Source organism: Nothoprocta perdicaria, unplaced genomic scaffold (genome assembly GCF_003342845.1).
Source record: "Nothoprocta perdicaria isolate Ctin4 unplaced genomic scaffold, notPer1 scaffold_5, whole genome shotgun sequence".
Taxonomy (NCBI): domain Eukaryota; kingdom Metazoa; phylum Chordata; class Aves; order Tinamiformes; family Tinamidae; genus Nothoprocta; species Nothoprocta perdicaria.
Window position 1 is genome coordinate 3,052,260 of NW_020455754.1, and position 72,089 is coordinate 3,124,348.

At 39.7% G+C, this 72,089-nt stretch overlaps 1 protein-coding gene across 2 annotated transcripts; it reads right to left on the minus strand.

Moving 5' to 3' along the window:
* Positions 1-9,616: 9,616 nt before the first annotated feature.
* On the minus strand, positions 9,617-39,202 carry ADRA1B (adrenoceptor alpha 1B). Of its 2 annotated transcripts, XM_026047634.1 has the most exons (3): positions 39,160-39,202; positions 25,827-27,107; positions 9,617-10,711 (listed from the first exon to the last, which is right to left on the minus strand). In XM_026047634.1, the coding sequence occupies exons 2-3, from the start codon at positions 26,797-26,799 to the stop codon at positions 10,149-10,151; spliced, it is 1,536 nt and encodes a 511-aa protein (XP_025903419.1). In that variant the 5' UTR covers positions 26,800-27,107; positions 39,160-39,202; the 3' UTR covers positions 9,617-10,148. The 2 variants fall into 2 exon arrangements, with proteins under 2 accessions (XP_025903419.1, XP_025903420.1); XM_026047635.1 differs by lacking the exons at positions 9,617-10,711; positions 39,160-39,202 and adding an exon at positions 25,507-25,655 and having other exon boundaries at positions 25,827-27,158.
* Between the last annotated feature and the right edge of the window lie 32,887 nt (positions 39,203-72,089).

The window sequence follows — 72,089 nt, forward strand, 5'->3', positions numbered from 1 at the left end:
ACAAAAAAAAAAAGGAATCGTCTGTATAGCGCAGCACACGTCTGTGACCTGAGAGCAGGTCCGTGCAGCATTCCAGCATCTGCTGTCAGTTGCACCCTACTGCAACTCCAGCTGCAATGATTTAGCCCATAAGAATCGGCTTTTGTGCAGTTTATTTTCTGCAAATGTGCAATTTATTTTGATTTAGGGAAAATGTTTCTGAGAAAGAAAAAGAGGAAATGATTACAGCCGTGGTAGAAAATGAAGCCATGCAACTGGTATTTAAAAGTCACTTGACTATGAGGAGAAAGGTAAGATGTTTTACCTCAAAGAAGAATCATAAGTACAACAGGGCAGACTGATGGTCTGTATTTCCATTTTCCAGACAAGAGTTTGTTTACGAATAAAAACTTGACCCTAAAAGTCAAAACCCTAAAACTGGCCCTAWAAGTTTTGAGTTTATGCTCAAAATGCCTTGCACTGTGGCACAATGTTAATCTTGCCTCTATGTGAAGCAGGGGCTTATAAGTTCCACAGAGTCCCAAACTTACCTTGCTCTTCAAAAATGCCATGGCTCCCAGCTCCAGTCCCTAGCCAGCCCTTCTGAGCGCTATCCAAAATCTGCCTGCCACCTTTGGCACCCCTGCTGTGGGGCTGCTCACCCAAAATAAGTGGCAGGTTTTCCTTATCAAGACAGTTATGCTTAAATGTACTCCCTTTTTGCCAAATATAACATCTCATTGATGCTTCATATAAAGAAATACGTTCAAAAATAGCAGATTTATATATATATATATACGTATCCGTCAGGATCCGTTGGTTCATCCTGTGGTAAACCCCGAGCGAGCTGCACTGCGGTTGAGTCTGAATTCAAGTCATTCAAGTCTGAATAAAATATCCTTGTGGAAGTGCTTGTGAGTGCCAACATTAAAAGCCCAGAACCTTTCCTGGTATTGAGAGATTAAACACCCACCAGAAGAACTGCAGATCTCTGTCGCCACTGGGGGACCAATCCTCCACCTTGCAAATGAAAAGCCAGAACTGCTAAAGCTCTGTTAGCTGTCCATGTGGCTGATGAGTGTGKAACTTGAGCCTTTAAGGTTCCTAAGCACTGACTTAGCACTGTAGGTCTCACTTTCCCTTTTTTTTCCCCCCTCTAACTTTCTTCATTAAAGTGTTTTGTACATAGGTTCCTTCATGTTTGAAAAATATATAAACATACTTGTACAGTGTTTTCAAACATAAACTTTTTAGTAAGAATTACTTACCCTGGAGGACATAGGGCAGTGGTCAGCTTCTACCAATAAATTTAACTGTGCCAACACAGAACATGTTACAGCTACAATCAGTCTTTTAAAACCTGTAATTCATTTCTCTAAGTGGAAGTGTATGAATAGCTGAAGTTTGTATATATACAAAAATGGGATCACGGTGTCATTGTTTAATCTTCTTGGTGCTTAGGGATTTTTTAGAGCAACAATGTTTATTTAACAGAACACCTGTTGAAAAAATGAAGAACATAAAATCCTGAATAAGTAGACATGTTTGGATAAGAATTTGGTTATGGAAGCCTGAGCTTGTATTGGTGAGATTTACCCACTGTTTTGACAGAGTTTACCTCTGGAGTAAGCGCACAGCAGTACCCAGGGTCACGGTGTATCTGCAGTGGGATGCTTTAATACCCCAACAATTCCCTTGAGCCAGGCGTTAGCTGAAGAGGTTAAGCCAGAGAAAAACTCTGCATCTCCATACTTTCCTTCGGCAAGACCTTCTTTGCTCTTCACAACGCTTTCAAGATTCAGAACTTGGATTTTTGTCTTCTTTTTACAACTGTTAATACTATAACTGTATTCTGTTAAAAAAGACAAGAAAGCAGCAGAAGGGAGGAGGACATTTTAGATTTTTAAAAGAGCATGTTTTTTTACACTCATGAACCAAAACCCTGGATTCAAACAGCTATAGGATAGGRAGAAAGGCATTGGAATTGTTTAGTCTTCAGACATTGGCAGATACTAATACATTTACAGCAGATGACCACAAGGGAGAGCCAACGTGAGGCCCACGATCTGAGCATCGTGTATACAGGCCTCATGTTGTACACAGAATGTGTGGGCTTTGCAGGGGGAGTACCAGTGCAAGTGGGGCTTATGATTTCTGTGGCTAGTCATACCTAGTGTGTTTTAAAAGCATGTGTTCCTGAGAAAAAAGTCAGACTTGTGCATCTTCAGACATGAACAATGTAGATTAGACAGCCCCAGCAACCATTGCTTAATGTGGCTGCTAAGACCATAAGGATTTCAAGCCACCCTGGCTGCAATGCTGGTATGATCACAACATGGGGAAGACGGGAAGACACAAGACACATACTGTCCCCATAGCCTGTGGCACGGGCCACACATGGACTCTTAGGGGTGGGCTGCAGGGAGTACAGGACTTGCTGCTGCTTTTCAGAATAGGATAGCGCTTTAATACATAGGAATTTGTGTAGAACCCAAATTGCCACTTTACGTACATGAGGTTTGAGAGGGAGATTTTTAAAGGCTCCTGCAGAATTTASTTACCTGACTTTTTTCTGCCAGCTTACATCTGAACTTTCCTTTTGGAGTTTCTTGGGCTTTACTATAAAAAAAAGTCTTTTTAAAGATAAAACCAACTTAGCATCAGGAATGCATGGCTTCTGTGAGTGACTTGATTTAAATGGAAGACTGGAAATCTGAAGCCTCTTTCTACCTTAGAAAAAAAAGGTCTTTCTGACTTTTGTAGTTGTAAAATTCAGCCAACTCAGATAAAATGAAATATTTATAACTCTCACCAGAATATGAGCCCAATAGATGGCGATGYTGGATCTCCAATGTGAAGATGCCCATTCCTTTCCTTTTTAAATGTAATCCAGTTCTTACTGAAATCAGTGCTGAAGCTCCCACTTAGTACAGTAGTAGTACTACAGTAGTAGTAGCTCCCACTTAGTACTCTTAACCATCCAAAAGAAAAAGGATGAACTGTTCCATAATTACCTCAGGCTACAGAGCATATGCTAAATTTAGTTTGGGGGGAGATTTTTTTTCTAATCTCAACAAATCAAGCAAAGAAAAATAATGACCATTTTCCAGAGGTCATGAAGAGTTCAGATTCCTTGCTAGAGTTAAACATTTGTACACAAGTCTCAGTGGAATCAAATTATTGTGTTTCCCAAAGAACATTTTAAAGGAAATTGTGAAATAGGCAATTAGAGACTTTCTAATCACAGCTATAAATAAAAGTTTTATCGTGTCCACTTTTCACTTTGACTTATCAAAGAAATTGGGAGAGTTTTTACTCTTAAACATCCATTCTCTTTTTCTCTGGATTATGGATGGAGCCTTACAAAAGAGCATAGGATTAAAAGAGAGCCTGTTCTTTGCTGGTCAAGCTAATATATTTTGAAATAAGAAATTTTCAGTACTAGCACAGATTTCCTCTCCCTGTCACCTTCCAGCCCTCTGAAAGACCCTGAACCAGTGCTTTTTCTCAGATGTACCTAGTATGTTTAATTATTTTCTCAAAGGTAAAAACAGAAAAGATGTACTAACTTAAAAGCATATGAAATAGAACACACTTGCTATGAATTCTGTATGTAAACAATTAGAAAAAGGATGCTCTATAATCCTACAGTGGAGAAGAAATAGCAGAATGGCAGATGGTATTAGTCATCGCTGAATTCTCTCCTTGCAGATATTCTTCGCATTATTGAAATTTTGAATTAATGATTTCTAAAATAGGCATAATTTCCACATTCTACAGTGGGCCTGTTAGTCAGCCTGTTTGTCCTGACATATGAAATCTGACTATGTTTAGGTGGACTATTAAGCAGTTGTAAAATTATTTATATTTTTAATTATTAACATAGATAATAAAGTATTTGCATCAGGTCAAGTATACCACAGTATATGTTATATGTTTCAGTTAAATCAATTTTGCCTTGCAGAGAATGACTTTGATTCAGAGCATGCTGTTTTTTTCTCTTGGTTTTAGGCTCATACCCTTTATGACTCTAATGAGAAAGTGAAGTGACTGAGATATRTTTGTAATCTGCATGAAGTTCTTTGGTTCTGTGAAGAAACCAAAATGCAGCTTCAACACTAAGCTACTGCTTGATCAAAACAGTAAGCATATAATTGTGAATGACTAGAGAACTAGAAAAAATGTTTCAGGCAAAGGCTTTATTAGAACTGTATACTCTAAGTGAATCTAATATAAGATTTGGGTCAATTTGGTTGAAATTAGTGTAGAATTTCAAAGGCTATTAACAAGAGGATGAGGAGGAAACCTAAGAGATGTATGGACAGGCCTTATGATTGTGTGAGGCTAAGTTCTTTAAAGTACCACAGTAAAGAATCATGCAAGCCAATGAGTCATTTTATTCACAAACATCCATGTATATTCATATATTTGTAACTGAAGGTGAAGGCAGCTTTGCCTAATATATGAGAAAAAGGACTCAGTTTGTTCCTGAATTCAGAATTTTCTGTGAACAGGCTAAACCACATCTATTTTTATATCTAGATTTCATTCTCTGCTTCTCTGAAAATGTTAAAGTTGCGCACTGTCCAGAACTAATAAAGTTCACATCCTTTGAAATATCTTGTGAACTTTATTAGTTCACATACCTTTGAAATATCATGTTTTTTCTCAGCTGGCTGACACAAATACATCTACAGAGGAAGAAAAATGGGTGTAAAAGATTTACCACAAAAATCTTTGTTCCTGATCTTGTCATTAGCATGCGTTCAGAGAGAAGCATCTCCCCCATTTTGTTGACATACCACTAATTACATTTCCCAAGAGAATAATGTGGAATTTAGGATTTTTAGGGTATATATGTGGATAAACCTAAAATAGTAAGCAATGGATAGAGAGAGCTTAAGATGATGTATCATCTCTGTCTATTTGTAATGTCAGCTGAGCAGATGGCTCTTATGAATCACTTATACGTGAAATAGCTGCCTCACTTGTGTGAGCCTTGGGAGGTTTTCTTTCATACTTGACATACTTACTGAATGCTATACATAGACCTTCTGGAAAGTAATTTCTGTAAGATAAATATATGGAAAAAAAAACATTTGATAAAGAAAAGATAAGCCTGGATTCTCTAGGTGTTCTCTAGGAGAAAAACAGAAAACAACAAAATGCTGTTGTCTGTGATTTGTATACAATGTGCTCAGAGGTSTTTGACAATGGGATCTAATACAGACAACCTGGTAAATCTGAGCTGTAAGCTTTTTACTATCAGGAAGAAAGGCATTCTGAAAGGATGCAGAGCATACCTGAMATTGTGTCCTCTCCAAGGATCTTCCTGTATGCTACAGGAAGGTAACTTCAAGCACTTAGGATCCACAGTTTTCTTGTCTCTRCGGAGAGTAGGAACTTTCAGCTCCTCTTTGAAAGGAAAAGTAAAACTCCACCTTATAAAAAATAAGCCCAACTTTTATATGATGGCATTTGGCCTAGTAGTCATTTTATATAAATGACTTTTGAGCTCAATTTTCTCTTTACTTATGGGAGTGCCTTAACCCCTAGATCACAAGTTTTGGTGGATGTGTCCTGTAAAAGCCATCCCACTGTAAAGCTAGGACCTCATGATGCACTGTGCCATGCCAGTATTGTGCCCTGCTGTCTGGAAGAGGAGTACTGTTCTCGGTATAACATCTCTGCAGATTTTATTATACAACCTGGAGAGAAAACATAAAAACAGTCGTTAAGGCAGAAACTGGATTTTTCCTAGGCTAGTGCACTACAGTGCACTATGTTACTGGTTCAAGTGCTTTTCCTGGCTTTGGGAATCTTCACTTAACACTCTACACAAGAGCATGCTTCATGAGGAGGGTGTGGAATATCCCTTCCTGTCCTCCAAAAGTCCTAGAGAATGGAAAGATTTTTGCTTACATTAAAGTGATTAAAACTAGCATGACTTGTCCTCATATTACTTGTAGCTGAAATATTTCCTTACGACTATTTCAGGACCCAGTCGGTGTTGTCTGAAGTGTTAACCCCCAGGAGTCCACAGTCTGATGTATTAAACATGTCAGCCATAGCATGGTGGTTTGGAAAAAAAGGTAAGTGATTCTGTTGTTGAACATATCCAAAACAGGATCTGGTCCTTTCTCTTGAGACTAAACTTGTTTGGGGTCACTAATAGGGATAATGGTTGCTGTATACCACTGCTTTCATACCATAGCTTCTGTGAATAACTATTTCTCGCATCGTGCAGTTTTATGTTCATTTGTATCAGTCAAGAGCAGCATGTTGAGAAGAGGGAGCATATCTGTTGAATAGAAAGTTGCTGKTTTTACATGTTCCAGACAAAAATGATACTTTGTAATATTAATGTCCTCTCTTCTCTTCCTGTCCCATTTGGAAATATAATAGAATACCACATTTCCAGAGAGTAAAGAATACAAAATTATCCAGAGTTTCAGTCTCATTCAGTTCGATTGATTTTACCATAACACATTTCAAAAATAAGAAGCACTTCTGTGATAGCTGAGTGCACTGAAGCCTAATGGGTTTAATTTATGTGCAGCTGGGCTGTAACAATACTCTGTGAGCCATTACAGCTGTGCCTCTCAACTGAATGGCTTTGTACTAGCCCCTAGTTAGTGATTAAACTCCACATAGTGGCTTAACCTGGAGAAATTCATGGTGTTTTATGAGCACCTTCTACATTAAATAGCAGCAACTCCTCTTTGGAGRCAAATCTACTTGTCCACCAAATGGRYTCATCAGAAGGCCTGTCAGTAACGCAGAAAAAAAATACATGCAGTGGAGTCTAGTTGCTTCTCACAGACTGCCAGAGCGTGTCAGCTGTCATTTCACTGGATACCAGAAATTCTGCTTCTCAGATGAATTTTGGCTGTTCTAAAATAACGGGTTGCTACGTATTGGTCCCACAAGGTTTCATAATGATGTCCTGAATCAGATAGTCTTTTTATTTAAAGAAGAATATCACAACAGAAGAACTAACAAAGGGAAGGGGGGAGACATGGTGCTCATTTGGACTCACTTTGCCTGATGGGGGTCCAAGAAGACTCCAGTGGTAAACATGAAGATATTTAGAATAGATTTATCCTTAGAAATCTGGAAAGTGATTCATATTTTAAGTCAGAATGTCAGCCTTTCTCCTCTTTAATCCTTCTGTTCCTTGTTTCAAGTCTACATATTAAAGTTGCCTTCACCAAGGAGGTGAGGAAGCCATTTTTGGTAGCTTATGAGGAGATATGATGTGATCTTTTTGAAGCTTCATRCAGTTTTTCATACTCACATGTATTGGTCCTCACTGGTACCAGTGTTGCTTAGGGTAAGGAGAACAGTCTTTATGGGACCTACAAAATACCTCCCACGCTATGACTTTATCAAATGAAGAGCAGCGAGGCTGTGGCCGCTGTGAGAGGAACCAGGCTAGCAAGGACAGATGCATCCACAGTGCTGAGACCCTGCAGCACCCAGCAGCTTTCCCTGTCCAAACCTACGGAAGAGCAATGGGTCTCTTGGGGATAAGCATCACCATTACCATCTGCCTGTGGGATGCCTTCTCCCCCAAGGTCTCTGCGGCAGATAGGACACGAATCTGGGGGTTTGACACTGGGAAGCTTTTTGCATATGATTTGTAGAGTTAGAAGCACTGGCTATTCTAACTGGCATAGACTAGCATAGTGTTAATCTGTACCTTTATCAATATATATCTTCTCATTATATCTTCTTACCTGATCAGGGTTAGGGTATTAAGAGAAAGGATTTTTTTTAGTGAGAAAAATAACCTTTGTGTGTTTTTCTTTTCTGTAGATTCTAAACAGCAGTAAGGGATCTTCCCTTGCTAAGTTTGTACCATTACCTGTAAAAAATATACAGAGATGACAGCTACCCATAGGTCACACTGATATGCAGTGGTATACAGTCAGCTTTCTTAGATAGTTATAGAGAAGTAAATCATTTGGTTAAAGGAGCTTAAATAATAACAGATACCACTAGAAAGTTTGTTAGGACTAGAGTCTAATTAAGAAAATGATCAGTCTCTGAAAGCCACTTTGCTAAAAGCTTTGGAGTAGCAGAATGCTAGTTATTGTGAAACCTGTGTTTCATTTAGGGAGTCTCAAAGATAAAAAATGATACTTGGGTTTACTTTATAGTGTACAAATCATGTGTAATTCAAAATTCAGCTGAAGTGTGCTATCAGTTGCTTAGATTTGAAAGTTGATTTCCAATTTACAGTAGTTTATAAGAGGCTTCACAAAGCCCAATGTGAGTAAAAATGCTTGGGACACTCAGGTAAGGTTGCTCCAGAAATCATTAGCAATAGGTTGAAAGATATTTCTCTGCCACTTGGAACCCCAAAGACGATCATTTCATGATAGTACATCCCAGCCAAATGGTACATTTGTCATTTATTGTAACCGTAAAGAGTTGTGATAAATTAGCAAAAATAATTTATCTTTTCTATAGTGCTTTTAAATTTTATAAGTGTTTTCATTTTAAGAGGAAATTACAACCTTCCTTATGATCAGAACAGAGTTGTTTAAATAGGAGATTGGTTTATGGGATCAGTATTAGACTCAAAATGTACTTATATTGGTCTCAGTAGAACATATGACCATGGGAAGACTTTAGAACATGACTTTTCTGGCTTTGCTCACTGAGCTGCAGGATATTTGATCTAACCACAAGCCACATCCCTCCCTGTCAACTTAATGGGAGAATACACATTCAAAGACACAAAAGGAAATGGCTCTCCCTTGGGATCTAGCATTGTTAAACTGACCCTAAGTATTTTCAATACATCTGTTTATGGCTCATTCTGTTTCAGGCTTTCCAAGAATGTCTCTAAAACTCCTAATACAAGCCTTAGTTAAAGGAAGAGGTAAATAGCAATCTTCATGATTTCCAACACTTCATGTAAAAATTCAGTCATTAGTTTCATGATTCACACTTATTTGCAGGAGATGAAAACAACGACAATGTCCAAACACGACCTACAAGAAGGTCRTGTCCTTCTATCCTAGAARATGTTCTCAGGAATTCTGTTACAGCTGTGTAGTATTAAGGAGAAAAATATTAATGAAACTGAATTTCTACTGCATGTTTTTGTCTGTTTCTTTTCTGACATAACTGGCAAAGTAAAACTGCTAAAAATGCTATGCTGTTTTCAAAGTGTGCTGAAAGGAGGAAGGGCTCTGCATAGCTGCTTTAAGATTGGATTTGGGGCCTCCAACGGTCAATGCTCTTTTGTGCTGTGTCCACAGCACTGTTTATGAGGGATTTGGAATGATTTATGAATGTTGTTTTCAGAAATCAGATGCTCTAGTAGCCTGCATGTTTACAGGACACTTCTTAATGTGTTGAAATATGGATTGTGAGCTGGTATTTTCAAACTTTCCAAAAAGAATATGGTGAAAGATAGAGGAGCTTATATCTGTTGTGGACAAGGGAAGCATGGAAGAGAAGCAACTGAAGAGAGTTTCAACAGCATCCTAAGAGTTAAAGTGGCAAACTTCACCTCTATGAGGGTTTTGTTTTGAAGTGAAAATCATGTGATGAGAGAATCTGACTTTATTACAGTTCTATATTCATAGGCGCAAGTGTTTAAATTGTTGAAAAATTACTTTAATCTTTGACATTGTTTTCAATTTCTAAAGTGCGAATGTACAGTGAAGTACAACAACAATAAGAATTTTACAGGCAAAATCAGCGGCAACTGGAACGCTGCAGAGGTACAAACAGTACTGCACAAGTGCATTGCTYACGACCCCTCTTGGGCACCCAAACATGCGGCTAGCACACATGTACACACACACGTTCATACGCAGCCCCCTGCCTAACCCCATAGCTATACATTCTTTCTATACACAGACGGGTTTGGCTGTTCTACAGCACTTTCATGATATCTAAATATTTGGCTGTGCTCTTCCCTGGGTTTATCTGGCCCCTTCCCAGCATTCTATTGCCTCTCTGACTACAGTTGACTTGAAATATGGTTACTTCCCAAACTGTGCTACTTTGGTGATGGGAGCAGGCCTCTCCCTCACTGACTTCCTTCTTGTGCCATGCTGAGAAACTGCACAGTCCATTCTTTCACCTACCATCCCAGTTAGTGTCTGAGGAGGACAACAGAGTCCGGGCAGGCAGCTTTATGAATCTGTTCATTCTAGTGTCATGTTTGCTCTGAAGTTGTTTTTGCCATTCAGTGTGTTACACATGGCCTCGCAGTCCCTGCTGCCAGAAGCTTGGCTGCCAGCAGCAATATGTCCATTGCGCTCTGGTAAGAGATTGAAGGTAAAGAACTGGCATGGGTCCTTCTGCCTAGTGCCTTCTTGTAAAGGGCTCAGGAAAGAGCTGGAATTTCTCCATTCCTGGAATGTGCACATCTCCATATGCGGGTGACTGATTCTGCTCAGGTAGCCTGGGCTGGGAGATGCTGAAGATAATGTCCTCTGACTGCCACTGAGGAAACTCCCGGTGTCTTCCAGAGAGTCCTTCCTGGGGTGTTCGAAGGAGCACCGATTCCAGTTTCTGTAGCTGTAGGCCCACCACCCCAGCTGCTTCCGACGGTGGCACTGGCATTTTAGGATTTGTATAAAAGCTCTCTTGAACTCTTTGCTTGAGCAAGGGTAGATGATTGGATTCAAGCAGCTGTTAAAGTAACCAAGCCAAAAAATCACCTTGAAGATCGTTTCAGGGGGCTTCAGAGCAGAAAACATGGAACCTGTCCGGAAGAAACAAGCAGAGACAATATCTGAGGTAACTGGTTTCCTGTCTTTAGGAAAGATAGTCTTTTCAGATAACTAGTAGAATCTCATTGTTAAAAATCTCTCATACCTGCTGCTTTGCTAAAGTCTTTTGGTGATAGTAGGTAATTTTTATTTTTAAAACTAATTAGGAAATGCTCTATCCATCATACAAAAGCTAAAGGAGTATTTCCTTAATGTAGAATTAAAATAAAGAGCAGCCTTTGTGCTTGTATGTATGTCTGCAGCACTAACATCTGTGGATCCCAAAGATCAAAACTCCTTTGCCCAAGATACTACATAATGCACACATGGAATATGCTGTGCTTTCTGCAAGGAGCTTTTGAATAACATTTTTGAAGAGTAAGTTCTAACTATTACCGAACTTTTCATTTGCCTTTATCTTGAGAAGGAGTGTGCTCAGACATAGCTCCTCACTCCTAATACATTCTCTAGCAGCTCATGAACATCACCACAGTGTATCTAGATCATTTAAATAGTACAATCCTCTTCAATGCTGAAGCTAATTCTGGTAGTTCACATAGCTATTCCTAGAAATAGTGTAACCCCAAAATGAGATTATGTCATCAATACTTTTTCTTACTGGGCAGTAGTGGCAGTCAGAACGCCATAGTGGGAAGGGATGTCCTTCCAGAAGTATTTCCGACCTCTTGTAACAAGGTAGAGGCCATGGTTTGGGCCTCAAAACTAAGCAGAAGCACTTCCAAGCTACTTCACTAAGTAGCTGTTATGCAGCAGCAGATACTGCTGTTTTTCTGGCTGGCTGGTGGCTATGACCTGGTGCTGATTATGGGTGTCTGAATCTCCTTGGCTCAAAAGGAAGCCAAAGGGAGATAAGTACGTGCCATCCCTCACACACCTCTCTGCCCTGCTCTAGGTGTCAGCTAGCCCTTGAGTAGACTCAAAATAGAAAACACCACGTGGTTGTGTTGGCCATCTGGAGAGTCCCATCCTGCCCCTCGTTTGGAGGGAACCAGAAGGAGCCAGGAAGGATACTGTGAATCCAGGTTTCCTTCCCTTAGCAATTGATTGGGGTGGTACAGGCTAGCACTGGCTCTGCCTATTTCCTCCCAGCTAAGCAACACTCCTCCAGCTGAAGTGCATGTGTTGAATTGCATGGTTCCTTGTCCTCTTTCACAGCTCCTACACTCAAGTAGCTTCTCCATATGCAAGACCCTTGTAAGTTGACCCCAGATCCCTCATTGCTTGGCTGCTATTCCTGGTTTGCAGGTTTTAACAAATACCTCTTCTCTRTCTCATGGAGGTTCTAAGTCTTAGTCCTGATTTGATATTGCAGAAAGTACAGAGTACAGCATATCTAACACTGGGGAAATTATGAATTGTATGCAGTAAATTTGCAACAGATAAATCAAAAAATGCAAGTGTTTGGTTAGTGTGGCATGTTCATTGATGAAAGATTCAGCAACAACTTAAGTGATTAATTTATAGGCCATGAATTGGGTGTCACATTCTCCCATTTTATTCATATGTGCAAATCTTGAATTGGCAGTCATGAGTTCTTCCAGATCATTTGGGTTGTTTCTCTAACCCTATATTATAATTGAAAATCTACAGGACTTTATTCTACAAGATTTTAATATTTTTAGGCACATTAAATGTGGAYGTAGTGAATAGTAGGATGTAGGTTTCAATAAATCAAAAACCAAAACTTATTAARAAACCTGACAGATTTTGTGCAACTCCCTAAGGACAAATAAAATAAACTAAGCTATAGAGAAAAGCTCTGCGAACCAATACAGATAAATGGCTTGTGCTTGCAGAATCTGTATTGCACATGAACAGAATTTAATCACACACTGTAAAGACTAGGAGACCAAGTAGGGGAAAAGGTAAAAAGCCAAGTGTTAAAAAATGAATAATCTTTGTAAATTGTTCAAAGAAATGTGTGTTGCTTAAGAAAGGAAGCTAAGGAGCTTATGTCTACCTTGTATTTTTAGGATAATCTATTTTTCAAATGTCATTTGAAAAAAATGACAGCAGGTCATTTTCAGTGGTTACAGCAMGTTTTTTTAAAGCTTTCTTATATAAAAGGACAGCTACACAAAAGAGCAGAGAATTTATTAGTAACAACATGCCTGAGAGAGGTACCTTGTGTTCAGTCCTGGTTCTAGAAATATCACTGAGCGCCAATCGATCTGTCATTTAAAGCCATGATATGGCGCGTCCTTACCTTCCCTAGCTGAGTGATTAASAGAGCAAATCTGGAAATATGTCAGTTTGGAAAACCATGTGGAAGTGTGATTTACAAATAAAGGAGAGATCACTATATAGCTACAATAATAAATAYGTTTTGAAAGTCTAAGAAATTGAGGAGTAATATGTAAGATAGTTATGTATGAAGCTGATGTTGCTTCTTTGTATTCCATTTTTTTCTCATTTCTGCAAACRGCATGATCAGGATGTTACTTAGACTCTTTGAAATTATACAAAAGGTATAAGATGATTTGTTCACAAGAAAGTGAGGAAGAAATTTTTTTTGCAACAAGAAATGCTAATTTGATAAATAATTCATTGATATATAGGCTGTTAACAGCTCTTATTTCTGGCCATTKTATTAAAGTGGAATAGAATTCTTTAAACCTCTTTCTTCTTCCTAATATATATACATACATATACAACTGTTTTGGAGAGAGGTGAATTTTATTTTTTCTATAGTATAATGCACTCATACTTCCTCATAGTTTTGTAAGTACAGTGGTAGGGCAATTATGCCAAGAGGACCCTAGCTAAAAGAGAGGTCTCTGCAATTCCAGTGAAAATAAGTTCTAGGTATGAGCATGCTGCTGGTSGACTTGCAGTTCTATGTGCTGTCCTCCTGATTTTACCAAAAAGCGATGTGACCTGGGGAAGGTAAAAGTRAGCAGCAGAAGGCCACACGCTAAATCATTTTTACCAGGGAGAAAGTCCTTCTTTGACCAGGAATGGAACCACAAGACCTAGCATAGCTCTCTCTACTGCTAGAACGCCATGGGTAGTATGGTGCTTGGCAATTATGTATTTGGTGGGTCCTACTACCCCTGCAGAAGAAAAACAGAATTCAAGAATATTTTCTGAAACTCGCAGCAACTGATCCACAGGAGCAGATTCCTTGCTAGCACTGCAGAGGCAGTGGCATATGTGGTCAATTTGGTGTCCTTTGCAAAGCCCCACCTATGATGCAATTCATGACTAATGGAAAGGGCTACTGGTAAAACCCAGACAAGCTCTAAAAAATAATAGTTTCATGATAAAACTCCCATCATAGAGGAAGAGGGATGAGAAGAGACCTGACAACTAGACTTGGAAAGCCTAAATTTTATCAGAAAAGAGGAAAAGAAGTAAATTCTTTTCCAAGTTCACTGTGGCTATTGTTTGGAGGACAATGAATTGCAGCAAGAGAAATCAAGTGTACAGATTAGGAAATGCTTTCTGTTCTGGAATATGTTGCCTAAGTAGGGTGTAAAAAGACCTTTACAAAGTCTTTTAGAACACAGTAGGCACACATACTGATTTATGTATAACTGATCCTGTCTTTCAGTTGGAGAGTGCTTGGAGTGACCTCTTCAGATCCCTCTTAGTCCTGCTTCTCTGATTAACTCTGCAGAACATGACTTTGTTCATCAGGAAAACTTTATAGTTTAAGTTTTGGCAACCTAGCAGAGTCTTACGTTTGCAGAACTGGAATCTTACTGACACTGTAGTCTCAGATGCCCTCAGTAAATATATCCATTATTTAGGGTGAGGATTAACTGTTAGAAAAATGGAATGTACGAGACAGATACTTATTTGGGCACTTCTTTTCTTCAGGTCTTTAATAAGTTCCTGACTTTTCAGGAACTTCAGTCCCTCCACAGTGGGTGAAATCCCAGYCTGAGTCTCCTACAGTGAGGTAAGATTTCTTTCCTAACCAGAATGTGGTTTAAATGGATGTCCCTACATATGCCACCTACTTATAAAAATAGTTTAATTTAGTGACTGTTGTACAAAACTCCACTGACTCTTGCTATATGAAGATACAAACAATATTAATCTTATCCTTTTTCTTATGTTGTTCTTGGAATTACAATACATTTTATTTAACTGTACACATGGTTTACCTCATAACTAACCTGTCAGGAGCAAACAACTGTGGGCTATTTTGGTACCGTGATAAAATGATAAAGCTAAGCCTACCAGACACACTTGCCAAACATCAAACTAACATTTCCTCCTCTAATCTGTAGCTATTTTCCCATCACAGTCTGATAAACAGATTAAATATTTCCCTGTACTGATTTAGACTGCATTTCAAAATGGCTGGAAAATGTTGCCTATAATTACCTCCACAGTGCTTTATTTGTGATGAGGGTAGCTGCAATGACTCCCTCACCCCAAAGGATGTCTTCTCTGATGCTCATGGTTTACATCTTTTCTCTGAGGGAATGTATAGTTTTTTCCTCTGCTATTTCTCTGAGTTAAACTCTATCATTAATTAGCACCTCAAGCTTAGTGCTGATTGCAGCTTTGACACCCATGAAGACTTTGCAAAGCAGGTGTCCAGCAAAAATGCAGAGCATGAAATATTACAGAAACTCATCAACTTGACCAGTTGGGATTGTAAACTGAACATCAGTTCAGCTGTGCTTACCAGACATGATAGAGCTATTCTGTTTGAAAATGCACTGAGCAATAGCAAATATGATAATAAGAAATTAACACTTTTTTTTTTTCCCCTAGTAAAAGCTAAATTAATTTAGGGGCTGATTAGTGTTTCATAATGAATGCCTAAAAGTACGTAAAACATCCTCAATGAAATTAGGGAATATCATGGGAAACATTTTGCCATATTAGTTGTCATTACATCTTCTGCAGAATATTTAGCCAGAATGTCATGGAGCCATTAAAATCTAGAGTCCATTTGAGTTGTGGGAAAGCCCTGAAAGCCTGTGTAAAGGATCAAAATGACTGAGTGGGCTTTGGAATAACCCTTAAAATAGCAGGGTGTGCAGAAGGAAATTCATCTGGACTGGCTTAATCCCAGCACTCTTAATTAAGGAAAACTCCCCACTGAAGAAAGTTCTGATGTAGCCTTCTACCAAGGAGATACACATACACATTCACGCTCATTGCTCTCATATTCTTTTCCTGCTCTGTACTTTTTTTTTTTTTTTTTTCCGTCTGAATAGTATCTACTGTTTTGATACCTCTCTCCAGTAGCTGCTATATTCGAACAACAGAAGGAGGGTGGGAAAGTTAAGACCTTCTATTTAAGGAACCTTAATGTAATAGCTGGCAAGCTTCTTGATGGATATGTAGAATACAGGACATGTTTCAGTTTTCCCTTCTACTTTTTGCAAGAAAGAACTTAGCATCAGAATTAGACCAGCCACAACACCCAGACAAAACCCTCAGACTGCTTCCAGTRGAAGGGAGAAAACTTGCTATCCAGTTGTGTGTATATGAAAGGTGATCAGATACTGCAGGGATTAGCAAGACTATAAACCTGAAAAATAAGATGTGAGAGTTAAAAAAACACTGAAACRAGAAGTTGCCTGTAATATCCTTGTGCCATTCAGTCCTGTAAACTGTTGTCATTCACACAGAGGAAATAAACAGCTGGGCATAAAARACCAACATACAGTGGACAGGCAGACATTTGTGAATTATCACAGGTTCTGACTATGTATTTACATTCCCTTCTTCCTTCATCCTTCACATGTATGCAATGTATACACGCACATATATATATTTGATGGGACTGGAAGTAAAGCAGTTGATAGAATTGGAGAACTACTGCAGTGGGAAGGGACTGTATGRGGATACTAGTCTTGCTTCCTGCTCCAGGCACGTTCAGCTCTGCGTTAGGTTCCTCCCAACGCTTCCTTTCCCCAGGCTGAAGAAGCCCCAAGTCTTCAGCCTGTCCTCACACAGGTCCTTCACTATTCAATTGATCAAGATCTTCCCTGTACAGTAGGGCATCCCCCATGGATGCTGCACTCCAGACATGAGTGTTGAGTAAAAATGAATAATTTCTACTCTCCTCATATCTTCTATAATTTTATCTCCAGCTATGAACAACTCTTCTAATCATTTTCACTTGCAGTAATAGACTGTCTATTTATCAAGCATCTATWTTTAACATCTTGTGAACTTGATACCTCTTGAGTATATACATTTTCATAGTATCATTGTATCTTTTTAGAAAGAATCACTTGAGACTTAGGTTGGCTAACTATTGTTTATTTTAGTAGAAGTACTGTGATTTAAGGGTAAAAAAAAGCTCTATGAATAAGTTTTGGGTTGCCAGATGTTATGTTTTTTACTGGTTACAAAAATCATATTTGAGAATCTTCTAAATCTGTTTTTATTTAGCTGAGAGTCAACCTGTGAATGTGTGAAGTAGATATTCCTATTTATTGGAACAATTTTTTTTTCAATTGAAATAGAATAATCTGAAGTTGTTTCAGTGCTACACTGTGTGTCAGTTGATACAGCACTAATAACAAACTAGCTGCAGTAAAACAAGGCATGAAAAAATAACTGGGGAGAGAGAAAGCCTCACTGGACAGGTTTTATCATTGTGTTAAGTTTAAAAAAGTAAGCATATAATTTGAAAGTGCTTGTCTCTATTCACAGCAAATAGAAAATTAATTGTTCCAAAACTTAAAACACTGAATGGAAGGTTTTCGTAAGAGAACACTGCTGCTTGTTTGAATGCTATAAAACAGAAGTGGTCAGAGAATTGGATAATAAATGCTTGGAAGTTTTGTAATAGAAACTGGTCAAATTTTACAGGTTAATGTAACCTTGGAAAGCAGATATATCCTCCTTCCTTCTCAGGAGAGAGTTATTCTGGTTTTGTGCAGTTAGTGGGGTTAAATCTGACCCTTTGAACATTCCCCATAAGYAAAAATTCCAAAACTTTAGAAATCACTTTTATGATGAAGAGCATTTCATAATACAAAATGATAACAAATGAGTTCTGAAGAATGAAAAACAGGAGTCTTCAATAACATCAACCCTTTTCTCTCAATTTGTTTTCGAGAAGGCAACTTTAGCAGAAATATCATTTTGCAAGAAATGGGGATGGAACTCAGTCTTCCAATGAAAACGGATTCAGTCAGTGTTGTGGTTTCAGCAGGGAGAGCCTTTGCCCCGGCCGCTTTGGCAGCTCACACTGTGATCCTGCTGCAGCCGCAGGTGCTGGGAGCGAGTGCTAAGCACTTCTTTGGGAACAGGCAAGTCTCAAGTRCTACATGTGTAGAGCTAACAAAAATCTGCCTGTAAAGATAATAGGCTGCGTCTGACCAGCATTGTTGTTAGTATGGATTTAGAGAACACAGAAAGGATGTGTTAGTCTTTTATTTAAGTTTTCTGCGGTCCTTTTTACCACATACTTAGTCAAGTCAGCATGCCAGGGTTTTAAAGCTAATTTGATTTCTAAAGCTCCTGTTTTTTTTCCATCCAACATTCAGTGTTTACTTACATTCTTCTGGACTTATTTAATATAGCAAAAAAMCCCACAGTTTACAAACAGTAGAGAATAAAATAGAGCGAGTGTTTATAAAATTAAGACCTGATCAAGCTGGGAGGGACTGCTAGGCTATTGGAGGAGAGGGTTAGAATAATAGTGAGAAGAAGATCTTGAGGAATGAGGAGAGCATCCAAAAGCAACACAATTAAATTCAGTAAAGAAAACTAAAGGGAAGATAACTAAATTATAGCTACATAAAGYGGTGCAGGTGGGGAGCATTCGGGTATGGCTTTCCAGCATGCYGGCTTCCCCGGGCAAGTCTGGCTGCGTGTGTCCAGGCTGGGCACTGGCATCGGCTGCCACCCTGCAGCAACCCCGTGGTTGTGTATTGGGGGCACAGCCTGCTGTGCACCAAGCCAGGAGAAGGTCAAGCAGGGAATAACTGATTGCCCAGCAACAGGGCAGAAAATAATGTGGGAGAAATRGAAATAGGAAGCTTTTGCAAGTAGGGCAATCTCATTCCTCAATGTATTGATGTGCATGTTATGTGTATGTCAGATATTAAGAAAAAAAATCCTGATTGTGAGGAGTTTATGTCCTAGAATTAGCTTGCTGTAGCAGTTATGAGAGCCTTTTGCTGGAGGCTTTGGAGCCCAGGGTGAATAAATGCTTGTGATGGGTGATGAAAGTATCATTCCTCTAGTCCTCAGGATGCTTGAGGCTTTCATTTCAGTTTCCTAATTCTGTCAATGAAGTTGCACAAAGAAATCTCACCATCTGTCTTGATAGGCTGTAACTATTTTATACTCAGGCCTCAATCTCATTCAAACAGGAAACTAACTGTCTGTAAACAAATATATTATTGGCATTGGTAACACTCAAGAGCCCCTGCAGACCAAAGACCTGACCTTTTCGGTGCAGGTAGATGAAATTAGAAGTGCGTGAATGCAGAATGTGGCAAAAAATGTTCCTCTCCATACAGATGAGTTGATGAATAAGAGCAAATATGATTAGGCCAAGAGATTCCTTGCACCTTAGTAGCCTGGGAGAAGTTATTGTTTCTATCTTCTGGAATTGTTACAGCTTCTTCCATTACAGGCAACTACGAAGCAAAGCATCTATTTTTACATATTTAAGGAACAGTGTCTCTATGCACCAATATTGTCACTCCTGGCATAGCAAGATAGTTTCTGACTGGCAGATGGTAGGAGATAAAGTCATTTCCAGCGATCCTTTGCTTTGCAGTCCATGACTGTTCTTTATACAGCTTCATACAAAAGATGCTGTTGAGGTACAAAACTTTAAGATTGGAAAAAAAAATTAAAGAAGTTATGGTACAACAGACCACTTGCATGTTATTATTTAGAAGGTAACAGAAAAGACAAATAGGAGCTTTATTTTATCCCAGATCAAGAAGAGAGAGGAAAGCTGTTGCTTAAAAAAAAAATCAAAAAGCAAGAAATTTAGTTTTTTTTTAATGTCCCATTTATAGTGTCRTAATAGTTGGTAAAAATTTGGGGCATTTCTTGAATGAAAAAAGTTCTTTTGGGTTCTTTTCTCTCTTTTATTTACAAATGCAAAAACAGTCCTTTAAAATGGGATATGGGAAAGTTCACAGTATCATTTAAATTTTATAGAAAAACTGCATATAACCTGGTATATAGTAGTCTACTCGCCCTTGATCSGGAATAACTTTGATGAGTTACACTAGGGAGAGAATTAGTTTGTGTTTACATACTGTTTTCTTCATATAAATAAGACAGAAATTAATAACAATTTYAGTAAGAACATTGTGTGATACTCTAAAATTGATTTAAATAGGGACAGAGATATGATATAGTGATAATAATAGTCGAAACAATTGTCAATGTTTTAGAACAATATTTTTTGAGAATATTTCAACACTGTTAATTATTAAAAAGAGCTACAGACTTTTGCAGCTTGCTAAATAGAATATGGCCAAGCTTGTGGTGGTTTTGCAAAGGATTAGCTGATTAAGGAGTCAAGAAAAGCTAATCTTAGTTTGCTGACATTTCATTTATTATACTTAAAATCTTCAGTTACTAGAAATTCTTTAGTCTTTTTTTCCCTTTCTTGCTTCTGACTTACAACTGAGGCGATCTGTCCCCRACAACTTGGGTAAACAATAGGATTTTAAGAGGGAATTGGATAGCTACAGAGATATTGCTCAAACTTCCATTATATTTTCTCTTTTGTTATTTAGAGGCTAATGATTTTTGCTTTTCAGTMTCAAGACATAATTTGAAAGCCCATCAGAATAGTGCAAAATCTATGATACAGAACTTACTGGTGATACTAAAAAGGCCTTCACTTGCTGTTCGTGGTCTGTATTTCACAGATTGGGACACTAAAGACCATGCAGCTGAGATTCTGAGGAATGGCCTGGAGGTTTTAGACACATGTGCAAACACTTTACTTGGTCCTGTCATTGAGACTGCCAGCTTGAGGAAAAGYGCATGTCTTTGTGCAAGCCTGAGACATAAAGACCCTGTGTGCACTGCCCTGCTGGGTGCTCTTAGCAGTATTCCCTCCAAAAGCCTCACTTCTCTCCTGTCTTTAATTTTCATAGTTTTGAGCTTTCCTATTGTCCAGTGACAGCATAAGCAAGAAGTGCCTGGTCCCTCAGAGGTTTGTGTAGTTTCCTCTGTTTTAATGAAACAGCTTTGATCGAAGAAGTAGAACTCTGTAAGAAACTCAAATGACGATGGAGTCTTTGAATACAATTTACTTTTGAGCGTAAGGCTCAAGCCTTTGCCTACGGAGGCTATTTTAGAAGTAAAATGAATCATTTTGAAATATGCTAGTCTTCCACATATGCCAAAATATGCTGTGCTGGCCAAGAAGTGCCCTTATGGTCTTTGGTTTTACAGTCATTAGTTAGAAAATAGGAGAAGCAGGTTTCTCCTGCCTCCTGCACAACTGAATGTTGTACCAGAGATTGGGCAGTAAGTGGACAGAGGATCAGATTGCCACATAAGTTGCCCAAATTCTGCTTAACCATTAACTTTGACATCAAATCAAGATAGCAAAGTGTGGGAGGAAAGTATGAGGCAAGAGCCAGATTGCAGGCCAAGCAGACCTCAGGTCTTGCAGAAAGTGGAACCCAATACTGGTAACAGCACAGGGCCTAATACCCTGAGCGTGATTCCCATGGGAAACTAAGCAGCCTATTCTGGTATTTTGGGTGCAGGGATACAGAGGCCGGCCTGATGTAACATAAATCTATGTACTGCACATGAATAATATTTTATTTTAGGAATCATTTTGTAATGACTGACCTGTAGTGTGCAAAGTATTTTTATATTATATTATTTTTAATGATTTTATCGAAGGGGGTCAAAATCTTCGTATATTAGGATAGCCAAAACAGTTGTATCATCATTATGAGGCTCTTGGGATCTTGTGCCACTGCCAGTAAAGTTATAAGAATTTTGCTTCTGACTTTAGCGGATACATTTGGAGGTTTTGTGCAAGCAGAGGGAGTAGCCTCTGAACCAGGAACAACTTGGATACTCTGTGGATCTTCCCTGGAGTTAGATAATGGAAGTTAGGCAATGGAGTTAGGCTGTGAAGGTTAATGTGCTCTGGTCATAGTAGTGGAGGTTATGAGTTTTCCTTCTACTGTTTGTGTGTGGGCGCATGGTCTAAAGCTGGGAATTGTAAGGCCATCTAATGTCTTGCATAATAGAAATGGGGCTGAACTATAATTAATAGCTGAAGGGAAATACCCAAGGTTTTATTTGGGGTTAATTTTCATAATACAGGTATAGGTATAAATTTAGATCTTTTACTTAAAGGAGGGAGTTTTCATGAAGGTTAGCTTATTTCTGCAGTGTTCCAGGCTTTACATAAAGGTCTCCTTTTTCCCTAGGCATTCTTCAGCAATAGATATTTAAGATAGTCCTAATGTCTGAGAATGTGTTTATATGGGGGTTAGGGAAGAACCATTAATTTTAAAGGAAGCAAGATATTTACTCTTAAAAACTGAGTCACTGAATTAATGGCACAATGAGTTGTCTCAAAGGCATACATGTCTTCATTTTGTTCATTATGCTGTGACATAAGTGATTCCAAATTGCACAACAACTGCTTAGAAAGCCACGGAACACTTCTGAACTTGCAGCATAGGGATATTCTATTGCCCTATTGCTTTCTGGAAAGAATATCTGCTACTGGTAGCTACTGGTATAAAAACAAATTCCTCACATTATTTTCTTTGACAATATTTTGCTGCATCATCAGATGCTTAACACTGAAGGCTGCACAATTCAGTCCATCAGCCCTGAGCAGTAAAACGTGGTGGGTTGTCAGTTTTGTGGCACTGAACGCATCATAATGTCAGCACTCTCATTCCTCTCTCTGTAGCTGTGCACAGAGCTCTGCATACAGAGCTTTCCTTGCAAAGCCTTTTCAATCTGGCTTGAAAAGCAGTCTGTAAGCACTAGGTATTCTGTCTTTTCCTTTGTTGTGCAATATTTGTTCAAGCAATAGCTCTGCTTTCAGCACTGTCAGTTCCCAGGATGTATCTGCCACCTGATGCAATATTCTTTTGTCTGGGGCATCAAAATGGGTAGTTGTGGAATGTATTGCAGTGTCACAACCACAGAATTATAATTTTGTCCAGGAAACTACAAGAAGAACTGGAAATGCTTTTGACATGAAGAAATTCATCTACATATAAGTAGACTTGTTAAGACGAGATTTGGGGTTGTTGCAAGGATAAGCTGTGAAGTGTTTTGGTGTTGGATCTTCTGCAATCCAAAGCTGCTCCATTACTGAGTGAAAGAGGGAACAAAAATAGATAGTGAAGATGAGGATGTGAAGGAATGATGGGGATTAGAGGTGCTAAGATATGAAGGACATGTCTGGAATACCTACTTTGGACTCATGAATAGGAAAGATTGTGGTGTATTTTGCTGTCCTGTACTGATGAGAGAGTGGCCTGTGTGATTCCAGCATGTCCTTAGGTAGCCCATTGCACCTTCAGGATGTTTCAGAAATCATAGGTAGCTCTGAATTCTGCAGTTTGCCTGTCACTGAAGTTAATTTCATACCACTGTGAGGCTTTTCTATGAGTTCTTAATAGCCTTTYGTTTAAGTTTGTGCCTTCAAGACATGGAAGCAAAAGATCTCTGGTATGAAAAGTGCAGCACCAGCAAGTGCTGCCTTAAAAAGTCTTTCTCCATGCCCTTCTCCAGTAAAGAATTGCTCGACTCTGCATGCCAGGAGAAGATTTCTATTTTATAATTGTTTTGTTTAGTCATCAATGCTCTCATCCCTCACATTATTAATTGCTTTGCACTGGTATACAGAGAAGAATACTGCAAAAAAAATCTGGAGCAGGCTGAGCAAATTAGAGAAATCAGGGACAAGGAACAAAACCATCCCTGTTCTTAGTGAGCAAAACAGAGAAAAAGTGCCTGCTATTTAAATGTATTTGAATATTATATTTCTCCTTTTTACTTTTTTTTTTTTTTTTTTTTTTTTTTTTAATACTAAAGTCTCTCAATAAAGATTTGGGACCTTGAAGGGGTTTTTAGCCTGAGAGGGCTGCAGAGCCAGCAGTTTTCTGCGATGCCAAGGTATTTTCACTGGAGCTATTTTCAGTCTTCTAATGGGGAGGAATATTACCCAACCCAGCAGCAACCTCCACTGAAGCTGAGTGCTGCAAGGCTCGAGGTGTCTGCAGCTCTTCTGTGAGCTCAGGTGCGTGGCAGGTGAGAGCAGAGTGCTGAAGCCCTTGCAGGCTGAAGCCCCTGGCATCGCTGGTAGCTCTCAACRGGCAGCCGGCCAGGCGCTTCTCATGTCTTGGACCCGACAACTCACAGATAAAATCATACTGTGACAAGAGACAAATTCTCCATGCGGGTGTCTTAAGCAATAATCCATTACACCTCATGGGGAGTACTGGGAGGGTTCAAACCTTCTCCCAAGACTGTTCCAATCTGAAGATTGTTTCTTAAGGGAGGTCTACTTTGGGTTCCAAAGGTTTTTAATGGACTGGTCAGCATCTGGTGTTCATTGAACTGCATCAGTGGCTACCTGGCTTCTGCTAGTTAAGGACCTATTCTAGTGCATTCATGTTTGCTTGTTTTTAACCCTAAGTTCCTTCAGTCATTTTAAATCATTGAGGATCTCACTTTATCATGGGATCTTGACCCACTAACAACATATCTAGTGCTATTAGTGATCCTATATTACGCAAATATGTTTCTATCCATGTAGATATGTATTTCTGCAAGAACTGGCAGCTTGTTCAACATTATAAACTTTTCTTCAGAGCTACCAGAAGGGCTTAAATTTTAGTAGCCAAAAAGAAATTGCTCATAATTTCCCTTCTCTTGGGAATTTGTCACATCCTTAATATTAACTTTATATAGGTCTTCAATTACGATTTTTCTATTTTAGATGCATTATGCTAGAGATGCTAAAGTTGTGCATGCAATAGTTGTGGTAGTTGTCCTGTAATAGAGATTGTAGTCCAAATGACATTACACATTTACTGAAATTACTTTAGAAAGCACTTTGACAGAACTAGGCAGTTGAACTCAATTTAGTTTTCTACAACTATGTCTAAAAATATTAGCTTACCACTGAATTAGAAATGTTTTGGTAGGGTAACTAAGTAAACATGAATACAGAACATTAACAAAGGCTTTTTATATTTCCCTTTTGTTTTCCACCTCTTTCCATATTTAGTCTGCCAGATTGTGCTTTGGAGGAGTGAATTTTGGGCAGATATTTCCGAGAGCGTCGTAGCTCAATGCTAACAGGTCTTAAGATAGTCCACTTTAGGGCTGGTGCTAAAGTATTAAARACCAAGGCAAACTTCAGAAGGGGGATGCTGAGCCCATGCAGAGGCTCCCTTTATGCTGCGGTAATTCTTTAAATTGAAAATGAATGAAGTGGCTGACACAAACTCACACGGCAAATGTGATCTGAAATTTTCTCCTGAAGTGCCTAAAACCTACCAAAATCAATGAGGGCATTTCTGGTGGGATCAATGGGCTTTGCATGTTTCTTTTGGGGATTTGAAAACTGAAGTTCAAGCTAAGAACTAGATTTTTTTTCAGCTTCCCAAAGCTCAGGGGAATTTGGCACTTTGTATTTAGATCAGGACCCTTTCCATTTAAGACACTTAAAAGACCTCCTGTATTATAATCTGAATATCTAACAGTAAAACAAAATAACAACATTTCAGTGCTGAAACCCTTTTTTTTTGTTTTTATTTAGTATTTTTGTTATACTATCCCATAAAAATGTTTCTGGAAGCTAATTCAAATGAAGCAAAGCCTATAAACTGAGATTAAATATCTAAACTCTGAAGATGCAGTCCTCTGATTTGACATCTGTTCCATCCCTGATAAGTACTAATAAATGAGCACTTTCTGCAAACTCCAGACTTTGCAAAGTTCCAGCATGACTCTCTGAAAGAAACAGTATCATAGATAAATTACTTTCATTTCCCTCTCTGTCACTTATTCACTGCAGTTCTCCAAGTGATAGCTACTTATCATTTATCTGATTTTTCTGCGACATTTGAGTAGYAAAAAATTAACCCTTTACCCCTCCACATCCTCCCTTGATTTCCAACTTACCTAGTGGGAGAACTATGAAGAAAGGTAGCCAGCACAAGATAAACATGCCAACCACAATTCCCAGTGTCTTGGCTGCCTTCTTTTCTCTGGAGAATTTAAACAGTTTGAAGGCCAAGGAGTTCCTGTGGTTGTGGCCCTTGGATTTGGTGCTGTTTAACGTGTCCTCATGCATGTTCTTGTAATGAATCCGTAAAGTCAGCTCCTTGGAGTTGGACATTTCTTTCATAACCCCAGCTTCCAGGTTCTTAGTAGTCCTCTTGGCCACGATGTAGACCCGACAGTACATGATGAGGATGACGATCAAGGGAATGTAAAATGAGCCCAAGGAGGAAAACAAAGCATAGAATGGTTCCTCCGTGATGCGGCACTCCTTGTCATCCTTGGGTGCTGGCTCTTTCCAGCCCAAAAGAGGCCCAATGGAGATGACCATGGAAAGGACCCACACACCCAAGAGAGCCAAAATTGCTCTTCTTCTTGTTACCAAAGTCGGATACTGTAGAGAATAACGTACCCCTATATATCTATCTATAGAAATTGCACATAGACTTAAAATAGAAGCTGTACAGCACAGCACATCAACTGCTGCCCAGATATCACAAAATATCCTCCCCAGAACCCAGTAGCCAAGGATTTCCAGTGTAGCAGAGAAAGGAAGCACAGTAAAACTCAGCAACAAATCTGCTATTGCGAGGTTAATTATGAAATAGTTGGTAGGGATTCTTAAATGTCTATTGCAAGCAACAGAGAGAATTACCATGATATTACCTATAATAGCAAAGAGTATAAAGGCACCTAGGATAAGCCCCACAACTATAGCCCTACTGACATCCAAGGCAGGTGAATCCAAGTTGCTTGCTGTCTCATTGGAGCTGTTTGCAGAAAGATTGCCATTATTTAGTGCAGACGCTTTCAAATATCCAGGTGTTGATGAATTGGATTTATCGCCAAGGTAGGTATTCATCTTAAAAGTCATCCTCCATAGCAAGCTATGATTGGATCCCTTGCACAACGCGCAGACCGTCTGAGTTCACTGGTAAGTTATCTCTCTACCCAAGAAGTTGCTGCAAAGCCCCGGCCAGTTTTAGACGGCAAACTCATCCTCCCAGCAAGCTCTCAGCTCTGCCCGCACAAAACTTGCCCAGTGTGAAGTCCCCTGAAGCCTCCTGGCAGTCCTGAGCTCTGCAAACTTGCTTAATTTCTCCTATCGGTTCGTCTGAACAGAAATTAGCAGCCAGAAGTCTTGACTGAAGCTTGGAAGTAGCTGGTTAGATCGTGACGTCCCTGAAATAAAAGACAGGTTTACTGCTCTCCCCTGTGCCCAGCCGCGGACTCGTGCCTCCGCGGGCAGCGTTTGGGAGCGGAGGCAGCGCCGCATGAGCGGGGCTGGCGCTGGGCTGGCTGCTGCCACCGCCGCCGGAGCGGTGACATCAGCGTGCGGCGCAGCGCTAGAGGGCAATGCGCTTCCAGTTACAGCTTCCCAATCCCAGCCGGAAAGCTCTGCAAATGGTATGCATCACTCTTAATTGAAGCATTCGCTGCAGAGAAAGCTGGATTGGAAACCCTTAAAAAAACAATTTCATTATCTGAGCAAAATATATGCACTGGCAAAAATGCAATTTCAGTACAAAATGATCTAGCATCCTTCGACAGTCAGTCACCCAGAAAAGGTATTTGAGTTTGTTTTGTAACCAAAGTGAAGCTCATGGCATTTTAGAGGATTCTTGGTGTCCCACCTTGYAGGGAGAATATGTAGGTTCCAAAAATTCCTGATTTATAGGTAGATTTAGTATTTAATGATAACACAGAAATGTACCTGGAGTGATTGTTGCTAGCGGTAAATACAGAAGGAGTAATACAGAAGGTAATACAGAAGGAGTAACAGATGATCAAAATCCAAGCCTCCAATAAGATCTTTGTGTTTGTCCTGTCCTCCCAGGTACTAGGCACATCTATGGCTTMATCTCACCCTTTTTTTCACTAGGTAACTGCTAAAAATAGATGGTTTGTAGATCTCAGTCCTGAAGATTGCTGAGCACCTGTGACTATAGCCAAGTGAAAGACAGTGAAAACAGTTCCTGAAGCTACTTTTTGTGCTTAAGTGCATTGTTCTTCCTTTGCCAAAGGATGAGAGATCTCTGAAACAGGGCTCATTAATTTATCGTAGCTCTGGGAATACCTATAATATACTATGAAGAAAAAATCCAGTAACAAACAATTTACTTTCTAGCATTGCTAATAGCACTTTCATGTTCCAAACAGTGGTTTCTTCATCTGGGGTAGCTTTGGGTCACCTGRTAGGGAGAAAATTCCATTCTTTATAGCCTGGTGCCGTTAAAAACAAAAAGTGAAAGATTAGTTCAACATATAAGTACCAGAAGTACTGTTTTCAACTTTCTGCCATCAGATTATATCCCACAGCTGTTGTCTGCAGGACTATATTGATTTTACTGTGACAGAATGTACTGTGTTTAAAACAAAAGGTTCATTTTTAATACAGCAGCTACGATGGACTGTTGCAGCTGAGTGCTGCTGGCTTTAAGGGCCAAGCTGTCAACAGCTCTGACTGAATTTCATTTGACGAGCGGATGGCAGCGTCTGCGTAGCCCTTCCCGGCCRCAGCGGCTACAGCAGAGCTGTAGTGGTTGGGAGCTTTTCCCTGAAACGTTTGCAAGAATGAGAGGATAACGCGTCAGGGAATCACTGGCGGGAGCAGGAGCCAACACAGTCCTGCAGCTTTGCCTCAGCTTTCCTGCCTCAGCTCTCCCCTAGACGCAGCTGTCACTGCAGGCCACCCGTCGGGCGCCTTGGATCCTGTTGGTCTGTCCCACTCTCGCCGGACACCCCTGCCCCCTCTCAGCCTSGTGCTTGCTGCTGTCCCTTCCCTGCCGTGCCCGCGGAGCGGTGGGGAGCGCGGCCGCCAGCCGTGTCCCCAGCGCCRCTTGGGCTGCCGCTGCTGCTGGCCGCCACCTCCACCGGGGCAGCACGGGCGGCTGCACGGGCACATTTACATTGCTTTGAGATCTTCTGCGACAGCGGCTGCAACAAAACATCAACAGGGCATGCACCGAAACCCAGAAACGAGCACTTTCCTTGGGTGGGTGATAGGATACCACGAAAAACAGTTACTTTTTTTTCTGCTGAGTTCAAAGTAGCATTTGAGTTAGTGCATTTGAAAACACCAGATCAGAGCCATGTAAGTTAATATTGATTGCAGAGTTGCTGTCATTCATATGATTCATACTTTCCAAAAAAAAAAAAAAATAGTTTAAGAGTCTGGAGATTCTACTTAGTATTATTCAATAATAATGTACAGCAAGACATAATGCCCTTTAGCTATTTAATATAATACTGCTGAGAACTTGCTGAAGCAATAAAAAGCTGAATATAAAACATTTATTTATGGAAACGTGGAGAACCTCTTCATAAGTTATTAGATGAGTCCAAGACATGAAATCTGCTGCACTTTTAAGATGTATTTCATCACAGCAGTAATGATAGGTAATGATGCAAAAGGAGCCCTGTTGTCATGGCTCTGTTTGGTAATGACTTATATTCCTTTTGTTTTAAAAAAGGATGTTAAAGATATGTGCTAATGTTTTGATCTCATTTCAGGAGTGTAGAAGACACATTGCCAGGGCCAGAGCATTTCAGCAACAGTGGTGAGTAATAACACAACTGCACCTGGCTGGCCGTGGGAACAAGGGCCTACACAGAATTTAAATTAGTATACCTATGTAGAGTTTCATATAATTCTCCCTAATTAGAACTCCTAATGATTCAAACCAAAAGAAATAAAAATAAAAATAAAATAAAATAAATTAAAAAAAAAAAAACAACAAAAAAACAAGGCTATAGTGTCAGAAGCAGTTTGGCTTATTAACTGGCATAGCAGTATAGCTACCATATTTGATCCAAGTGTTGTCATATCAACACAAACCAGCAAAGCTTCCTTTCAGAAAAGGACAATATGGAACAAGAAGCGATGAGGAGAGTGTTGGCTGAGGCTGTAGAAATATCTCTCTTGCTTAACAYGCAGACATTAAACCATTCCTGGACTTGGAAGAAATCTTTATTAATGAATTTGGGATGGCACATAGACTCATGCAATCCRTAAAGTCTATCTGCAGTTGAGAAAAAATATGAGATTCTGATTGTTTGGCTGTAGGTGATTTTATGCTTAATTAGGCTTCTTTCAGACATTGTCAGTTATTTAAGATGTAATATATTAATACAGAGATAAAATTTCAGTGCTAGCCATTTAGCTACACTTCTTAAATTACTTGCTTTATTAACTACAAGTAGTGCAAAAATGCTACTACTCCTAGGGCACAAGTGCTGTCTGAAATCTTCTTTCTCTCTAAAGACCCTTGTACAATGCTTAAGAGTCMCAGCTAGTATGATCCACAACATTTATTTCCTTCACTAACATTGCTGCTGATTAGTTTTTTCATAGAAAACTTCTTTTGCTTGATCAGAGTAGGGCAAAATATCCACAGACATTGGAAATGAACAGGATTATCGTGTGCTTTATTTCAAGATTGAACAGAAACTAGTCTMATTTTAATATGTGCACATACATGCTGAACTTCAGAAAAGGTCCATTTCTATGATAAGAATAGGAAAAAATGTGTTTAAAATGATCATGTCTCAGTTGTCCATAAATGGTAYTGAAATACTTGTGGTCCTTTGAGTTTTCAGAATTAAAAGGAAAAAAAAAAAAGTATTACAGGATTGCATTAAAAGCTAGGGTTATTACCTGGAACTCACCAAATGATGGTGGCAAACATTTTGAAGTTTTGAATAATCTTTTGTTCTGCTGTGATTTAGTGCTCGTCATTTTTAATATAAAAAGGATTTAAAGAATATTTTATAAATAAAATACAGCCAGTACTGTCTTCTAAATCCTGAGCCAGTTCTAGGCTTTGCTGACTCATTTCCCACATTAAAAGATGTCTTTACTCACACTGCTTTAGCTGTGTATTTCCCAAGCCCTGAGTTGAAGACCCCCAAATTACCAGAATGGATGATGGATTACCCAGTGGATGATGTCAGCTGAACTTTTGTGGGCAGAGAGTAATGGACTATGTATCTAGGTCTGCTGAAAATCAGTATTTGAAAGTGTGGAACAAGTATCTCCCTGCCTTCAGGAGAGGGTTAAAGGTCTGGCCCCTCTCTTCTGCCCTAACAGCAACAAGTGCAAATCTGTGTGTGCGACTTCCAGCTTGAAAATGCTTGGGAAGCTGATGGCACTTGTATTGCTCTATGGCTGATCAAACATCTATTTTATTTCTTTTTCTTCTCATCTTTCATCCTTCCTTAACAGCTAGATTTGCCTGCAGTCCTATCTGTGACCTTTTAAAGTACCTTTCGGTTGCTTTATGAACTTATTCATTTATAGCTAAGAATGAATCTAAGCTCCAGCAAGTCTAAACATTATATATGACAGAGACTGGCAGGGCTGAGGTGCCACAAGGAAGCCCTCCTGCCTGTAAGTCAATTGGTAGCTCATCAAAGACATCACATGCCATAGCAAAGGACCGAAAATCTTGGGCTATTAGAAGAACTCACACTTTAAATGAAACACAACAGAACACAGAGTAAGTAGTGTGCAAGAAAAGTACAAGATGAATGGTTTGGGCTTTGATGAATGCAAGAAAACAGARCTGCTTTTTCTGGAAAAAAAAAAAAGTGCTGTTTTGTATCTCATGGTCAAAGCAAACATGTTCAGAGACTGTGCAAAAGAAACGGCAAGTCCTTTGCACTGAGGTGAGGAAAGAGTATTTGCTTTTGACTCCAGCTTGAGATGAACTCTAAACCTGTGTGAAATATTTGACGTGTGCCATTTTTCAGTTTTAATCAAATAGGGAACCCTTATGAGAACCAGATGAGTTGCCACACATCTCATAATACTTTTCTGTGAATCTTATAGTGCATTTGATAAATCTTCATTCAGGGAAATATTTCCACAAAGAATCCTGGAGGGACCTGCCCTTGTCCTTACATATTCTATAGTTTTATCAACGATTGTCATTCAGTACGTTTTTGTCAATTCAGATATAACCCAGAGCTGGATCTCAGTATCTCATAGATTAAATTTGTATTAACAACTTTGGACATTTATGGCCAGGGACTGAAATACAGAAGTGTAATGGAAACGATGCAGGCAAGCTCTTTAAGGGCCAGACTTAAGATACAAGGGGTGCACATTGCCCTGCTTAGGAGAACAGGGAGTTAYTTCCAGTATTCAGGGGTTTTGTTCATTTGGGAGTTTTCCCACCTAAGAAGGACTCAGAAACAATACGCATCTCTCTTTGTAATCCAGTTCCCTGCTGGATTATAAAGCAGGGAAAAAGCAAACCAGAGCCTGTAATATGGCACTAATGAATCCAGGGACTCAGAAACCACATAGATAACCAAAGTCTTTCCTCAAATTCCCAGGCCCTGCATTAAAAAGCAGAGAATTCAAACTTCATACAAGTTGGATGGTATATTATCAGTGAAGTATTTGATCTGATCCGTGTCACAAGTAAATCAGTATGAAGCACATAACCACCTTTCAGATGCAAAAGATATCTTGTTGATGAGAATATTTTACTCCCTGGTGAGATCTATAGAATAACATGTCTGACACAGAGCTTTGCAAGTGCCGTTGGCTTTATACGGCACTTGGGCTCTGACCAGGCGCCCAGTAGATGGGCTGGCTGTGAACTGGGCTTCAGGGTTCCTGAAAGTGGAAAGTGTCCTCTCTTTTTTTCCCCAACCTAAATTAAGTTCAGGAATAAAATGAAGAAGAACATTCTAATCCTCAGTGAAATTCATGGCAGCAACAGATTAGAAAGTTTTATATAATGGAAATTAAACTGTTTTTCAAGAAAGTAACATTATTTATTGGCTTAATGGAGTTTTGAATGAAGAGAATTGCCAAATCTTCTTTGGTTGATTTTAATGCAAAACCAGCTGTGTACCAAACATTTTTTTTCCCTAGGAAATAATGGATAGAAACTGTATCCTGGTGGAGGGATTAAAGGCCATCATCTATTATTTAGCAAGTTGCAGCATTTTATTTGAAAAATGCTTTTCATTCTGTGAAAATAAATGGCACCAAGGTCTGCGAGGCTCTGAGCATTGTCACCTCCCATTGAGTCCGAGGGGTGGCCAGGAGAGCWTGCCAGGCCCTGGCCAAGCAGCAGGGCTGTGCTGGAGAGGCAGGGGCTGCCAGCCTCCTGAGCCACTGCTTTCCTTTCCTCTGCACTTAAACTATCTCCTAAGCCGAATGTTTTAGAACAGGATTGCAGGGGAATGAGCTTGAGCTTTTACTCTGCATATTACTGTCTGTTCTACAGCATACAAGCCAGAATTAACATAGCCTGCACAATCTTTTTTAAAAATGCAYATTGCTGAAAACAGTCTTCATCTAAAGTGTCTGCCATGACACTGAAAGGCYAGGAATTAAATGCTGAGAAAACGGATTTTTTTTTTTAACACAACACATAACTCACACTGCTCATTGTCATAAAGAAACCCTGTGCCAAGAGCTGTGCAAGATTAGGAGCAGATTAGACATTCATGTGACTAAGGAAACAATCACCGATGCACCAGCTAACACGACAGCAGGGCTGTAAATCTCCATGCGTCAAGAAATAAACTGGAAGGTAAATTCAGGCTGGGTAGAAGCTTCTTGTAGCGGCAGATTATGTCATAAGSAATTAGTCCAGTTTCTGTGTCTCCTTTAGAAACATTTCTTCATGTTTCCAAGGGCCTGGAGTACCATTTTTAACAGAGCAGAAATGCGCTGGGGAAGAGAGTTTTCAAGGGTATTTCGGCCAGCTCGGTGATGAAGTTGCACTGAGTGGGAATTTGTGCTGGCTTGGTACTTCTGACCTTCAACTTTAAGCACCAGAACACCTTAATGGCCCTTAGGAACTCCTGAAACCTCCCCCTAGATCTGTGTCAAGGAGCTGGGATTGTGTCTGAGCCTCATGATAGCCCTTTCTTTAAAAAAGAAAAAAATCCAGATGGTTTATTTTGCCTCTAGCAGGTCATAGCAATTTGTGTCCCTAAACACCGGGGCATTTGAAACATAAGCTTGAATTTTACAGCTTGGGATATTTTTGTGAAAGGTCAACATTTCCTCTTTTTAAAAAATAACATAAACTTCTTTCCCTCCTYGCTCCATTTCATTAAGTTCTGATCATGATGTGCATGGTGCTTCATTACATCTTTATGGCATTCTGAATTTGCAAAGGCAGTATCTTATTGCCAGTAAGTGGATAGGGGCTCACTGCTCATAAACACTACCATTCATCTTGCCATAATGATATACCAACCCGCTCTGATCTTTYGCCTTCATGAAAATGCCTGGAGAGGCAGTGTCTGAGTTTTATGTGTATAATAATAGAGGTCCTAAAATATGGACCCTAGATCTTTATTCAAAGTAATCTATGTCAGTTTATCATTTAATTTGATCTATTGCTTTCTGTAGCTCTGTAATTAGATAGACTTTGGGATATCCTTATTCAAATGAAGCCATTTATTTATTCTTGAAAAAAAAGAGTTCTAGTTTTGTTAAAATACRGCCAGCTCTGAGGCCATAATTTGAGGCTTTTTATTTCATTGGTCCCCTGCTCCAGATTAAAAAATAGAGAACTTCAAAACTTGTATTCCTTTTTCATGCCTCAATAATAATAAACCTTTCCTTGCTGAACTCTTTGCAGCAGAAAAGATAATGTGACATGGCAAAACAGCTTGGAGAACAATTGCGAACAGAGAGAAATCTTATATGGTGCTAACTACTGAAAACATTCATGTAATAAAGAAGCAAGGACAAACAGGTGAAGGAGAGGTCCTTCCAAAATCAGATTATGCAGAAATGCATGAGSTGATGAAATTAAAAAAACATTTAGTACAGCATTGAGCAGAAGACGAAATGCAAACGAATTCTGGGATGCATAGATAAATAAATGTGTCAAAGTGAAGACAAAGCAAAAAGCATTAGCACTGAGTTAGGGTAGGTAGGAGCAAAGTGGCAGTGCCAACCATACCATCAGTCAATATGCGGAGCATATAGAGGAAGTGTGGAGGAGATGAAGAGTAAGAATGGAAAACAAAGTCTAATAGACCGCATTCGTGTACCTGTAGGGCATTCGTGTACCTGTAGGAAAGGAAGAAGTTTTTGGCAAACATAGCAAAAAGAATTAGTACCATGACGTCTGTCATATCTGCAGATTTTCTACACATAAGAGTCTGTCAGCCCAGGCTAACAGGGGATGTCTTTGCATTATTCCGAACCCGGGAACTAGCTGGAAAAACTGRAAATTGAACATATGCCTCTCTTCTTCTAAGGACAATTAGATACATCTGTTTAAGAAGTGAATGGAAAATTATGATTTTCTCTCTTCCATAATAATTTCTTAAGATCAGCCTGTGAGCCAGCTATTAAAGTGCTTCTCCTTCTTAAAAATATTTTGAATAAATGTAAACATATCATAATACTTTTAAATATTCACTGTCTCAATTTCATATCACTCAGAGACAATAGAAGTACACGCTACTCCATCTTTTAGACCTGAGTGTAAGGAGAGAAATAAATGATTTTTTCAGTATCCCCCAATGCATCAGTGACAGTGTTGAGCACATATTGCTGCTCAGTAGTGAGAACATATTCTAGTGAGAACTTCAAGGAAAAGAATTGGACACTAGAGATTAGCTGGTATTTTTTGTTGAAATGAACAACAAACTCTTCTTTGCATAAATATTCATGAATTTGCTACTTTTCCTTCTTTTTTTTTTCTGTAAGAGGTCATAAAAATCTATAACCACTCTTTATTTCTCCAGAGAAAAAATAGATGAAAGGAAACTTCTTCCTCTTTCATTTCTTTCCTGACAAGATTTGGAAAATTATACCTATATCTATAGATTTGGCAATTGTATCTAATTCTAATTAAGCATGCATTAGTTTTAAAAATGAAACACAATGTGGATGGTCTCATGGTTGACAGCAGTGTAAGAGAACACTGAGAACAGCTTTATTTCTTGCTTACGAGGGCTAGAATGATTTCTGCAGCTGTCATATTCCTGTGGTTTAACGGAGGGACATGCCAGACCTGGACCACCACCTGATCCCTCTCTATTACAAAGGAAAGAGAGCATACACAAGAAAAGGAACCCCAAGCCTCCTTTGCAGGCCTCACTTTGATTACTTAAATATCCTCGCGAATGCCTATGTACTCTAAATGATTCTTATGGATTGCATAGGTATATTGCAGCTACCAGTACCAGATTTGTAATACATACTTTGGAGTTAAAAGCATTCACCATTAGAATTTACGCTCTATAATCATTTCTAGCAACAGCATCTAAAAAAAGGCAGCCACAAGAAATACCCTCCAATGGGAAAAACAGCGATGTAACCATTACCAAGAAGCCTGAACAACTGTTATGTTTGCATTTGGAACTGGGTGATTTCCAGCTTGGGCAAATGCTACCATATGGAAGGACTGGCTCCTGTGGATAGTAGCCCGATGCTGCATCTTTGACCAACTGGAGTGTAACCATTYGGACAACTGGGACACTATAGAACAAAATGGAATGCAAGCCACTAGATTACATCATAGCAGTTAGTCTACAACCTGAAAGTTCACTGGCAGCAGTGAAGAGCTTAGTGTAGAGAGTAGATTGTGTCATGCACTCTACCTTGGATTCCTCACAGAGCTATCAATAATTTACTAAAGGTAAACACAGATATTGATTTTTCATTTTCTTACATAAACAATAACAGCTGGAACACCAGACAGACAAGATAAAGGCCTTTTCCTGAAAAGAMCCATAACCACATGAATATCTGCTTGTACTTGGGTTTGCTTGACGAAGCAAAGCTGTGTGATGCTTCAGAATGCAGCTGTCTGAGACTGAGTCCAACTGAGATAAAGAGGATTCTATTAGAATTCACAGTTTTACAAGTTTTCTGCGAATGAGGTTCTTGAAAGCATCAGAAGTCACAATGACTCAAAAAAAACCCCAGACAAATAAACAAATGAGGTAACAGTTTTCCATCATCTGACTTTTAGAGTTTTTGCAAGATTATCTCAATAAGGTGTCCTCGCTCAGCATCAGGTAATGCAGGATCTACAGCCAGGCATAACCACTTGTCTGAAGGGTGTCACACTAYGTTGCCAGAGTTTGGTGAAAAGAACTAAAATGTGAAGGAGGAGTATGACTAACTTGGGGTCAAAGGAAAGAGCAGAGAAGTATCTAAGAGCTCTGGGAGTGAAACTGTCTGCATTAATCTGTCAGAAGTGTGTGGACATACAATAGGGAATCTTTTGGAAAAGGTGAGTGCTCCAGTGCGTACAYTGAATTTTATGAAAAGAGATTAGGCACTTGATAGCATCTTCCGAAAGTCATGTTTTGAGATATTGCTAGTGATTTCTGGTCCTTAAGTTGCTTGGTTATACAAAATCCTTCAGAAATTATCCTTTAAAAATAATCAGCTGATGAACTGATATGCAGGGTGTCTGTTGGATAATTTGTGTCCTCGTTAGGCAGTGCTTCTAGAGACCTTTTCCATTCCAAGTCCGTTAGGTTAATATTTGTGCTAAGTAAGAATGACAGTTCTTGACTCCAGCACTGTACATAACCATTAGAAAAAACAATTCAACAAGGCGTCGACGAGCTTACAACTTAGAGATGCCAAATGAAGTCATTAGAGTTGTCAGTCAGTCTGGCACCACTCTTCTGATTAGCAGCTTTCCTTATTTGGACAGGAATCACCGGACAATTCTGTGGTTTAAGGAGACTTAGCTGTAACCAGATACTACTCCAACAATTTCTGGTTAAAAAATAACTCACCTTATTTTAAGGACATGCAGGGAAAGAGCATTCTGACCTACTTCGGACAGGAAGCTAATCATGACTTCTTTCCTTCTGACCTTTTGGAATGAGCATGAATGTTCACCCATGATGAAGATAATGGAAGAAAATATGTATGAGAATGAGTCACTGAAATTTTTGTTCAGAAAGCAAGATCCAGGATCCCAAGAGAATTTATTTATAGCCTGAGCAAACTCAGTGGAGAGTTTCAGGAGGACAAATGAAACTGTAGGAGAAGCTAAAGTAATGAATAATGATAACTCAAATATGTTATTTCCATCAAAAGTAACCATATTATGGCAGTGAAACTGCAGAAGAGCTGAGACGATTTTAGTTCTGTGGAGCCCTGCAAGAAGTTTCAAATACACCTTGGAGAAAGGTTGCCTTTCACTCACTGCCTCCATCTCCATCTAAGCAGTGCAGTGCACATGTAGAACAGAAACAGGTACAAATCTGGAGAATATTTGGAATATTATGGTCTGCATCCACCTCCATATCCATATCACACTTCCATATCTTCCATATCTGTCTTTTTCTCTAGTCTCAGAAAGTAATTTAGATTAAATCTGTTGACATATATGCAAGGAAAAAAAGTATGCACAATTACAAGCATTAGATCAGTCTGCCTCAGTGTAATACATCTGCCAGGATCATCTTGAGCGTGGTCATAAAGTAACTGGATCCAGAAAATAGACCCTGAACTTCTCCAGAGCTGATGCACAAGAGGAAAGTGCCAGTCACACACACTATTGAACTGAGGACAAACACCTGCATGACTTAATGGGAATGATTAGCCTGTGTGTCTATGCAACTGCAAGGCACTAGAGTTGGCAGCTGTGTGGTGGGCACTGAAGAAGAGCCCTCAGGCGGTGGTCTGTGCTCAGCAGACTCATATGCCAGTAACGGCAGTGCCCCCTACCCACCACGTCCAGGCTCGGGTGGAGAGGCAGCGTTGCCCACCAGGTAGGACCCTGCCGAGCACGGTGCCTCTAGTCTGAGCTCTTCAAATGGACTGCTAAGGGGATTTAGACAAGTCATGCTCCCTCCCAGTGCCTCGGTTTCCTTGCCTTTCTCCTGGAAATGCTGATGCCCTTCTCTTAGGTAAAACACCTTCAGACATTTGCCTGAAAAATGATGTATCAGAAAGATACTACTATTAGCTAGGAGGAAAATACAACTGTATTGAACACAAAAGCTTTCCCCCTTCCCACTTACACATATATTTATACTTATATGCATGCACTGCCTCTTCAGTACAAGTGTGATATTCTCCTGTTTATACTTACGGTCATGATTCCTGTCTTTGCTTCTGCTAGAGTGAATCTTTCACAGAGGCTGTATAGCCCTTTACGCATACTAACAGGGTGAAGCCTCTGCTTCTGTTGTGTGACTCTGAGGCWATTGCAGAGAGAAATAACATCGATGTTTAAAAATAAATGAGTAACCGCGAACTTTAGTGATGTACCTGGCTCTCTGATGTCCTCCAGTCTTGGAAAAATGGATCGCTTGCAAATACAACTTGGGTCTTTTGGTGGTGGATGGATCGGCTGCAGCGCATGCTCTTGCTGGCTGTAGCAGGAGTATTTTTGGAATGGATGAAGGGGTGATTCTCTTGCCTTGCTTTGCACGTCACTGTGATCTCAGCGCTGCTGAATATACGATGCGTCTCCAACTGCAGGACTTGCTCACAGCAGCAGTGTGATGAGAGCAAAGAAATACAGGTAACTCCCAAGTAGTATGAAATAGCTCATTTTTTCACTGTTTATTGCTGGGCTGTACCATAAGCAATTTTGGTATGTCTGAAATATAAACTGTCTCTACTTAGCAAATATTTTACAGAGATGCTAATCAGAATTTTCCAGTGAAATAGATTTTCTTCAGGAACTGGGGAAAACTAGTATTTTGTTTGTTTGTTTTGTTTTTTTTTTCTTTAAGACTGAAGAAGTTGGAGAGCTAGATTAATAGTTACCTGTGCGCAGGAATATGGGAAGGGCTGTACGGGAAAGGGCCGGTGACACTTCCAGAGATGCTGGAAGCTGCTGAGCTGTGATCRGAGCAAGAGGCAGAGTGACAGGCGCTGCTGTTGCTCACTTAGCTTTGCCATAAGGTCGCCCGAAGTGTCCTGACAGCAGCAATCTGCTGTGTCTTGAGGAGGAGCCCCTGCCAGCGTCTCTTTTCTTGCTCATGACACAGCCACCTGAGTGAGAGCAGGTTTTCAGGGATTCCCTTGTTCCAGACTGTTCCTGCCTCCACAGGACACACAGAAGAAGCCGTCAGTCAGAATATATTTGTTTGTGCAGGTACACCAAAGAGCTGGGARAGGGACTGTTAAACAATCTTCAAAGCATTTCTGCTTATTTTAAATTAAATTTAAGAGAGTGATTCAGGAAGGTAGTTTTGTGCCTTTTGTCTTTGCACAGAAAGCAACATTTGCTTGATATCTTTGCCCAGAAAGCAACATTTAAATAATGACTTCTGCTCAGAGACAAGTTCACAGGGATATTTACAATATTTGCACACTGGCTCTCCAAATCAATACCGARACAAATGATTTCTTCGAATTTCTTYGTTTTCTTTCAACTCACTGCTATAAGCATATTGTAATAATCAGTGTAGGGGTTATTGCAATAACCACTTGAAACTGTTGTTGGCTTTAAGTGACAAACTGAACTACTGAACAAAATCTTGTCTTTACCAGCTAAATCATCCCCATCAGCAGCGCAGCCCTGAAACTGTCACCGCGGGATGATGTTTAACAGGCGCCTTCACTTCTCTGGTGGGAAACTTCTCATGGCCCGTTAATCTGGACTTGGTTGTTGCCGAAAGTCTGACAACAGCCTTCTAATAGCTGCGRTTTTGAATGACAGCCCAGGCAACATGACTGCAGCAGCCAGGGAAGCACTAGGACAAGCAACTGTGAACATGTGCTCAGCAAATTAAGAGGGGCAGTAGGTTAATTGTTCCTTATTATGATAAAAGTKCATTATTATAAGTTGTGAGCTCAGAAGCAGAAACACAGTATAATTTGCAGATTCATGTGTGAATTTATACTAAAAATAGTAACAAAAATATTAAATATTGCACAGTGATTATGTTTGATTTTGAAATTTTTGGAGATGAGTAAGTGCGGGACCTCATCACATTTTCATGACTTTAAAGGCACATTCACAGTTTCTGAAGTTTTGCTTGTCCTGAGCTGATATTTGTCCTTATTAGTCAAGAGTCTGAAACTACTTTACAAACATTAATAAGCACATAATCACAAAACATACATCCTTAGCAAATATATAGGAGGCAGTGAACTGAAAAACAACTGAAAAAAATAGCCAAGTTGAACATATTCTGGATATGTAGGACCAAATTGAACATATTCTGGATATGTAGGACTGCATTAGATTGAAATTACTACAAGTTTAGTAATAAAGTACTATGCAGGGACACAGACAGGAACAGATCTTCATAAGTTAGTAAAATAGATTTATTCTAATTGTCTTCTTATTTATTCTATCATGTTTTTCCAATGAAATTAAAATGAATGATAGCTTTGTAGAATTCACCTTGGTGGCATTTATTCATAGGGAACTGGGCTATACAGAAACTGCTGAGATGAGTGCTGCAGTTCTCAGTCTGGTCGCAATTTGCTGCTCTTCCCTGTTGAGTGGCTGTGAGGGCTGCGGCTCTCAGCGTAATCACTTTGGGCTTGGATATAGAGAACCAGAGCTTTGGCAGTGGAGATTTAGAGCAATCTGACCTGAAATGATCTTGTGAAAATGACAAGATTTGGCTTAAATTTGTGGCATTCTCACAAATAGCAGTACAATCACATACTTTTGATTTTGCTTTGAGATGTATTTAGAGCAACTTATAGGAAAGCCTGATTATTCGTTAATGTTGGGACTTATGGACACTCATCCTAAATAAATTCTTTACCTTTCCTAAGACTTTTATAACTGCATAATAGTCTCCAATTTTCCAGGTAAATCGCTAGCCCTGTAAATAAATGAAAATTTCATGGAATTAGTTTTTTAATAATAAACAAAAAAGAAGTAATGGGGTCAGAAATAAAATGCTTCATTGCAGAACAAATCAATAATGAAAACCTTTTTTATCAGCTATTTCATTTTTGTTGTGCTGCTATCATTGCACTATTAGAGTGGGTTTTTTTTTCTTTTTATGCATAGCCACATTTTGCACAAGTCAAATTTGCCCTCCATTTCGGAACACACAAAGCTTTTTTATGCCTCTTTGATCTTTAGTATATTAGCTGAAAACACTTTCATAAGAAAAATAGATCTCATTAGTGTACTTTTATCTCCTAGAAAGAATATACTGGGTTTTTTTTTTTTTTGCAGCAAATGGACTTTTCCTATTTATTGAAAATAATGTTTTACTCCTACATATATGAAATTAGTTAATTGAACACAATATCTTCAACTAAATAATTGGATTAGTTTCTATTCTACTCATAAATGTTATCAAGCCATATACTAAAATGCATGAAAATAATTTTTACATTTAAAATGCATTTTAAGGAGAAAAATGAGGTTGTTATGTGTTAACTGTTTTTCTTGCTGCCCTATCAGGAAAAAGCCGATATTYAGCTAGCAGAATGATGGTAAACTTAATGAAGTTGATCATCATAAAGGGCAAAGTCTTTTAACAACTAGGAGTAAWTAACAATGCCATTTATTTCTGACTAACACGTAGATGTGTGCTTCATTCCTCTCTTCTTTATTGTCACCTATATGAGAGCAGTTGGTTGAAGCCAAATAGTCACGGAACAATCTTCACAGATTCCTAAATAGGAAGCGGTCTTGAAGAGGGGGTGGCTTTGGAACCAGGGTTATTCCTCCCTCTGTGCCGCCTCTGTGCAGATGCAACGTTTCGCCTATGATGATTTCAATGTTGCTTCTAAATTCTACATTTAGAGGAGACAAGAAAAAAAGAATCCGTATGAATAAAGAATTAGTGTTCCTCTATGCTCCCATTCATCGACGTCAAAGAAATCACATTACACAACATGAAAGTAGATATAATAAATGTAAAGACTTACTAAAACAGCATTCAAATATAACATTAGCACGATATCATATACATGGTAGCACTTTTTTATGTATCTCTAAATGCTTTTTAAAAATCAGTTTAAATTTGCAATGCACTGTTTAGTTCTTTCTTTGTTCTTTCTTTGTCCTCTAGCTCCGTTTCATCATTTCTACTAAGTTTTTGTTACTCAGCATATCCTTATATCCTTTACAAGCTATACATATGTATTTCCTGCCTCACAGACTTGGATGAATATATGCAAAGCATTATTAATGTTCTAGATTAGAAGCAACATTAGCATTTCATGTCATAATATTTATTTTTTGTTAAGCATTATGCCAGCTGTCCCATGTTTCATAGAGGTTTAAGTAACAACATGCTATGTCATCTCTAAGTACTTTGATGACGTATTTGCTTGACAGAAGCAGAATTTAAATTCAGCCGGATATCTCCGGAATGGTCTGCTTCGTTTGCAGTGATCCAGAGGATACAGTGCGGAGTGCTGTTTGTTGGCTTTAGTAGGGATTTGCTAAGCCTGCTACTTGAATCTATCTGGGGATTTCAGCTGATTGACCCACAGACCTGCTGAGGAAGGCCAGCCAAAGAATGAGAAATATTTTCAAGAACTCTGCCAGTGCTGCTGAAAGAGGTGCCCTGCAGAAGCATTAAGATTTCTGATTGACAGGCGTGTAGGATATAAAAAGTTAGGGCCTCAGATTTCTGCTACTTACTCAGAATACCTAGGAGAGGAGCTTGGCAAAATTTGCAAGAATTGGAGTCCCAAAGGGCACAATCCTCCGAAAGCATCACGTGCCTCATGGCAAGGAATAGTCCCCATTCTCTTGCCCTGCCTATATTCACTGAGCCAGATCAGAGTGGAATAAGCTGCCTGTGTAAGTCTGAGCCAAATCAGAGCTACCTGCCTACAGGTATTCAGGCAAAATCTGAGTCCAGGGCCTCTCAGTCTGAGTCTGTAGTACACTGTGGCAGCCTTGATTGCCTAAATCAGCTGCGTCCGCAGCCTGCACAACAAAATCGGATGCACTTTGGAAGAAACCATCAAACAGGCTCCACAGATCCTGGAACTAGAATTGCTGGAATTAGTGCGTGGAGCACTCGAGGTCGTGAGGCAATGACAGCTTTCTGAGCACAGGGAGGAAGGCTGGCAGAAACTGAGGTTACTTAAAAAGTGCCGCCAGAAACAAACAACTGCGTCACTTCATACATTTGTTCCTATAACTTATGAACTGTCTCTTGCTTCCTTTCCTAAAGCTCCAAACATAACTTAATGAAATTAGTTCAAGTTTATTGCCCCCCTGAGGTTGAGCTTCTCCAGACATTGTTTCATTCATGCTTGTACCCATTTTGTGCTGTAAGGACTACGATTTTCTTTCCTATTACTCCAGTCAAGTCATGTCTGCATCAAGCTGGTTTAACACAGCTGTGATTTATGTCTGATGAGGAGACTTCTGGTGCAGCTCACAGCCTGAGTGCTGCTATTCCTATGATTTTCTGTTTCTTATTCATCATTCATATCCACTTCTCATTTAGACATTTATGGATCAGATTATGAGTAGAACGGGTTGTTTCTTAAAGGAGCTTTCCGCAGCTGCATGGCAGATAGTTTGACAGAGGTATTGATGTGCTGGGTTTTATCTAATAGCGATTTAATAAACATTCTATTAAAATAAATTTGGTTAATGTTTTGTGGTTGCATGGAGCAATAACTGTCTACAAATCTGTGGTCAGAACAGCTTAAAGTTCACTGCAAAATTCTTATTCCTAGAATAGGATCTTCTTTCTCAGCATCATGACATAAGGCCAGAAGGGTAAAAATGTGGTCAAATGCTTGTTTTACAAGTGAGAATGGAGTGCAGAATTTTAGCCAATTGCGAGGAATAACATTTGGTATCCACTGTTGATCAGTTGAGAATGATAAATGACTGTAACATACTGAAATCCTGTGCTGATGCCAGGACAATTGGCATCAGAAACAAGAAAACAATTCCAAGATTTTGGGACTCTGAGCAAATGGCACAAGAAAGAACCAGTGCTGGAGGCAGACAGTGGTTTGGTGATGAAGAAGGACTGCASCCTGGGGAGGGCAGGGGGGATTTTTTTCTAAGAAAAGGTGCCCAGGTTACAGTGTTGGAGCTGGGTTCAGTTTCCCCAGGCAACAGATGCCAGTGACAACGGTGCTGCCCGCCGGCCGTGCTTGTCTTCCCCACCGCAGCATTGGAGACTGCGAACTACAAACTCTGACCTAGCACAGACCGGGACCCTCCTCCCTGAGGTCAGAAGCAGCACGTGCTGCAGTGAAGGGCAGAAGGACAAGGGCGGCCCCCCAGTTTAGACAGACTTGCCAGTAGGATACACGCACTGTATTCCCAGCTTCCCACCTTTTCTCCTTGTTGCAGTGCACAAAATAGGAGTTCCTAGAAGAACAAGTTAAAAAGGGTGAAGTGGCCTGAATTTTCCCTTTAATGCATCTCTATTACATGTGCAGCAAGTCACCAACCATAGTAGAGGTTATCATTCGATCATAATTACATGGCAGAAATTAAATTTTATTTTTGACAGATATCCTTATCTCATTCAATTTTCAAAATGAATGAACAAAAAAAGAAACGGTTAAGCTGAGCAGCAATAGATGCGGCATTTTCTAACCTTCAGGAGTTTGATTTTGCAATTGAAATTAATTTCCTTTTAACTTAATTTTCAGTGTATACATTATAAGCTGAGGAAATGAGGATTAGTAATTATCATGAAAGACTCAGAGTCAGGTCCAGGATCAAATTTGTAGCCTAAAGTATGAATCTGATTTGCAGCTTTGAGGAAAGTCACTGCATCCCTCTATACCTCAGATTAGGAGATTTTGTGTTTTCCATAGTGGCACAATAGCATCTGTGTCAAGGGACATGCAACTGAGCTCTCAAATGTGAAGGCCACCTGGCATCTTGCRCCAGCACCCCTGCGGCTGGAGGCAGGGTGAGAGTGGCAGCCAGAAACGGGTTGCTCTGTGCGCGTGTGTGTAAGAAGCAGCAGCAGTTGCACCCTGCTCCCACAGGCAGTGCTCATATTCTCCTCAAATAGCTAAGAGCAGCATGGGCTTGACTTCAGCCAACCTTTCTGAATGCCTGATAGCGATAATAAGAAATGATAGAATAATAGTGACCACTACCATGGAAGGACAAAAAATTTAGAGAGATAGGAAGACTATAAAGCCTCCTAGCTCACACCATAGCCCAACTATTGGGGCTAGGAGAGATTTTCCTYAAATTGACTTCACCTGGCTGGCACCTGTAGGGTATTAATTACCATTAGTTAGGATGGATAGAAGGGATCTCCTTGCTGCTGAGGAAGGTGAGTTGTCTCTCTATTTAAGTTTTGATTTGCAAAATGGTGCATGTGCTCTAAATATTTTACATGTTATAGATGAGGTAGTTGTACCTTAGGGAGGTGCTGTGACAGGCAGGCAGTTCCTCATGTGCTGGCTGTGCCTGCTCGGGCTACCACAGTGCTACTGTGGGCAGCAGAGAGATGTGCAATGGTTTCAGCAGGCCTGGGCTGGTGACCATGGGGCAGGTCTGCTCCTGGGTGCTTCCTAGCTCCCAAGTTTGTCTGTCATGGGATGTCACCAGCCTTCCTCTTTTTAATTTCTCTTTACTCAGGTAGAAACTTTTACATAGCATCTATCTTCCCCCTGTGTGTGTGTCATTAGCTTCAAAAGCCATGCCTAAAATAGCAAGCACATCTTTGAAATCCCAGGAACTAACAGCTTTTATTTAAAAGATGTCTAAGTGGAAGAAAGGACAATTGCAGACTCTGTTCCTGCTAGTGGCTGAAAGTTACTGGATGTTTTTTCCTTATCCAGCAAAGCTATCTACCCCTCGGGCTGGCTTTATTTGAATGAATGAAATCCTTAGAGACCAAAATACTACAAAAATTCTGTAAAAAAATGAAAGGCTATGTGGAAGAAAGGATAAAACTGGAGGTGGATTAATAGTACAAGTAAACAGCTCTAGGCAACGCATGTCAGTTGTTTCCTTTGGGATTTGCTTGACCCTTCTTGAACAGGAAAAGAAGCTGACTTGGCCAGGAAACCCAGAGATATCTCATGACCTTCATAGCAGTTCATTGCATCTTATTTCTTGGGTGAGTGGCATCAAGGGCCCTACAGAAGCTTTGCTAATAATGATGTGTTTCTAAAGGCTGCTCCCTGCAAACCATCACCCCTCGGCAGGGAGAGGGCTCACACTTGTGACTGTGATTACTTTGGCTTACGTGTTGTGTTGGTGACAGAGCTAACAGGAAAATCATCTGTTAGCTTGATAAAGCAATCAGGTAGCTTGATAAAGCAATCAGGTTCAATGCAGATGTTACTGAGAGGAACTTTGCAGATCTACCATGTGCAGAATATGTTGTTTCTGACCAAGAACAAAAGATTTGCTTTTAATAATTACCTCTGTTTGAAGCAGTTTGGGTCATTGCAAGGAAACAGTGAGCAATATTAGCTTTTTTTTTTTTTTTTTTTCCTACCAAACCTGAAAACATATCAAAGAATTAGCTCCAGAAAAAATTTAGGAAACACTCAGAAGTCACCTCAACAGCCAAATGGCTTTTTATTTCACTGTTTCTCTCCATGTTTCCCTACCAGTATATCTACCAATAAGATGAACCTAAGATAAGTGTGTGCGTTTGGTTTTCAAACAGCTGCAAGCAACTAGGGTGTCTTTGCTGTGTTTTAATAATTAGTGCAAGCTTTGGTTGAAGCATGYCTCTGAAGTGAGGGATAGTCATTGAAATGGTTTCAACTTGCGTCTGTGGAAATATTTTTATTTTTGTATCTCCTGACCTGTGGGAAAATATTATTTTGAAAATTGGGATGAGGTCATGGGACTGGATGGAGGAAAACAGCATAAAAAATTAGGTTGGTTTTCAAACTAATCAAAATGTATTATTTGGTGTTCTGAGATGTATTATGAGTGTGCTAGATTTTCTAAATAATCTATTTACAAAACCTAGTTAAAAAGATTTATTGGCAAAATACCATATGAACATTTATTTGTTTTTGTCTTCTTCACAGACAGTGATTTATCTAACTTCTGTAAAGAAGGAAAGAGTTTAAGTCCATAGGAACAGCTTAAGTTAGTAGGGTCAAAATACTACAGAAGCTTACTACGACTCCCTAGTAGTAGGACTGCATTTTAACACTGTTTACGTCAGCTTTACGTTGCTTAGTATATAGTAAGAGTATAGCACTACTCAGGTATGTGCTCTTACAAGCAAGGAAGCTCTATGGCTGGATAGCCATCAAGTTACGTGTCTTTTTTCGAAGCAGAAGAATTTAACCTCATCACCAATCTAGCTAAGAGCATCTCTGTGCTCCCTGGAAGGGGAGGGAGGCTCTTGAAATGTTTGTAACTACACTAGAAATGATTTGGTTTCCTGTAGTTAAGCTATCTTCAACATCAGGCTATAGGAAATCCGTCTTTAACCACAATAAAGCAATTTTCTGTCATAGTTACTATTAAGGATGGCAATGTTATCTGCCACTGAAACTGTTGTGTGTTTTAGTATAAAACAAAGTTGTATCTTATTTCAGCCAGTCATTCTGAAAGCCTTCCTAAAGTCTCCTGTGTGGATTTAGCTGTTAAGAAAATCAGTTGTTTTTCACAGCCTGACCTTTAGCAAAGAGCACGCTACAAACTGGTCAAAATTTGCTTTCACTAAGCGATCTTCCGAGTATATATTTTTCTTCTGAAATGGTAACGTGGCAACTGAATGGCATCCAGAAGTGGAGCGCCCCTATCGCTGTGTGGACACCAGACCCGAGCAGGATGCCCCGCGGTGTCCTTGACACTCTCCATTTGCCCAGTGTGTGGGAAGAACAGTAAACATGGACTTGTAAACTCAATAACTAAGGTAATCTGGACAAGTGGTGCGATTTCTGTTTTCAAAAGAAATAATACTTTTCTGCCTCCATGTAAAATTTTCAATGATGATGGACAGTAAATCACCATTCCCTTTAGTAGTCTCAAGAATAACATTAACTAAAGATGATCTTGTTATTCATACAAACATACTTCAGTCTTTGGTCACACAGCATAATGATCTTCACGCTTCTCTGTTTATACAAAAAAGTCTTGAAATATGAAACTTACTATTTTTGGTTTACTAATCTTTAGAGTGACTTCACTTGAAAATTGGCAGGGTGACTTTTGTTACAAACAGGAAAATAAAATGTGCTCATCTAACTTGTCAATCTACACATCTTCCTGCAGTGAAGCTCGAGTGGGAACACTGAATTTTCTGATAGTTATGTTTAACTTCTCAGTTTTGAACACAACCAAACTATGTTTTTTGTAAATGTGATTTAAAATTCCTTTCCATCCAAACAGCATTAAGTCTTCTATTGAATTTTTTTTCTGGAGAAAACATTCTGGAGCACAGAGAGAGTTGAGGTTATTCCCTACCAGCCAGTGTGTTTTAGCTGCCTTCTCAGGAGAGCAGTTTGCTCCAGCGCCTGTCGCTCCCATATTTTTTTACACCAACATTTCCCTTTCTGGAGGAGCCATCTATCTATATTGCTTAACTTCAGAGCAGTTTTACATTCCAGTAGCTGGGATTTAATTGCTATCTCCTTTTCTAATTCATTTTCATAACTTTGATTACAGATTCCCTCAACAGGCAATGCTGGGGACAAATCATATAATTATAGAGGAATTGCTATGTAATTTTGTATTAATGAATATTCACTGATTATAAGGATCTCAATATCTTTTGTTATTAGAAAGTTCCAACCGTAATGAAATTCAGTGATAGTTTAAAGAAGGAGTGCAGGGGCATCATTTCAGGGCTGATGGAATAAATGAGATTGTCCTGTTTTTCAGCTTCATATCTGTCTTAAAAGATAGACAGATGAGCACTCTGCTTTGTTCAGTCAAATGGAAAACATGAAAATAGTAAAACAGGTACTAATTATATATGAGCTGAAACACAAAAATGAGACTTGAATTTTAAACATCAAATTTTATGGAAATTAAGTTTTTATTTGGCTTCTGGAGTCAAAATGGAAGAAAATGGAGGRTGGTGGGGAATTTTTGACTTGAGATGCAGGTATGGATCAGAGGTGCTTGATAAGGAGAACTTCGCTCAGACTCGTCTGTGTATTTCTGAATGAAAACAATAATTGATGTTTCTCCCATTGTACCACTATGCCATGTGGGTCAGTGTAGCATACCCAGTTATATGGACACTTGGGAGAATTCTCTGGGCATCTTGGTTGCTGCTTTTTCTTTCTCCCCTATGAAGTAGCTTTAAATCATGTTTAGAAAGAACTCTCAACTGGCAGAATAAGCATCTATCAGCTTCTCTGCAGCTTTTTTTTTGGGGGGGGGGGGCATGGGAGGTCACAAATTTAGATTTGCTTATCTTAATTACTAACCTCAGTTATATCTCGTGGATTTTGTGTATTGTGTGGACGAAGGGTTTTTTTTTGCTTAAGATCTATAAATAAGTAAAAAGAACATAAATTTATGGTCACAAATGGAAAGAAGAATCACAACATTGGGAAAAGTAGTGAAAACTGTAACATTCTCAAAGATTCCTTCTGAGCTCTTGACCTTGGAGTGTAGAAAACAGTGCCCCTCCTTAACAACTTGTAGGACACAAGGCTTGCTAGGCAGAGCTGTATTCTTCTTTTCAGAAATAATCATCTGCATTTTTACCTCTCTCCTCTCCCACAACATATCTCCATTTTTAGTGATTGCTTCATGAAAGAATAACTGTGGATTCCAATTTTGGCTCTTCCAAGCTGCAGACATGACTTGGCTTGGTTATTGCCTTTCGTAAAAATGAAATAGTCTCTGGACCGAGAGAAAATACTTCTAAATCTGAGATTATTTCTCTGTCCAGTTCTTAAGATTTCCTGATAGCAGTAAGTGTGTGTTGTGTTTGTGTTAAAATCTCATCGTTGGTTGTTTTTTCTTCTAAATGATCAGCAACTCRGCGAGCTTTGTAACAGATCCTGCAGATATCTTGTTGACATCATGAGCATCTCGTGCTAAAGTTTATGGCTCCCTCGTGTCATTCAGTAACGAGTTTTTCCAAGTTGTAGTGGAATACCACCAAAGTTAAATATGGCAGAAGCAAAGTTTGGCATGTACTGTGAAAGAGTGTGAGAATAAAGGGATGTCTCACAAGAACAAATGCTCYGTTATGAAATAAAGCTCAAAAAAGCTCTGCATTTAAAAAGAAGATTTAATGATCTGGAATTGTGATTAGTCCCAGGGAAAGCTTTTTTTTTTTATATATGCCATTTGCACCTAGTAAATAATGGCTTCAGTGTATTATGCTAATTTATAACTGCCTGCTTGAGAGCATGTACCAAATTCACATTTCTGATAGGGAATATTGCATTTTGCTTAACATAGATCTCAGTTTTGTGGTAAAATTTACAGCTAATTCCCAGAATGGTGGTGGTTCTTTACAAAGTCCTCTGATTGTAGTTGCAGACATGTGTTTACAAAGTCACGATCCACGTTCTTTCTGTCGAGTAGGGAGGTTAACATTCCACTAATGGAGACTCAATTATATTAACGCTTCCCGTTCCAGGTGCAAGCAGGCACTGGTTCCCTTGCCTGTGTTTTCAGGGAGAAGCTCCTGATCAGGCCCTGCTTTCTGGAACAGGGACTTGCATGAAGAAGACTTTCTGTAGGATGCTTCCTGATGAGTCCTTGCTAACCCAGGAGCATCCACAATTAATTCAACTGCTGGGCTGAAATGAACTGCTGAGCTTCCTTGCCATGTAGTTTTTGTTAATGGCCATCATCAYTCTTATGCTCTGATTTAAAACAAAACTAGAGAAAATTAGGGTCCAGTTCTGCTCTCTTTGAAAGGTAGAGATGAACTTCAAAGGAGTTGGGTCTGGACCCTTCTTTGCATAGGGAGATGTTTGGATGCAGCATGAAAGATGGTATCTTGCCCCTTTTGTTTGTTTGATCTTTTCAGCATGCCAGGATGAGAGCTCTTTACAGCGGCTCGCATACAGCAAGTTGTGGAGCTCTGTTTCTTTGAAAAACATCTTGTGTTTCATAGGGTCATCGCTTTTATTGGGCAATTGGACAATTAGATCATTGAATCCAACTCCCAGCCTAGTATTGGCCATAGAAATTCATCCGGTTTCAGATCATCAGTCCCACTAAACAATAAAATGCTTCCGTTACAAGTTGCAGAAGGAAACAAAACATGTTATGCTTTAATTAAAGCATCTGTGTGACTGGCTCRTTTGTGGGACTCGTTTACAGAGCGACTCACACTTACTGTAATGTCAGCTTTCTTTTGGCACTTGTTGCTCTAGACAAATTTTTGGCAGAAATTGTCCTGGTCCACTGAGGGAAAACTCAAGTTTTCTTTCCTCTCAGTTGGTGAGAGCATGATTGGCTGTTGCATGAAAACCTGCCAGTAAAAAGCTTCAGCTCAGAGCGGATCAGCAAGGGCCGCATGGGGAGTGAGGACAGAGAGCTCCGAGGTCGGCTTTGCAGCAGAGCRCTCTGCTTTCCTGGCCGGGCACCCCTGCACAGAAGCTGCAGACAAGGCTGGCAAGTCCAGAGCTACCAGCGCCCAGCCTGAAGCTCTGTGCGCGGGAGGATGTTGCAGAGCTACCTACAGATGAGGCAGAGCAGAGCACTTGCACAGAGCCTGTAAATCTAATGACAGAAAGAAAACATGAAGCTCTTGGAGAAGAAAACTGGCATTAGCCAAACCACAATCCTCCTGTTGAACTAACATTGCCTGACACAAGCAAGTGCTCTTGCACAGGGAGAGAGCTTGGTGTAATTGCATACCRCTAGTCACTGAAAGGCTATCTCAGCATGGAAGCAAGCATAATTTTCTTTCAGATAAATATAAATATTCCTGCCAACGAGAATTTTACTCATCATGAATTTACAGTATCTTAGCAGAGGGACAGAATGTACTGCAGTGGCTGACAAGCAAACAGTTTTATAAATAAATTTTGACACGTGTGAGATGTTAACATTTTTGTTTTTGAAGTTTAGACCAGGCTTGGGGTAGAAGGGAATTTATTTTGTTGTTGCAGTTGTAAAGCAATGGAGTCTTTTATTTTTCTTCTCGCCAATGGGTAGAAATATTTCTGTTGGCGTCTCCATACCTCCTGCCTTCCAAGCAAACATACCACAATGACTGACATGTGGCTATAGGGGAGTATCCAAAACCGTGTGTTATTTAATTTCATAAGACAGATATTATTTGACTAGTAATGTAATGTGACTATAAAACTGGAAATATATCATGAGTAGTAATTAAGGTTTACAGCTGCTTGGTATCTTTGTGCTGTAAGTCTGCATGTGCAATACGTGCCTTCCAGTCTAGGCTGCGCAGAGGAAGAATGTTCTATGGCAGGGAAAGAAAACGAGTCCCTGCTCTAAAAAGCTTGTGCTGGGAGGCATGGGAACGAAACAGATTCTCCTAGCAGAAAACACGGGGAGAACTGCCGAGGAAGAGCGTGTAATAAAGGAGTAAGTTTAAGGTCAGATAATAAGTGGAAGGTTGTTAAAAGGGCAGTATCTTAATTATTAAAAAAAAAAAAAAGACCTGAAAGGATGAGAGGACAAATAGGCAAAGGAAATTGCAGGGCAGTTTGTCTCGCCATGGCAGCGTTTTGCCCAGGCTGCTGCCCTCGGCTGGGGTGTGTCTCTGGGTGTCTTGAGGCAGCACCTGGGGCCCATTACTGCTCCTGAGATATCTGAGAAAAATGCCTGGGTGGGAGGGAAGAAAGGGGGGCAAATCCATGGCTTGCTTGGAGTGTCAGAGGGAGCCAGGCTGAAGCTGATGAGTTACTATGACGGAGACACATAGAGAAACCGTCTCCACGGGCAGATTTGCCCTTCCCTGCCGCCAATTGGCACCTGACAATGTTGTTCCATCCCTTGTGGCTGTCTGCAGTGACACCTCACAGCTTTTTTTCTGCTTTTAGTTGGATTTTTTGATTGGAGGATTTTGTTTTTTGCTCTTGTTTTTGCTTCTCAGCTAGGTTTATCTATTGTTTACTTACTTTTTTGGCTTTTAAGACTCATGTTTTAGCCTTGGATATTTTTAGAAAGCCTGCTGTAGTCTGATTCAAAAGAAATAATTCATGTCTCTCTATTAGGAGCTTTCTCGACTCTTTAATGACAGAATAGTGCATATCAACGATTTTTAAATGATCATGTGATCATCCCAAGAGAACCGGAATAGAACAAAATGTCTTGGTGAAATGAGTTTTTTGSAGTTTAATCAGCAGCTGTATACTGTAGATCAGCAAGGGTGCATGTTCTTTTAAGCCACCAAAGTTAATTGCACTAATAAGTGCAACGCTGCTTCCAGGCACAAGAATCGCCTCAGCTGATGGTGGCAGCTTGGCCTGCTCCACTGCTGTTTTTACCAAAGGAAATGTTCGTCAAAACACAAGGCGGAGTTCAGGGCCTGTGTACTGAAATATATAAATAAGGAACTGGAAGTGAAATGAGGAGTTCAAAAATGCAAGACCACAAATCAAGAACAAAAGAGATGAAGCAATTGTGAAAAGCTGTGCCTGTGTACAGATGGGCTGTAAGTAGACAGCTTTTTTAAGGGAGGCTGTTATAAACATTTATTAACAACATCTGCAACATGAACCCAGGCAGGGAACACAAGACACCATTGACTACTGAAAGCTAAACCCACACTGTTCAGGGATTGCTCGAAGAAGCCTCTCATCCTGATGTGTGCTGGGTACAGCGTGGTACCCATGGGCACAGGGACACAGGCATTTATTCCATGCAATGTTAATGAGACAAGAATTCCACTCCCCCTCAGCTCAAGCGAAGACTAAAGTGAATAATCATCCCCTACCTGGTGCAGGCTTAAGCCAGGAATTCCAGCTTGCCTCGGGGCTGCAGCCGTGCCCAAGGGCAGTCGCTGCAAGCAGGGTGGCTCTCAAACAACTGTTCTCTCGTTGCACAGGGCTGCCTGCAGGGCGGTCTGTAGCGAAGGTGATTCTGCTTGTTGCTTTTCCCAACTACCTGCAGAGAGGCCCCTTCCTAAGGGGCCCCTCTGCTCCACACGCCCGCAGCTGTGCCCGTTTGGCCTCCTTTCCTCCCAAAACACACATTAGGGCTTCAGCCACTGGCAGCTGATCCCTGTTTGCATCTCTRTAAGCATCTTGAGCTTTGGTCTGTGCAACTTATTAGTAAATCTTCAGTAAGGCCAGTGGGAGAGGAGAGAGTTGGAGTTAGGAACTGCACGAGGTGACAGATGTGTTTTGGCAGGGCAGCTCTGAGCTGGGACTGGCCCAGGTGAATCTGCAGTGGGGACGTGGGTGGGAGTGGGTCTTCTACCTGTAACACTGGCCACTGCTGCCAATTACTGAGATGCAAATCCTAAGGAGGAAGGAACAACGTGCRCAGTCTTCTCAAGTCACTCTAAATGCACATGATTAACAAAACGTGCCTGAAATCTTACTATTTCTGCCGATAAATTCTTAAGTTTCAGAGTTTAAATATAAAGCCATGAGGTCACTAATTATAGGCAGTTCCAAGAACACATAGCATATTTTCCAAACTGAATACCTTTTTTGGTAGTGCTCTTCTAAAACTTTGACAAATAGAATAACAACAGTGTCATTCAAACTGAGTGACAGYTGGACATAGGGAAGAAGGGAAGGCTCCTTAGAGTGGAAGGCTCTTAGAAACGAGTGAAATATTTTACTGCCATTGGCTTACAGCAGAGATGAAATACTTCTGCGAAAGCTGCAGAAGAAAGCTCTCTTTGCTGCAACATAAGCTGGCTTCTTTAAATGATGCAAATTGCTTGAAAGCTGGGGGCTGTTATGCAACATTGTGTGCAAGACCTTCACCAACTGTTCCTGACAGCCTATCATTTTACATTTCAGCAAGCACATCTTGTTTTGGAATTATCTGGTGCCTTATAAATACAGTTAATGTGGGAAGTCGCATTTTGCTTTTGGATGAGTAACAGAGTCACAGTTTTGTTGAGCAGTGGAGCCTAGGAAATGGTACGGTTGCATATGTTCGGGTGGATGCACATTTTGCTTTCTGTGAGAGCCAGATGAAAAATCGCTCTTCCRTGATTTCAGAAATATGTAACTAACAAGCAGGCCAGAGCAGAAATGTATTTTTTCATATCATTCAAATGCATGTTAGCGGGATCTTCCTCACCGTTAAGGTGTGTGGTCTGCCATATGGTCTGTCTGATCAGGCAGGCTTTACGTACTGATGGTGCTCAGGATGCTGAAACATAACTGGGGATCAGATGAAAGGCAACTGCTACAGAATAGTGATTCGATGGCAGGGAAGTGGCGGGAGCAGGAGCCACGTGCTTGGCTGGAGCCCCAGGCAGGGCAGTGCCCCCGCACTGCACGGGACCCACAGCACCGACCCTTCCTCTGAACTGTGACCCCAGCACATGCACATGTGAATAATTCGGCGTTTTTTTGAGGATSATTCCAGAAAGGACAATATTGGTAGATGTAAGATAACATATAGTGTAAAATGAGAGGGAAGATTTCTCTCAAAGGCTTCACTTCTGTGATATCAGCTAACAGGCAGAAGAGGAGAGAATCATTAAACAGCTGCTTTTTGCTAGATAACTGCAGAAGTCTTTCTCCTGCCCTGGAGAGGAGATAAGCTAGAAAAACACCTTTCTTCAGTTTGAAAAGGCTGGCCTAAGTGAAATGAGTTCAATTATTTCAGCTCGGTCTATAATAAAAAACAGTTCATATCTCAGAATTACAAGTACATGGTAATGCGAATGGCAATTTCTTTCCTCATTAGTGGACTACACCAAGCAAAATATTAAGAAAAAAACAACAATGCATCAATGTTCAAGACAGATTTCTTGCAATCTGAAAAACCATTTAGCCCCACTGGAACTTTGCGCATTATCCTGCTTTGCTGTATTGTAACTTAATAATACAGGGGCTTGAACTGAAAAATTGTAGGATTGATCCTGTTACTTGAGAGCCTGCAATACTGATATAACATGTAGTGCTTTAATACATGAAGGCTCTTTTGCATTGAGAAATACTTTTCATAACTAAGTGACTTAGCAGCTTCCAAAACAGAGGGAGGCTTTGTGCTAATTACTGAGTATTTACATTAGCAATGCCAAACCTAGGCATTGAAAAGGGGGAGCTCAGAGCCCCGAAAATGTGTGAGATGAATCTAAAAGTCATGAGGAAACAAGCGGGTAGTGCAGGCTCCTTCTTGCCTTAGGGTGTGCTCTCAGGTGTTTGCAAACCTTTTGCAACAAACATGAGGCCTAGAAAGTTTTTGTTTTRTTTTTCTGGGTGTTTTGAGTTGGTGCCGGCTTTCTCACGTAATTACGCAGCTCTGGGAGCTGGGGCCTGGAGGAGATACCGTGCAGCTCGCCAGAAAAGAACTGGATTTGGCAGCGTGGGGCAGACACATGCATCATTATTCCGAGGAAGCYGAGAACTGATTGTGTCAATAACATCCAGAGCCCAACCGTATTATTTTAGTTGCCTGTTAAACAACACGGGGCCACGCAGAGCAGCAAGGAGGTGGGATAAGGAGATGGGATTGCTGCAAAGCTCATTTTCCAAGCAGGAGACTGCCCAGACAGGGATGTGAGCCTGGAGTCCAGGAGTCCCTGAGTGACGTGTGGGTGATGGGGACTCAGAAAAGCCCGACAGCCCTGGGCTGGCAGGTGGGAAATCAACCTAGAGTGATGCTGCAAAGCTCAGCTCAATGCACTGTCCTGCCATGCACACGTTCAACCACACAGTGACAGGTTAACACAACCCTGCGTGACTGCCAAATAGAARGTGCCTTCTCAGCCCTCAAAGCTATGGCAAGGGTTGTCTGGGAGAGAAGGGCTGGCACAGAACAACAATTTTGATAAAGAAATGGATTTTTGGAGGAGGTGCATTGATTTCTTTCCCTCACTTTCCTGTGTTTTCCTGTTTGTGCTTCTAAGGAAGGAGGTCTCAGGGCATTAAATAAATTATTATGGAGAGAATATATTCTTGTAGTGTTTTGAGCCCACCTGGAATAGAAACCTACTGAGATTCTACAAGGTGCAGATGAGAGCCAAGAGATGTCAGATCTACTAGGCACCTGAGCAAGACCTGGCAATCGTCAAGTTTTAGTAATCCCTGATTTTAAGATGCTAAACAGAGAAACCAAGATGATAGAAGCTAATACACTCATCTGTCTCTTCTTTCTCATTCTATCAGGAAAAAATCAAATTCTCCCTCCCTCTACCTCCTCCCCCCAAAAAAATTTGAGAAAATGCACATTTTCCACAAGATTATAATATGTAAACAGTCATGTCATTAAAATTTCAGACGTCATTAAAATATGGGGAGTGTAGAGTCATCCAAGATAGTAGAAGTTTATCAGGAAATCCAGCTATTAAACTTCCATACTTGTATAACTATCCCATTATCTTTGTTGGTACTGGGTCATGGATAAACAATTAATTTAATATTGCCTGTAATCTTCTACAGTGCGTATGAATTCACTAATTTTAAAAATGAATCTGCTTTTGAGTGGAAATTGTGGTTGGTAAACTGTAATTGGTAACGGTCTCAAGGGCGCCAGAGCCATTTGTGCTAAAGTGCATGTGGGGTTAAAGTATTTTTTTATACAATCAAATTAAAATATAAAAATATAAAAATATGAATATATAAATATATAAATATATAAATATATATATAAAAAACTAAACTTGTGAAGTGATGTCCAAAACAAGCTTTCAGAAGCACTTCTGCTGCTACTTTAAAAATTATTTTGGAGGATGTTCATTCTGAGCTAGGAAAGAAGGCACATACTAGAAGTGAAAATAAATAAGCTCCATGTACTTGGAATATATTCATTTACAAATTAACATTATACCAAGAAGCTTGTGCACACCACAGTGGGATGTATGGGATAGAGGTTATGATCAAATTAACTCATTGTGGAAAGTGAAATTTTATTAAAGGAAGTTTTTGAAACCTCCCAACATGAGGGTAGGGAAATAACTAAGTTATATTTAGTAAGGAAAATAATTTGATGGCCTAATTAGTACAGAAGATCACAGTTTCATTGCATGCTCCTGCACACTCCAATTCCACTTAAATTCCATGCCTCACAGGACTCCACTAGGAAGTCTGACATTACTTATTTTTGGCATGTGTTTGGGAAAGAGAGCTGCCCATGTGCCTGTGTGTATTTTTCAAGAGCAGAATTTTTAATTACATTGGCCTTTTTATGAAGAAGATGCCTGGCTTTCAGTTATGTACACCATTTAACTATAATTTACCAGCTTATTTCAAGAGCACATGCTATCAAAAACCAACAGAGAAATCCAGAAAATACTGTTTTATTATCAGTATAAAATACAAATTTTTATGTATCAATTATAAGATATTTCTAGGTCAGATTTTTAGCATGTTCATAATGGCAAATTCAATTTACCTTTATAAGACTATTGTTTGCAAGAACAACAGAGCAAAAGCAGCAGTCGACCCTTCCCTCCTCATGCACGTTGCTTTCAGGACCCTGCCATTGTGGTAATAATAATTACATTTATTGTGTGGTAACACCTGGAAGCCTGTGTTGGTGTTGGAAACCCTGGAGAACTGATTTCTGTGACTGGTTTAGTGGAGCTGGAAAGTATATACTGAAATGGGATAGTAGGAATATTCCTAGATATTGCCACTCTTTTGCTATTTTTATAAAAAATCAGTACAGCATCTGGAAAATTCCMATATTCCTAGGAATACTTAGATGTGTAGCGCTGGAATACCAAAACTTGTCCTTGCTGATTCAGTGGCAAGATTGGGCTTCTCTTGTAYGTTGGCTTTGTAGGGTGCTGTTTAAAAGTGCCTCTTCCATATCTAGATACCACTGTGCAAGTTCTCTGAGATTATTGGATTATTGAATCTGTTGCCTATTAAATATCCATTGCAAGTGAGCAGGAATGCTGCTTTTCCACAGTGAAAAAGAAAGGGGAGCAACATCTGCTTATTTCCCCTTTGCTGACTGCAGGTGAAAAATCCCATGGCCCAACAACTGCTTACAAGTTGGTGGGTTAATATCCTGGCCTGCCAAGCTGTGAAAACGGAGTTGTTAATAATGTCCAGTGTGCTAACGTGGGTGGTAGCTTGGGGTTTGTTTTGTGTTTTCTTCAGTTTCAGGTGGCACAACTTTGGTTTGGCAACCATGTGGACTTCAAATTTTTTTCCAGGAACTCCCTGGTTCGGCAGTGTTTTGGAAAGCAGGACTGCTTTTCTGTGGAGGGGAAAATAATTCATTGATCAATCATAATTCAGTCATTCTCCTTGAACAGCAACAAGAAAAGTTGGCTTACAGCTGAAGGATCCTTAACAGATTTTCTCCCAGGAGCTTTTCAGTTACTGTTCAAYCAATGCAAACTTTTAGCACCTATAGCATCCCATGGTGCTAAAATTTGCAGCTCGCTTTATGGAGAAGGATAGTTGTTTTGAATCTGCCATATGCTGGGTTTACTAGATGTTCAGAAGAACGAGGGTGGAGTCCCTTTGCTCTGCCCGTGCCTTCTGTGATTCCTAGATCTTTGCCACATTTTCCTCCAGCTTTTCCAGGCCGAGGGGCCCTGGTCTCTGTGAATGTTCTTTCCTCAGAAGCAGTTCCATGAATTTCATCATCAGCTGCCTTACAAGTGGGGTGAGAGTGGGACTGCCCAACATTGGGACTGTGAAAAAAGCCCAGAAACTTTTTTYKGGGGGGAAAACTTTCAGAAAAATCAATCCAAATGCAATGACTTCATGAAGTTAAGCACTCCAGAGGATTTCGTGTACTAACGCTTGCGAATACTAATGCGAATTCAGGCGTAGCCACAGCTGTGCTTGCACTGTTGGCCAGAATGACTGAGGAAAAAACACTGCTGCAACTTGTCAACATTTCCTTGAAACCACAGTTTAATTAAAAAATATGTCCATATTCACAATCTAATTTTGCAAAGTAGCTATATTTTTAAGACGGGGAAGTTTTTTTCCATTAAAACTGTGTTACTAGGCACCTCAGTCATTGAAGTGCTTTTGGAAACCTCAGATGTCTTTTCATAATCATAAATTACTAATACAGTTTAGCTGAAATATGTGTGTAGCCTTAGAACTGACTACACTAATACAAATAAATTATATTTTAAAAGATGCAAGAGACAACCATAAAACTCGAACAGCACCACTGCTAAGCATTACATTTTTTCATTTTGTGGCAAATTAATAGCTCTTTTAATTTCCAATTTTTATGCTGCTGAATATATTTCCCACTTTGATTCCAGTGTACTGGGTATTTACATTTACAGTGTTAATGCATTTTAAAAGTCAGTCCCTTTGCTAATCACGGCACATCTTCTAGTGCTAAAAAGCTTAGCAATAAGTGGGCTCTTTGCTTCTAAAACAATTTTCACTATTAAAATAAATTGAAGAGCAAAAGGGGGTTAAATATCCCTGGATCGTGGCTTCTTCCGCTGTTTTCAGTCTGCTCCATGCCGGAATGGGGCACAGAGGAGCTGGGGCCAGGCACTCCCCTCCGGGACCCTCTGGGTGCACCGAGYGAACGGCTGCTCCCTGGCAACTTGCAAACAGGAAGCATCACACGCTGCTCCTTGCTTGTTAATCAGGGTCTTTCAACACCTCTTCAGTGGGTTTTGTAAAACCCACAAAAACTGCGGSTGAAGACATGTTGTTCAATGCTTTACCGACAGACTTTGAGCATAATTCAGTGATTTATGACACAGACCTCTATTTAAAGTCCAGTGAGTGACCAAAATATAGAGCAGGAAGCATCTCAGTGATACAGCAGTTGACCTGGAAACTTGCTCAGGCGAACAACCATTCTTTTCCACAAAATCTTTCAAAAATCATAAATATTTAGTGTTGTGAATGGCAAATAGTTAAGTACTGCTCTGGAGAAAACATCCAGCTTGTTTCATTCTTACAGATTGGGTTTTGAGTGTTTGGAGATGGGTCATCTGTTGGTGACAGGGAGGGTGTTTTCTGCCATGGAATCAGCTTTATCTTTATGAAGCCCTGACACTGTTTGGTTGAACACATCTGCTACAGGCACAAAGCCTTGCAAACTGCAGCCTAATGCATGTTACACAGGGAAAACTGGTAAGCCCTTTAGAAGATTTATGGCAAGCTAAGCTCTGTATACATAGACTTCAAATTAAAAACCAACAACAGAGAACATGTCCTGTGAAAAAGTTGAAAAATTYGAATCCTACACCAGTTTCTACTTTACAGTGAGTCCGAAGCATGGCCCTTAATCCGATGGTTATGAGCTGCTTGTACCAAACGTGCTGCTGAATGCAGATAAGTGCCCTCTTAGTGGACATTTACAAGGGTGATGGTAGATATGGTTTCCTCAGTTCTGTGTACAAAGCTCCCCAGGGRATTTTCCCCCATAGTGGAAGTGGTGACCTCCAACACCCACATTCCCCTATTTCTAAGCCATTTTGGAGCACAGTCTCCAAATGTCAGCTCTTAGCATAGAACATCCATGATCCTGAATGGGGTAGGTGATGACTGAGCTACGTCTGCAATTTATTAGCAGTGTGAAAGGATGATCAGATGCATTTCTGCATGTTTCCTCTTTTTGCAAAGCTGAGTTTCTCTCCTGCCAGGAGCCATAGACCTGTTCTGTTGGGCCCCATGAGAACGTTGCACAAGAATCAGTTTCTTCGGTGAAATATTAGCCTCACCCAAACCCAAATACTTGGCCTGGTGATAGAAATGTTCTGTGTTTAGCTATCAGATGCTGACACAAATTCTGGACTGATTTCACCTGTTTTTATCTCTTTGGTTTCCCAACCACCCACAAAAAACAATATTGATTGAAGCTCCCTCTTTACAAACGCTGCCCAACTGTGCAGCGTTGCCAGTGCGCAGAGTCCAGATGAGCCTGGCTTTGTTGTCCCACCACGCACTGGATACAAACAAGTCATTTTCCTATCAGGAGCACAGAGCAAACAGAAAAATGTCCTAAGGGAGTGGATCAAAGGTAGAAAATTCAATGAACTTTTTTAAGGACTTCTTGATAAGGAAACACTATGAGGATTCTCCAGAGTGCTGCCTTAAAACAATCAGTAAGACCGAATATGTGTTTTGAAAGCAAAAAAGAGGCTTTGTAAGCACAAACTGAATTACATACATGCTGTCAAGTTAACCTAATTGTGCTTTGAACTGTTTACAAAACAGCAAGGGAAGATACCCAAATACAASCACTTTCTGTGAAAATACCATGCAAGTTCATGTTATGAAATGTTTATTGTGCTCTTGCCAATATGCACAGATCTAAAGTGATTTCAGCAGGTGCCATGGAAACCTTCCCTCATGCCTTATTATGTCCATTTTTAAATATGTCTTTCCGAGAAGATCTCTCCCTGTTATGTCCTCTCAGGTCACTGTACTGCATTGCTGCTACTGCTGGGCATGACATAAAAATTGTGCCAGGCGTGTGTTCAGAGCAATGGCTATTTCTGATTGATGAAAGATACAGACCCCAAATAAGTTTCTGACATATCTACTACACRGTGGCCTATATTGTCAATCCAAAAGTTTTTGGTAACCTAAGAAAAACAGTTTTTCTTTAAGTTAAACTTGAAGCTCAGTGGATCTTRATTAGGGCAGCCAGTTGAGGAATACTGCTACTTTTTTTTACAAGGTGGTAAAAAAGAAAATGCGAAAGTATCCAGTAAGCAACTATGTTCTGGAAATTTCAGGGTGTCTGATGAGGTTTTTATCTTCATTAGCCCTGGGATGGCGTCACTCAGTTGAATACAAAGCAGAGCTCTTAAGTGGGAACATAAAGAGTTCCCCGTATTTTCCTTTATTATATACTCACATCTGGGTCAGCACTGAGTTAAAAACAAGATCATCATGTCAAAGTTTTTGTCAAATGAAGTGTATTGCACCATATTATTCTGGTTACCTAATGCAAAAGGTTTGGAGCTGATGAGTTGTTTTATTCCCTGCAGGCCCTACAGCTGTCCCAGAATTCTAGCACTATCAGATACAACACCCAAAGTTTTGACTTATTTATGCATTTGATATGAGTAATGATATCATCATACTAAAAACAAATAAAAGAAGTCTAGAAAAGCATTTAACCCTCATGCTTCAGACTATAACTCCTGGGAGAGGAAAGAGAATAGTCCATTTTCAGATTCCTTGTACATCTCTATAAGAAGAGGAGAGTTTATCAGCTCACATTTTATTAAAAAATATTTTTAGAACTAAGCAGTCATGCTTGCTACTTCTTGGATTACTCCTTCAGACTAAGTATCCTTTTGAAAGCAGAAGCTAACTGAAGGCTTATAGCCTGCAATTAACTCTCTACAGCAAGACAGCAAGTTAAGATATAATTTTGCCAGTTTCCAGAATGCCTTGTGTAACCTCTGACTCAAATAAAATGTTGTTTTCTCTGTCCCCAATTGTGTAATAAATAAAGGATCGAGAAGTGAAGAAATGCAAATACTGTTATCAGTGAGAGTAAGAAGACACTGAAACAGCTTCTGAGAATGTGTTTTCTTTTTCATTTTAAAAAGTTATTAGTTACCAAGTGGTATCTGTATATAGCTTATTATTAAAATCTACTGGAGTCTATTGAGATCTATTCAACCGTTACTGATAAAATATGATGGCCTTAGCTGGGCTGGAGTTTGAGTGTACAATCTAGATCCAAATGAGGTTGACATACCAACAAAATTACCACTGGAAGTGTTTCTTGACCAAGGACAGGTAACCTTTAAAGGGAGGAATAAGAGGTAATTGTCACTGAAGACAAGATGGCACCATAAGGAAGAGGAAGGCACCATAAATTGTGTTTGACTCCAAATCAGAAAAATATCTCACCATCCTCCATCCTCCCACCATCTCCCTCAAGGTTAAGTATTTTCTGTTAACCTCTGGAGTCAAGCACAAAAATAAATACAGCAACTTTATCATTTTTATCAGTTACACATGGGCTTATTCTTTCTTTTATAGTAAATATTACAGCACGGGGTCACCAGAAAGCTTGACTTTGAAAATTTCAGCCAACGAAAGAGATGCACAAATATTGCCTTAGAGGAAAGCCCCTAAGAAAATAACTGGGAAAGAAGCCAAAACCTCTGCATTCTTCTTGGCATACTTGTTTACAGTCTTAGTTTAATTAAATGTAATCGGGTTCTTCAATGATCCTTTTGCTTTTGTCTCCGCTATCTCGATCAGATAACCCTCCACATACCTATAGCCAATGTGATAATGATTTTCTGATTAATTTTTAAGAATAAATGTACTCAATTTATATCCCAGTTACTCTTCTGTCCTCTAATGGAGCCAAAAATATAACTTGTATTGAAATGATCTTGCTGCTCTTTGTATTGATTTCTTTACCTGCTCTGATAGATTTTTTTTTTTATTATTATTTTTGACTTGGCTTCATAAATCTTCCCATTTGGTTTTTGGAATAACTTTGCTGATTTTCAGCACAGGACAGCATAAAATGGTGCCTGTTCTTGCATAACTGGAAGTGGAAGTCCCTGCCAGCATAGAGATATTGCAGAGAGCACTCTGCTTAGAGGTGGACTTTAAGGACTGAGAAGAGTCTGTAATATGAAATTAATTGTAAGCTGAATAAACTATATTTGCATTTTCTTCCACTAGGCAATCTGCTAATTAACATATGAATCCTATATTAAGTAAAAGAAAGTTGCTGCCTACCAAACCCATTGTTAAGTGTTAAACCTTCTCATGTGATAAATGTCKTATTTTTCCAGGTCTCCTAACATGGATATACCTGGAACATAGAGCAGTCTTGGGAAGGTCGAGGATTGAATAAAGCTAGAGATTTCATCACCAAGGTAGGTCACAGATGAAAATTCATCTTCCTACAGATACCTGCCAATATTTCCTAGCATCTGAGTTTTTCCTCGTCAATGTTTATAGCTATTATGCCGCTTCATTCTTTCCAAAGCATTGCATTTTCTCTTTAGCTGACATACACACAGAGACACAACTYCATAGGGGCAGAATCAAATGATCACATGTTAGAATTAGTTGCCCACACATGGAGGGGTATCTCGATCCTAGGAGGAATTCACAGCTTGGACAGGCACAGCCCTCAGGAGCATCATCTGACTTTGAAGCTGGATCTACTGTTGAGCTTGGCTCAGCTTTGGGTGGACCAGAGATCTACTCTGGTTAGACCAGATATCTCCAGAGCTTGTCTCCAACTGAGATTGTGCTGTGATTCTTTCTGTTACCAGTGACACTTCTGCATTTGTCTCGAGCAGGTTGCTTTTAGGAAATGAACCACTGTTGCTGGAATGAATGCACATTATTCTGGGTATTTTTACCTCCCTTTGAAATAGCTTGTCTGTGTTCTGGAAGAAAAGTGTGTTGTAGCTCTTGGGGACCCTGGATTCACTGCAGACAATTCCATGCAAATGCTGCATTTTAGAGAATGTATCACTATATATTGTACAATATATAGTCACAATATATTGCATTTGCCAAATACAGATGAACTGTATATACAGTTTCCATCCAAAAACTGCAGAGTTTTTCAGTTCTTTCCAATCTAGCAGTTCAGTAAAGTTATGAATTTTCAGTTATTAGTAGACATAGCTTGTTTATAGATGCTGTCTTCTAGGAAATGTACAACAAACAGCCCCACCTCCCCCCTGYCCTTGTCCTCAGATGCCTTAGTTCATATTACAAATATTTCCTTTTCTCTGAAGCACATACGTTTTTCATCCTCCATTACGGTCAGTGAAGGAATTTCTCCCTCCCACATTCAGAGTGATTTTGAGCATTTGCTTGAGACAGTTATAAAATATGTYGGATTAAAGGAAAAATCTCTTCTTTAAATGCTTCAAATGTGTATTAATCTGCATATAGAGAAAGGGTGAATGCAATTTTTACCTTGGAACTGGGAGAGTGTGTGTGTATTTAACACAAATGATCTAGTATGGCAAAGAAACATGACTTCAAAGTTGATGTAGACAGCCTATGAAAAGTAAGGAAAGAAATTATTTATCTTTCATATTATTCTGATGAACGGTTTTATTTTCAAAATTATTTCCAGAAGTTCATCACAGAGATGTTATAATTTTATTAGCTCATGTGGTTAAAACTAAAATACTCTTCAATAATTTAAGGTTTTCAGGTCTTCCTTGAATTTCTTCATGCAATTTAATTTCTTCAAAATACTTAAAAATAGACCATTAGCATCATTATTAATGGTTTTTAATTATAAACACAATATATTGTCTAAATATACAAACATATATTTTCTGGCTATTTTCAGTGATGTGTGCTGATTAAGTGGCTGGACACTGTTTTAACAGACTAAGAAATAAAATATTTCTATGAATATTTTAAGCACCTAGCTTGTAAATATGACTCTATATTTTGATTTTGTTACTGTCTCTGAGGCAACAGAAGTTACCATGAGTAATGCTTTGGCCACAGTTCTAATGGAATGAAACATTTCAAATACAGAATCAAAAAGATCAAATGTTTCAAAAAGCATCATTATTTTTCCCTTTATTTTTGCTGCTGAAATGCAGTTAATATTCCAAATTGAATTTTGCATGTCAAAACTTTTCCATTCTGTAATTTTGCAATGGGCAGTGCAGCTCCAGACTTCATCAGGTGAAAATTGTCACCGTGTGACAAAGATGTGTTACCAGAAAGCTTTCACCTCCCAAGCAGTAAAGACAGCTTGTAAACAGAGTGTTGCCTTTATTCGGCAGCAGTAAGGAAACTCCCACGTTGGTTGTGTCTTTGCTCTGCTATTTGCCAAGTCTTTCAGAGAACTGTCCAGCTCCTCAAAGGAGCAGGCCATGCTGCTGGCACTCCGTTATCCGAAGCCCTGTGCTCCATAGAAGGGTGGTACCTCTGCTGTTTTGTGGAGGTTTGTGGTCAGGATAGAGAAATTYGAGTTCAGGCTTTTGCCTTCTGCCGTTGCTCACGAGATGCTGCATGGTCCAACTCAATAAGTGCATCTATCTGTAAAATGGTCATGCGGGTAGATACTAACAGCAGTACTTGAGAAAAGTGTACTTTTTCATACAAAGTGTTTCAAAATTAATAGCTTCTATATATCCTACTGCCTTCCTATATTACTTTTCTCTGTTGGAAAAGTGTGTTGCAAAGATAAAGAATATGACAGAGGGCTTTTACTATACTCATCCATTGCACTGCAGATGATTTTGTGATCTCAATTCCAGCATCTTCAGCCAGACTCGCAAGCATGGCTTTTTTTTTTTTTTTTTTTTTCCTTCCCACTTTCAGGCTCCCCCCTCACATGCAGAGAACTGCCACTTGACTGCACAAATAGTTTATATCCAGTGCTGCCTCCAGCCTACATTTATAAACAAGAAAAACACTGTCTTGTGCCTGGTTGCTAATACTATGTGAGGCAAAGTTGAGGCTGAGATGCAAGACCTCCAGTTTCTCCAGGCCGATTTATCTGTCACCCTTATTCTAAATTTAAGGTACAGGTTTTTGAAATGTGAAAGGAAGAATCTGAAACACTGGCAGTTAAATTAAGCACCAGAACATCTTGTGTTTATTTGTAGTTTAAAAAGTAAATTTTCTTTTCCATGTGCTGAAATTGTGCTGTCAGAGCCCTGATGGTCACGTGGATGTTTTTGAAAACTTTGTGAACAAGTAAATGTTAGCCATGCTTAGATAGACCTTTGGCTTGGCTTCTGACCCTTCTGTGGTTGTTTTTGGCAAGAGAGTTCCACAGCATAATCAGCAGTAGGACAGAAATGGAGTTGAACTACAGATGCAGTAGAGGAGAGCCAGGTGGTGTGAATGAAAGGGCTTTCGGAAGGCTTTTCCTAGAGAAAGCCTTTCTCTTCTTCAGGCTGTGGTTCATTGTCGTATTCTCTAAAATGAAACCAAGAGATAACTTCACTACAGTACAAATCTCTCCTTGTCAAAACCAACAGATTTCCAGCATTTTTTCTATCTTTTCCATGAATGACACCTGTCAGGATCCAGAAGGCAGTGTCACACCTTTTTGCAGTATCTCAAAACTCTTCTTTGTTTGGCCTGAGCCAAAACATATTTGCTCAGAAGCAAAGATGCAATCACAGTCTTTATTAAACTCCTGTTTCAGCTCACAAGGAGGACTAGTCCCGGAAGGTCTGGAAAGGAGTTTCATGAAATATTCGTTAGGAATAGCACAGTACAGTGCTATTCTAACAAATATCTAACAAACATTGTGGATATTTACCCACTTTTCTTTCTCTGGGAGAATAATATCTGTAACGTAAACACTGTTGCATGTTGCAAACACTCTACTTAAGAAGAATTCATCATGAGCTTCCTGAACTTGAGAGATTTTAGACATAGATGTTTATGGTTAGAAAAGATGTCAACTCATTGGTAGTCATGAAATCTTTGTCCCTGAAGTCCCTTGAAAAACAAGATTTATTTTTTTCACTTTTCAGAAAAGCAACTCATCCATCCTTTTCTATTTCATACGTTCCAATTTTAGCTGAAGATTTACAATAAAATAATTTTTATTTAGTAATTCAGCCCAGCTTTTGATGTTAACTAGTAACACCTCTGACTATGTAAAGCTGTTCCATAATTTTTTTCAGTTCTTTACTATGTTTTTAGTATTCAGACCTGCCCATTTTCACTCTTTCAATGCAAGAAACATTTTATGAATTGGTTAACAAAAGCCTCTCAGCTATGAAGAAATTGCCATGCTGTTGCTGAGAATGTGATTAGAGGAAATTAATTTCAGATAAAATTGAGGTTAAAATACTGGGACTTGAGGTTCTTCACATCTTATCGGATCCAGCACTGGGCAGATATCACTCATAAATGGCATAGCTTGGAGTTTCTGCTCTACCTTCATCATTTTATATCTTGAGACTTAATCACATTTGTATTGTAATTTTATTAGAAAAGGCTGATGTGCAGTTTTTGTTAAAGGAATGAAGGTGATAAATATTCCTTAATATTTATTAGTGTAAATATATCTGCTTCTGACACATTTATGGGGGGAGGTGAGAGGAAAGTGGAGTAAAGACATCCACATAATTTTTAAAATATAGTTTCCTACAATAAACACAATATAAAATAAACTACAATAACAACTCAAAACTACAATAATAAGGCTTGTGAAAAAGCCTCTGTTAAGTTCCTGTTATGTAACTCCATGATGCAATAGTTTTTTATTGAAGAAAACCATTTTCACCACTTYGAAATCTTTATAATGCCAGGTTATGACATTCACTAACCAGTCACCAAACCCAAAAATCCTTCTGTGGCTTTCAACTTACTTTTGGGATGCTATTGAACTAATTAAGGTTTCTTGCAGTGGACTATTCACAATGATTTAGTTAGAAAAAGAAGAATGGAAAAAGGCAGTTAAATTTCTGGGTAATATCCTGTTGAGACTGGAACCTTATTGACCATATTTATTGGTAATGGCAACTTTAGTGACAAATTTTGAAATTATGATGTTGAATAAGAACTGTCTGCTAAGGGGAAACTCCACCCCATTGCAGGTTTTTCTGCGTATGCAGAAGGTTGGGTGTATTTGGGGAAGAGCACAATGGGAAATGGAAAAGCTTTTCATGGAGACATTGTCTGCCCTTTTCAGACCATGCATCTCCTAAGCCCTAACCCGCAGCACATTATAGACAGTATGGTGTTTTTCTGGCTCTGTTTTAATGCCTTTATTTCTCATGGCATGAGCAACACTGGGGAGGTCTCTCAGAGCCCTGTCAGAAAACTGTATTCTAGTAATTACTGATCTAAAGCTGACTGAAGGCAATGCAGCCTCCTGGGGAGGGATTGCGTGCAATGGAGCTCAAGCCAGAAATGCTCATCTGGCAGATTCAAAGGTAACACTTGTGAGAGGGAATGTGGTTTTATCATATGGCTTGCAGCTGTTGATTTATTCTGTACAACTAGGGATTTAGAGTCAATAATCCTATTAGATTAATGTCAAATCATGCCAATGTGGGAACTAGGGGACTGGAAAAATTATAAGAAAAATGATGGACCCTTGTTTAATTATTTACCTGATCTTATCTGCTTTTCATCCATCGGTCTCCAAGCAATTCACAAAATATGCCAGAATTGCTATTTCCATTTCCCTGTGTTCCCATGGCAAAACGGTAGTATGTATAGACACAAAATGCAGGATTTCTGAGTTCTGGGCAGCTATCCTATCTGTGAYGGTATTATGAAAAGATGTTACTGGAGTCTTATCTCTTTTCTCAGTGTTTRGTAGCATGCAGGGAATTTTTGCTTATTTTAAACATAGATGTCACATTACATTAGGGTAAGAATAAATAAAATTAAGACAGTAGAGTTCCCATATAAAAGAAAAAATAAAAGTGCATTGTTTTATCTTTAAAACTGCTTCTTCCCTTCTTCCTCCCTCCTGAGCTTAAAATACCAGCTATAATTAAATATCCTCCTTTTAAATTATGGAACTAGATCCACAGGATTGGAGAGGCCAAGGGGCAAAGCCATAAGGGGAGAGCATAGCCTTCTTTGAGCTCTGCAGTGGGAACGATGACTTTGCCTTTGCTGCAGCCCCTTCAGACACTTTCCTGGTGGAATTCAGAGCTGTCTGTGCTCACAAATCATTTTTGGTGTTCACCATGTGAACCTTCCTTTATGCCCTGTATGCACTGCCCACCTTCTGCTTTATCTTCCCTGCTTTCTCAAGCCACCCTGTTCTGTTGCCCTTGTAAAGAGGGCAGATTGCACGAGCATCTCTGTGACTGTGGTACAGCAAGGACTCAAGAAAGCTGATGTCTTCTCCTCTGCACAGGAAGGGGCCAGTTTCTGTCAGTGATTCCTGCTCCCCTTGAGGGTCCTTTGAGGTGGAACCCTGGGCCCGCTCTCTAGGCTGATAGCCATGCGAGAGGGGTTTTCTTTGCTGAGGTCACTGTGATTTCCTGGCAGGGAAGGCAGAGCACAGACCTCAGGCAGCAGATTTTCCCCGTTTGACCTGTCAGAGAGAGAAAGCTCTCACGACTGGATCTGGACTAACGCTACTGCTTAGGATCTGTAACATGTTAGTCTTTCTCTCAAGTGGCTGGTGGGAATCATATTACCTATTGGAAATGTATAATTTAAGTAGCAGTATGGTTTCTCTGCATGGGCTGTATTGTTCTTACTGTTCTCATTACCTCAGAACTTGCTGACGAACCTAAATTAGGTAAGAGTTGTAAGTGATCTAACTAGAGCTCGTTGCCTCGTACCCTTCCTGGGCAGTGACTTATCAGATTTGGGGAGAGAATGGGAAAGGCCTGTGGCTACAGCAT

Excerpts from the sequence above, each read along its gene's own strand:
- ADRA1B (XM_026047634.1), bottom strand. The coding sequence starts at position 26,799 with ATGACTTTTAAGATGAATACCTACCTTGGCGATAAATCCAATTCATCA. Across the intron at positions 10,712-25,826 it reads CTTCATAGTTCTCCCACTAG|GTTCCATGTTTTCTGCTCTG; the intron begins GTAAGTTGGAAA and ends TCTTCCGGACAG.